At 39.4% G+C, this 72089-nt stretch overlaps 1 protein-coding gene across 1 annotated transcript; it reads left to right on the top strand.

Annotated features, from left to right (window-relative positions):
- The first annotated feature begins 31088 nt into the window (after positions 1–31088).
- LOC145655609 (homeodomain-interacting protein kinase 2-like) lies at positions 31089–55688 on the top strand. The gene is made up of 10 exons (XM_081709102.1): positions 31089–31201; positions 48871–49222; positions 49788–50155; positions 50708–50831; positions 51151–51255; positions 51372–51458; positions 51760–51941; positions 52214–52293; positions 54880–55053; positions 55654–55688. The coding sequence occupies exons 1-10, from the start codon at positions 31089–31091 to the stop codon at positions 55686–55688; spliced, it is 1620 nt and encodes a 539-aa protein (XP_081565228.1).
- The last annotated feature ends 16401 nt before the right edge of the window (positions 55689–72089 follow it).

Raw genomic sequence — 72089 nt, 5'->3', positions numbered from 1 at the left:
CCTACAACGCGCCCATTCATCTCCGTCATGGCCGTGGCGGCCTCCTCCGGCGAGGAGAAACACACGAAGCCGAACCCTTTGGAGCGGCCGCCCTCCATCATCACCTTGGCACTTGTGATGGTCCCGAACGGAGAGAACTCCTTACGTAGACGCGCGTCGTCCAGACCGTCGTCTAGGTTCTTGACGTACAGGTTGTCTCCCTGGTAGCGAGTCATACCGTCCTGCTTCATCTGCTCAAACTTTCGTTTCAGCCCTGTCTGCCTCTCGCCTTTCTTCTGGGCATAACCCACATACACCTTCTTCCCATTCAGCTCCTTCCCATTTATCTCATCCACAGCCCTCTGGGCATCCTCGTGCCTCTCGAAGTTCACAAAGCCAAAGCCCTTGGACTTGCCGCTCTCGTCGGTCATGACGCGAGTGCTCAGCGTTTGGCCAAACTTGCTGAAGATCTCCTTCAGCTTGTCGTCGTCCATGTCCTCTCCAAAGTTCTTGACGTACACATTGGTGAACTTTTTGGCCCTGGCCCCCATCTCAGCCTCTCGCTCCTTGCGAGACTTGAAGTGGCCAATGAACACTTTGCGGTCATTGAGCAACATGCCATTAAGTCTCTCAATTGCTCTCTCCGCAGCCTCACGGGTCTCAAAGTGCACAAAGCCGTAGCCCTTAGAGCCATTCTCGTCACACACCACCTTGATGGAAAGGATGTTCCCAAAGGCAGAGAATGTGTCGTAAAGAGCTTCGCTGTCAATAGACTTGTCAAGGTTCTTGATGAAGATGTTGCCAACTCCACTCTTCCTCAGAGAGGGGTCTCTCTGGGACCACATAATTCGCACAGGTCTGCCTTTGATGATGTTAAAGTTCATAGTGTCCAAAGCACGCTCAGCATCTGCCTGCTGCTGAAAGTTCACGTATGCGTATCCAAGTGAGCGGAGGGTCATCGCGTCCCTGCAAATCCGTACGGAGACTATTGCGCCAGCAGGACTGAATTTCTCGTATAGCATGGCCTCGGTAACGTCTGGATGAAGGTCACCCACGTACAACGAAGTCATCGGCGAACTTGGAGCACTTGGATTCATTTTCGTGAGGATCGTCGGTCAACCTTTCTGGAAATCGTAGTCGAAAGTAGTAAATGAATAAAATAAAATCGTAAATGATTTAACCAAATGATCTAACTGCACGAATTATAAAACAGTTTGAAACAGCAATTCAACAGAGCCAGGCAAGTGTCGACCGACCAAAGCGATCAAAGCAACACTTTAGCTTTAGATTCAAATACATGACAACTTGGTTGTTACGTAAGAGTGCTTTTACGTAAATGTTTATTTTTAAATATTATACAAACGCTATTTATTTATTTATGAATTATTCAATTATTTTAACTTATAACGTTAATAGCGTGAATGAGAGGCTTTAACAACGCCTTATATTTCAAAATATTACCTAGTCACAGCATTTTCCAAAAATCGTCCATATGCTGCTCACACTGAATCATTTACCGCATGGCTCAGAATAAATACTTTTAGTTTGATAAACGCAGCAACATTCATTTTCTTTAGCCTAATGCTCGGCAAAAAACATCGCATTAAAGTTAATTAATGGGATGAAATCAGTTTGCCTTGGAGCAGGCCTATGTTCTTTGAGGTTAAAAATCATCGCCTGGATTGTAAACCTTAGTAGAGTTCCACAACGAGGTGCGATTTGTAAAAGGACGTCTTTTTCTCTCCGAGTTAGAAATCTGGAGAAATAAATATATCAATTGATTTCCGCCCATCGGAGGACCTTTAGAACTTTATTATTTATTCATTATTTATTTCTAACTTCTCACTGTGTCCAACTATATCGGGTGTATAAAACGTATGAACAGACATAAATAACGTGGGGGAAACGGGAATAGGGGAGAGAGGAAAAATAAGACGAACAGAGACGAAACAGACAAACGGGAAATGCAGATAGAGTATTTTAAGTATTTGCCACCTGCACCATTACGGGAATGTGTGTGTGTGTGTGTGTGTGTGTGTGTGTGTGTGTGTGTGTGTGTGTGTGTGTGTGTGTGTGTGTGTGTGTGTGTGTGTTCGTGTGTGACTGCTTATGTGCGTCTGCCTGTGTGTGTGTGTGAGAGAGAGAGAGAGAGGCTATGTGCGAGTGCACTGTATATGTACACGTACTAGATTGGGATATTTATCATTTATGGATTAGCTCTGTAAACTTTTTATCAAAGGAGTCCAGTCTAGGTTATTGGTTCTTATTGATTCATTCTGAGATTTTTTTCCATTGATATGTAGTCTATCAATAGATTTTTCCATTCGGTGACACTAATATCATTTTTTGTTTTCCAATTCATGAGTATGTTTGTATTTGCAATTAATAATGTTATATATATATTATCCTGTTTTTTTTCTATTGTCACATTGGTTGATGACATGTCTCCTAGGAGACATAAAGATGGTGTTGGATGGATAGGGTTATTTAAATCATGGGACATGTGTGTGATTACTTATTGCCAAAATTGCTTGATAGGTGTGCTCTGCCACACGATGTGAATGTAATCGTCAGCTGTCTTTGGAGTAAAGTATGTACAGATTGCTGAGCTTGTGAAACCAATTTTAAACATCCAATGTGTAGTATAATGTAATCTATGTATTATTTTGTACTGAATGCATTGTAGGTTAGTGTTGCTGTCATGTGGTAATTATTATTACACATTTTAATCCAAACTGTGGCGTCGGGAGCTAGTAATAAATCTTCCTCCCATTGTCTCGATGGGAGAGTAATTATGCGATTTGATTTCATTATTAGTTTGTATATCTTATGTGATAGTTTTTTTGTATTAGGAATGTTTATAATACTGATATGGATGCAGGTGAGTTTAATGTCTCTGAACTGATAGTTGCTCTTACCTGCTTTCTATATCTTATGTTTGGGCTACTTGTGGAAGTGACATGAAAGCAGTGTTATGTTTATGTGAGTCTGGAGTTTGATATCTTGTGAAATTTCCACCAGGCTGTTAGTATCATGGCCACCCACAAATTGTTGATCATGAATGTTCTTTAATTGATTTGACTGATAAATGGTAAGTCTGACTTTTAGATCTTTGCATAATGTTTGCTATATGTCTATCCATATTCTGTCTGATATACTAAGTTTTATCCATTTTATACCATATTATAGTTGATTTGCAATAATCAACTACAGTTCTGTAATGTTGTGAGTTTGATTCTATGTGATTTATTTTTCCAGTAGAATCAAGTTATGATGTTGTCCAAAGATTTTAGACAGGTTGGTGGCGCTGGAATAATTGAAAACAAATAATTTCGTTTAGGTAATATTCTCATTTTAATTATTGCAGTTTGTCCAAAGAGCATAAGGGGGAAATTTGTCCATCAATGAAGTTCGTCGCTTATTGTTTTAATAATTGGATGACTATTTATTTTTGAATAACAGACAACTGGGAAGAGAATTTAATACCCAGATATGTAATATGATTGGTATTCAGGGAGATGGGGTTTTTAATTGCATCATAAAGTTATGCTGCTAATATATAGTATAATACACAAATATCCTACTGGAGATACAATTTGACCAGTTATGTGTGATGTTCTGTGATGATCATATAGAACACCACAGACAACTGTTTGGCACATCACTGTTAAACCTCCTGATTGCAACCCGGGGCATCGTGAACTGTACAACATGACCCTCAGACAATGATCTCTGAGTGAAAGCGATAAACATAATCATCTTCATATCATCACTTTCTCTACAAGTTCAGTGGAAGAGATGTCAGTTAAAGGGAGTTTTAATACCCTTTCCATCTTTAAATTTAATAAAAACACAGATGGAAAAATTCCAGAAAGTGAGAGAGAGAAAGGAAACTAGACTTTAAAATAATGCTGCCCTCTTGATTTACAACTGTAGATTATTGAAATTATTACAAATGTCCGATGCCAAAAGGGATTGTGTCAGTGTTTCACTACTCAGTATTGCATTTGGTAGACAGTATAAACAATTAGACTATGGTTAAAAAAATCACAGAAATAAAGCAAACACCAATATAATCTTGAACCACCTAGTCCCAGGAAACATTAGATTACTGGAACAAAATCAGACAACTAGCAGAACAACTTTTTAACCAATGATGCAGATGCACTTTTAGTGGATTTATTTATCTGTATTTCAATCCACTAAAGTTTTTCACTTGATCTAACATTACATTTAAGACCGAAATCCTGTTACGTCTCACAGAAGATTCCACTGATCAAGCTGCTACTTACCCATCCTGGTCCTGGAGTACCTTTGCTCTGTACACTTTAGTGATGTCTTTGCTACCAACAAGCCTATTTTAATCCATCAGATAGTAACCAAACGCTCCTTTGCTGCAGAGCACAGAAATCATTCAAATTTGCAGTCAACAGATACATCTGGGCCAGATTTTGGATCAATGGACTAGGCTGGAACTGCACATATACTGTATATGCAAAATTCAAAATACGGGGAGTGGTTGGTCTCTTTTGCAATCAAATCTGAATACTATGGAATTCGTTTCACATTTGTTTAATTTGACAGATTTTAAATGGATAATGGACATCACTAGACAAAAAGGAATAAACAACTATATGAAAAGGAACAAAACCAAAAACAAAGGAAGACTTTAACACACTTGCCCAAACAAGCACTAAATCTGACAAAAATAGATCAACCAATGACATAGCTGTGAAGGAACATATTAGCCATTGTTTTCTTGTCATCAACAGTAATTTTAACTGATTGTTAACATACTGTTCAAGTCTTCAACTGATTTGCTCCCAACATACGAATGGGTACAAATATGGTTCATTACCCACCTGCACAATTTGCTTCTGACATACTGGGCAGCTACAGGGTTCTTCTCCCATGTGGATTCTGACATACTGGGCAGCTACGGGCTTCTTCAGTTGTGTGGATTGTCTTCTGCTCCTCCATGTGGCCTGTTTCACCAAAGCCCTTCCTGCAGTATTTGCAGCACTATGGGAAGCGGACACCCTTGTGTGTGCGTTTAGGTGCTTCTCAAGAGTCTGGGCACGTTTGAAACACCTGCCCCAAACATCACTGACATTATTTCTTGTAGGTGATTAGCCACGTGTTTCTCTAGTCACAAGTACTTTTTGATTTATTTGTTTTTTTAAATAGGTAATTTTATATATAATGGCAACAAATGACATTTTAAGTTTTATGACAAAACGTGCAAACAAGCTGGCCTGAGAGGTGTGTAGCGGGATATGACTCAGTGCGTCTCTGGTGCTGCTTTTGATGAGTACAGTGTCATGAGTGTGTCTGTCCAGCGGTGCAAAGAGGGGATACAGCAAGGCATGGCATGGTGTTTATTCATTCGTTTGCATAGAAAATGACGCCTTTTCACATTGTGGAAGTACAAATATGGCGGTCTTTTTTGTGCGGCGTAGTAATGACATATGTTGTGGAATTTTGAACAAACAGCAAGTCAGACGTGATTAAGAGAGTAATTTAATAAGAAAAAGAATAAAATAAATGTTTGGCTCTCCTCAGGTAGGGAGCCCCGAGTATACAAAACCGTGGCTAGTTATACTACTCCTGTGCTGTCTTTAACCAATCATCTTTTCTTAAGCAGCTCTTCTTTCCTTTGTTGCTGTGGCTATAAGCCAATCAGCTCTCAGCTTGGTTTTTTCCACAAACCAACCCAAACTGACTCCAAACAGTGTGGGTTGTGTGTCAAGTTGACCTTGATGTTAACAGTTCCTGATACATGTTCAACTTAATCAGCAACAGGCGGATATAAATGTGCAAACGGCATTATTAATTTAAGAACAAAAGGATCAGTGTGATTTTATATGAATCACATAATACATAGTTTCGTATCATTTTCCATCACACGTAAAAACAGAGTCTCACCGTATTGTCGGGCAGGAGGATCTGGACTCATTTATTACTTGATATCTTCCCCCATCTAGCGGTCATTAGAGGTTAGTCTTGAATTGATTTCTGTCGTGCAATATTTTAGATATAAATGTTTACATTTTCTATTACAGAACACGGCAAAGTATAGTCAACCAGTTCTAACCTTTTGAGAAAAACTTTAACTTCAAAGTAGGTGAATCTATTTACTTAGATTGAACCAATCGGATCACAGTTTATTTACATAGCATCAATGCTTTGAGTGCTTTAGATATAAGGACATCATGGCGATCTTTCTGCTCACACCTCAGTCAGTCTATAATTCTGTACTATGTGTTTCTATAGCTTCCAACTTTCACGAGTTTCTTGAATCTGTGGAGAAAAGTGCAGACTCAGGTACTTTCTTATTTGTGAACTTTTATACATTTTATGTAATTTATTTATCATCTATAATGTTTTATTACTTTTCATTTATAGATATAAGGACACAAAAACAGTTCATATACTCAATGAATTGTTACAAGATAATCTTTTCTAGAGAATGTTTACCATTTGTTAAAAGACTGATTTATTTCTAAAAGTTTATGCAGTGTGTTAATTTGTCACATGGAGGCAGAAGGGGTGAATCTGATATACCCCTCTTCCATCATCAACTATTCATGGAGTCCTTCAGTGGAGCTTGTACAACCAAAGAAACGCATACAGCGGTCACCGGCGGTTCTAAGTTACATCTAAAGAGGTCTAGGCCTATACACACTGTTCCACCTGAGGTAATAAAATGTTTTGGGGTAAAGGTATTTTCATGAGGCGATCTGTGATCTAATTATAATAGGCTTTGAAGCTCTCTGCAACAGGTGCAGAGTGGTGCAAGACTGTGTTTGAAAGCATAAAGAGGAATAATGTTTCTGGGGTATCTTAAGGCCTTTGTGGGTCTGTAAGTGCAGAGCAGAGGCTCTGATGCAGGTGGTTTCAAGGCCTCTGTGGAAGTCTACGGCAGATGACTCTGGACTGTTCCCGTGAGAAATAGCTTCCTAAGTATTGGTAAAGATCCCGGCTTTTAAAAGACGTGAAAGCCTCTTCGAGAGTTCTGTGGCTAAGCAAGGTTCATTATCTTACCATAAGAGCAGGGTGATACTGACCTGCAACATCATCTTGCAGGTGTTTGATGGTATGAGTTGAGATTATCTTTGTTAAAAACAAAAACAACAACAACAAAAAAAAAAAACCCAGGAAAATCTTCCAATAGGATATACTGGGGTCAAGCTTCAATTTGTACAATGATAGATCTCAATTTGCATATATTGAATAATGTATGGTTGAACACAGTGGTTGAGATTTCAAACACCAGTATGTAGAGAAGGTGTGGCAATCACATAATCAGTTGTGAAAACTGGATAAAAATGTGTGTTCCTTGTGTGATTATTAGACATATTCTGGACTATGCCTCGTTTGTATGTAACGCTGAGCTCAAAATAAATAATGGACCTACTACTCTCTTCAATTAATTCTGCATCTTTATTTTCTGTTTAAAGAGGACTTAATAAAATTACTGGAATGTGGGCAATATCTAGTAACACAGTGCCGAGTCTGCTAAACGTAGATCCCAGCCTTTTATATGGCCTCTTCCCTTTAATTCTACTGACTATAATTAATGTAAACCTTGTCGATTCTGGTGTTTGCTGTATAGAGGTAGCGAAAACTTTGCTAAAACAATGAAAAATATGCATCCTGTGAAAAGTTTATTGAACAATATAACATTGTTCCTTACCCAGAGCCATAACACGTCATTGATGGAAATCACACTGATGTGAGGGCGGTATGGGCCAACTCAACTGTATTTCCTGATTGTTTTATTCTGCAGGAGGATGTGGTCCAAATATTTAAAAAATCACAGGTTTGTTTAAGAGGACATAGTCGAACAGTTTGGGCTTACTGTTATTTTAATACTAGTGGTAACTATTAGTAAATACAACAATCTGACCATCCTCATACTGCATTGAGGGGTGATGGGGTGATGGTACCAGATGATGTTTAGGTATGTGGTTATGTTAATTTATTTTTGTTCCTTTATATTCACATATTTTGCAAGTGCGTATGTTATTGAGTTTAAAACCATCCATATATTATGCAATTATAGAAAATACAGAAACTGCATGAGACTTCTCTTGACTTGCTAGAAGTTCAGACTGTAGCAAGCTTAGCATTAGTAAATGGAATAGGTGTCATTTTAAGGATTCATTTAAAGTATTCATGAGGTATTTCTCCTAACATCGATGTATCGACAGTACCAATAAAATAAATAGCATAACAAGAATTACAGGTGTATAATAGTGTAATTACCCACAATGGTTGAAGTGTTTGAAAAGAGTTGTATAAAAGAATAGTTGGTTGGTTCGTGGCATAAAGTCATGAAACGGTGAAATGAGGTCATAAAAAGAGTGTTTACAGGGGAAAGTGCTTTAACATTGAATTAGACAAACTAATAACATAAAACAAGGGAGTTTAGAGATTCTGTGTCCTTTCGTAATGATTTGTGCATATGGCAGGCTGCTGCAAAGGATCCTGGGTAAGCTTCAGCAGACCTCAGTGTAAGATATATTAATAATATTAATCATAATAATACTATTCAGAGGTTACTTGACTAGTAATCAGAATGTTGCTAGTTCAAGCCCTACCACTGCCAAGTTACCACTGCTGGGTCCCTGAACAGCAATGAATCCTCAATTGTATTATTAATACAATCCAATACACATGCCTAATGCTCAGCTGTCAACTGCAAAAACTGACATTCTGAGCATTCGAACAGTAAGAGGAACAAAAAGAAAGGAGTCACCGACTGTACACGTGTCAATCATTTAGCCTTTTTACATGTTGTTTTAGTTTACTGTAATCAAGGCCTGAAACTGGAGTCTATGGACCAGGCAAAAATATTTCAATATTTAATGCGTTTTTATTTTTTCAGCCAGCATAAGCGGAAGCTCCAAGTTGTCGATCTCCAGGAGCAAACCCGTCCCTGCAAGGTTGGGGTGCATGTTCTGGATCACGGGAAACAGACCATCGATCACCCAACATCTGCTTCTGCTCCTGCGGAGGTTCCAGATCCAGCACGGAGGCAGTGAGAGGTTCCTGGCCCAGAGATTGGTCTGCAGCGGGCCTGATGGTACTCGGCATGTATTGGAAATGCTGTGGCTGAATGCTGTGCGTAGCCCAGCGGGTGCTGGGGTGGAGCTGTGCCAGTTGCCTGCTCGGGTAGCAGGTAGCCCAGTTCTGAGCCTGTGGAATGGCCATCATGAAGTAGCCGGAGGGCGGGGCGGGCTGGTAGGGGTTGAGCACTGGGTTGCGCACGGCACTCACGCTGGCCATGCGCTGCATGTACTGGTGGGTGAGGTGGGCCTGCCGCTCCTCCTTGCGCTGCGCCAGGGCCACGTACAGCGGCTTGGTGCCTACGATGCACCCGTTCATCTCCTTCATTGCCTCGGTGGCCTCCTCCGGCGAGGAGAAACACACAAAGCCGAACCCTTTGGAGCGGCCGCCCTCCGTCATCACCTTGGCACTCGTGATTGTCCCGAATAGAGAGAACTCTTTACGCAGACGCTCGTCGTCCAGACTGTCGTCTAGGTTTTTAACGTACAGGTTCACTCCCTGGTAGCGAATCGTGCCGTCCTGCTTCATCTGCTCAAACTTGCGTTTGAGCTCTGTCTGCCTCTCGCCTTTCTTCTGGGCACGAGCCACATACAGCTGCTTCCCATTCAACTTCTTCCCGTTCATCTCATCCACAGCCCTTTTGGCATCCTCGTGCCTCTCGAAGCTCACAAAGCCAAAGCCCTTGGACTTGCCGCTCTCGTCTGTCATGACGCGACGGCTCAGCGTTGGGCCGAACTTGCTGAAGATCTCATTTAGCTTGTTGTCGTCCATGTCCTCCCAAGTATGAGATATTATTTCCATCAGGCTCAGGACCATCTCTTTAGGATAAGGTCAAGAGAAATCTCTTGGAATGTGGTGTTAACAGGTTCCAACTGGTGTGGGTGTTTTATATTACTTTGCATATATTGACAAATGTATGGTTTGGATGCAATGGACGTGAAAACAAACGCAAATATGTAAAGGAATGTGGGGTGAATACATAACCACTACTGAAAAATGTATGAAAATGTGGGTTCTCTGATTTTTAGACATTCTCCAGAGGGTGCCTCAATAATGCGTGTTAATGTTAACCTACAATAAAGTACGTGCACAGTTATGCTATTTAACCAATTCTGAAGTCTGCATTTTTATTTAATATTTGAATTGAACTTTAAAACTAGCCGACTGGGCACCTAGGAACCACATACTGTTGCTATGTGCAGAGATGTGGGCTTGCAGCCCATTGTTGGGCAGAGTCCATCGCACTGCTCCAATAGACCTGCTCTGACTGCTACTTTCCCACGTCGGCAGTCGAAGTCGTTTCTGCTTCACAATGCTTTTCACCTGGTTGGCCAGTTTCACCGTCTCAGTAGACAAGCTAAAAGAAACTGTTGGCAGCCTCTCGTTGCTCCTGTAATATGACCGTCGCCAGACCAGAGAGTGGAACTGGATGGCAGTGTGGCACTTGCAGCTGCAGTTTGTTTGCTTCAAGATTTAATACGTGTAAGTGACCTTTGCTTCTCGTCCTGTCTTTACTGGTTTGTTAATAAGGTCATTTGAAATTGTGTTGTACATAAAGGAATATTACAGAATTATTCTCTATTTTAAGCTACACTGTGGGGTTTTGTTTTTTTGATCTTTACATTTATATTAATGCAACCCAATACACTTATCTAATGATCAGGTATGACCTGTAAGAACTGACAATCTGAACATTCAAACTTTAAGAGGAATAAAAACAAAAAAATGATCAGCTGTTCATGTCAAAATCTGTAATATGTAATAGAAATAACTGTAATATGTTCAATATAACTTTAATATGTAACATATAACTGTAAATATGTCAATTGCAAGATGGGACTGTACATTCTGTACATACATATATAAATATCCATATATACATTGTACATATAAACATTATATATATATATATATATATTGTACATGCACTATTAATATATTTTTGTATATATATAGAATATATTTCTCTATGCACCCCTGTTTTTCTTTTTCCTCAGATTGGACAGAGCACTCAACCATTTCACTGTGAGTTATACTGTGTATGACTATGTATGCGACAAATAAACCAAACTTGAAATGATTTTACCTTTTTCTGTCGTTTTCATTTTAAGCTTAGAATAACCAAGGCCTGGACTTTGTAAGGTGGTTTTGAATCCAGGTCAGCTAGGTGAGGACACCAATAGCTTACTGGGTAAGCAGCCACACTCTAACAATGGTGGGCTCGTGTGCAGAACAGTTAGAGCTTGGATCAAGCAAAACAAGAGGAAAAAACGAAACACCTCGGTGAGCGTGGAAAAGGGGAGAACAAAGAACGCCACGGAAAGAAATGGCAACCCCGATGCACTGGGGAAAACTCGAACTAAAAGCTCCCAAACAAAACCAGAAAACGGGGAGAAACTTGAATGGCTAAGGGAAGCCTCAGGAGAGAGACAGACTCGAGAGGGGAAAACTGGAGAAGGGAGGGGACGTGTAAAAACACTGACACCCTCGCAGAACAGAAAAGAGGCATAGCACAAGGGCTCACAGACCTCAATACCCAGAGTTACCGGCTAGGAGCTTGGCTCAAAACTTTATCAAAAACCCAGCACTGAATGATTGGGTCACTGGGCTTATATAAGGTCTAGCCCAGCTGTTGGGTGTTGATCCTGATCAGTGGCGTGGTTGACTCGACGCCTCCCTCTGGTCGAGGGGGCCTCGGCCTGGTGCCAACCCTTACAGGCTTGATGTCTACAGACATGGCAAAAATATTTCAATGTTCAATGCATTTCAGTTTCAATGTTTATTTTTTTCAGTTAAAATGTTAATTTTTTTTACTGCTTATTCTTCCATTAGACAGCCAGAAGCGCAGCACTGGTTAAAGTTTTTGAGCGGCTTCCTGCGCGCACTGGTCCTGGAGCACAGCGACTGCCTCATCCACCTTAGGGTGCAGAGACTCAGGTCATAGAGAACACCACAGACAACTGTGTGGCACATCACTGTTAAACATGCTGATTGCAACCCTGGGCATCATGAACTGTACAATATTAACCTCAGACAACGTTCTCGGAGTGAAATCTATAAACATATTCATCTAACTATCATTACTTTCTCTAACAGCTCATTGGATGAGAGGCCATTAAGTGAAAGGGAGTTTTAATATCCTTTCTATTTTTAAGTTTAAAAAAACACAGACATAAAAATTTCAGAAAGTGAGACAGAGAAAGGAAACCAGACTTTAAAATGGTGCTTCGCTCTTGAGTTACAACAGTAGTGTAACGAGGGGTGGCCCGAGTGCCGCAGGGTGAGGGGCAGGACGCACAGACTCCAACGTCTGGGACGTACATTTATTAACATTTAACACAGAACACTAACGGCACTCACAAGAATCACACGCGATTAATACAAACAAGAAACGGTTAACTGCAAATGCACTGTATATGCAAAATGAAAGATGCAGGGAGTGGTTGGTCTCTTTTTCAATCAAATCTGAACAGAGTGAAATCTTCACATTTGATTAATTTGACAGACTTTAAAGGAATAATAGACAACATATAAAATGGAACAGAACACGATATAAAAAGGAACTAAATGAAAAACAAACGAAAAAATACTTTTTATCACACTTGCCCAGACAAGCACCAAATCAGACCAAAATAGATCAAGCAAAGGCATAACTGGGAAGAAGCATATTAGCCATTTATTACTCTATTGTTAACAACCTAACAACAGTAATCTGATTGTTAACTGATTGTTAACATACTTTTCAAGTCTTTAACCGTTTTGCTCCCAACATCCTATATGAATGGGTACGAATGCGGCTCATTACCCGCCTGCACAAACTGCTTCTGAAATACTGGGCAGCTAAAGGGTTCTTCACCTGTGTGGATTCTCATATGCTGCTTTCTGTGGCCTGTTTCTCCAAAGCCCTTCCTTACAGTACTATGACAAGCAGACACCCCTGTGTGAGGGTTTAGGTGCTCCTCAAGAGCCTGTGCATGTTAGAAACACATGTTGCAAATATCAGTGACGTTATTTCTCATTTTTGTGATTAGCCATGTTTTTCTGTAGCTACAAATACTTTGATTTTGAAAAAAAGTTTTTGGTAATTTAATAAAACAGACATCTTAAGTTTTACGACAAAATGTGCAAATAAGCTGGCCTGAGAGGTGCGTTCGGGAATATGACTCAGTGCGTCTCTGGTGCTGCTTTTGATGAGTGCAGTGTCATGAGAGTGCGGCCATCTAGCAGTACAAAGAGGGGTTACAGCTTCTCCCGGACGTTTCCAATAAATGTCTAGATTTGTGAGTTATAGAAAGACAGCTGGAAGAGAAGTCCTCCCAGCCCAGCACACAGGGCCAAGTGTCAAAGCGCTGGGAGGTGAACTGAACTTTCATCTTAGTCAGGTACTCCTGAACCCTCTTACAGTCATCAGACAGCAGCAGCCACGCATGTTTGGTCATGGGGTCCAATGTGACCTCATCCACAGCACTGCAGATCCAGTTCCACAATGAATTTGGAATGGATTTTGAAGTTCTCCAGGATCGCTGTTTACTGAGGACCCAAAGCTGTGAAACTACATCCTGGTTATGTTTGAGTAGAGACCATGCGATGAAGTCCAGGACAGGCAGCATGGGTTCCAGCTTCTTCTTAAGCTCCAGCTGCCTGAAATTCTGTGCCAACTCTGCCCTCATCATGCCGCACCGCTCTGAGACTGTCTGGAGTTCTTTAGCCCATTCAGTGTTTCTCTGCTTGGTCTCCTTCACTGCCTAGGTCCTCTCTTCACTTCCTCTCTCCTGCTGCCCTTCACGTGGACTGAACAATGTATCAACAGCTTTGAGACGGCTGGCCCACTGAAAAATGTGCTGGCAACAGTGTGGGGGTGTACGGTTCCACCGCAGTCATTACTGCTACTGGATGCAGCTGCAGCGCCCTCGTCAGGCTTACAGACACGCTCCACCTCTTGTTTCCACTGAGCGATAAACTTCACGCACTCCTTGAGACCGTGCAAATTCCTCAGGTCTGGTGCTTGAGGTAATAAAAAGAGAACAGAGGTTTAACATTGAATTAGACATATTAATAACATAATCACAGAATGGTATGTGTCCTTTCAGAATGATTTGTGTACAGGGCAGAGGCCTCTGTAAAGGCCTCTGCAGGCTTCTGCAAAGGATGGTGGATAGGCTCCAGCACACTTACAAGTATGAGATATTATTTCCATCAGGCTCAGGACCATCTCTTTAGGATAAGGTCAAGAGAAATCTCTTGGAATGTGGTGTTAAGAGGTTCCAACTGGTGTGGGTGTTTTATATTACTTTGCATATATTGACAAATGTATGGTTTGGATGCAATGGACGTGAAGACAAACGCAAATATGTAAAGGAATGTGGGGTGAATACATAACCACTACTGAAAAATGTATGAAAATGTGGGTTCTCTGATTTTTAGACATTCTCCAGAGGGTGCCTCAATAATGCGTGTTAATGTTAACCTACAATAAAGTACGTGCACAGTTATGCTATTTAACCAATTCTGAAGTCTGCATTTTTATTTAATATTTGAATTGAACTTTAAAACTAGCCGACTGGGCACCTAGGAACCACATACTGTTGCTATGTGCAGAGATGTGGGCTTGCAGCCCATTGTTGGGCAGAGTCCATCGCACTGCTCCAATAGACCTGCTCTGACTGCTACTTTCCCACGTCGGCAGTCGAAGTCGTTTCTCCTTCACAATGCTTTTCACCTGGTTGGCCAGTTTCACCGTCTCAGTAGACAAGCTAAAAGAAACTGTTGGCAGCCTCTCGTTGCTCCTGTAATATGACCGTCGCCAGACCAGAGAGTGGAACTGGATGGCAGTGTGGCACTTGCAGCTGCAGTTTGTTTGCTTCAAGATTTAATACGTGTAAGTGACCTTTGCTTCTCGTCCTGTCTTTACTGGTTTGTTAATAAGGTCATTTGAAATTGTGTTGTACATAAAGGAATATTACAGAATTATTCTCTATTTTAAGCTACACTGTGGGGTTTTGTTTTTTTGATCTTTACATTTATATTAATGCAACCCAATACACTTATCTAATGATCAGCTATGACCTGTAAGAACTGACAATCTGAACATTCAAACTTTAAGAGGAATAAAAACAAAAAAATGATCAGCTGTTCATGTCAAAATCTGTAATATGTAATAGAAATAACTGTAATATGTTCAATATAACTGTAATATGTTCAATTACCACCATGTAACATATAACTGTAAATATGTCAATTGCAAGATGGGACTGTACATTCTGTACATACATATATAAATATCCATATATACATTGTACATATAAACATAATATATATATATATATATATATATTGTACATGCACTATTAATATATTTTTGTATATATATAGAATATATTTCTCTATGCACCCCTGTTTTTCTTTTTCCTCAGATTGGACAGAGCACTCAACCATTTCACTGTGAGTTATACTGTGTATGACTATGTATGCGACAAATAAACCAAACTTGAAATGATTTTACCTTTTTCTGTCGTTTTCATTTTAAGCTTAGAATAACCAAGGCCTGGACTTTGTAAGGTGGTTTTGAATCCAGGTCAGCTAGGTGAGGACACCAATAGCTTACTGGGTAAGCAGCCACACTCTAACAATGGTGGGCTCGTGTGCAGAACAGTTAGAGCTTGGATCAAGCAAAACAAGAGGAAAAAACGAAACACCTCGGTGAGCGTGGAAAAGGGGAGAACAAAGAACGCCACGGAAAGAAATGGCAACCCCGATGCACTGGGGAAAACTCGAACTAAAAGCTCCCAAACAAAACCAGAAAACGGGGAGAAACTTGAATGGCTAAGGGAAGCCTCAGGAGAGAGACAGACTCGAGAGGGGAAAACTGGAGAAGGGAGGGGACGTGTAAAAACACTGACACCCTCGCAGAACAGAAAAGAGGCATAGCACAAGGGCTCACAGACCTCAATACCCAGAGTTACCGGCTAGGAGCTTGGCTCAAAACTTTATCAAAAACCCAGCACTGAATGATTGGGTCACTGGGCTTATATAAGGTCTAGCCCAGCTGTTGGGTGTTGATCCTGATCAGTGGCGTGGTTGACTCGACGCCTCCCTCTGGTCGAGGGGGCCTCGGCCTGGTGCCAACCCTTACAGGCTTGATGTCTACAGACATGGCAAAAATATTTCAATGTTCAATGCATTTCAGTTTCAATGTTTATTTTTTTCAGTTAAAATGTTAATTTTTTTTACTGCTTATTCTTCCATTAGACAGCCAGAAGCGCAGCACTGGTTAAAGTTTTTGAGCGGCTTCCTGCGCGCACTGGTCCTGGAGCACAGCGACTGCCTCATCCACCTTAGGGTGCAGAGACTCAGGAGACTCCAGCATATGCAGTAGCTCCGAGTTGTCCAGTTCCAGGAACAGACCCGTGATCTTCCCTGCAAGGGTGGGCTGCATGTTCTGGATCAGGGGAAACAGACGCTCACCCAGTATCTGCTTCTGCTCCTGTGGAGGTGCAGCAGCCAGCATGGAGGCACTGAGAGGTTCCTGACCCTGCACATGGACCGCAGCCAGCTGCACGGGCACCTGGAGCTCTGCCCCCAGGTGCTGCTGTGGGTTGAGAAACATAAATGTTTTATAATTGATTTGACTGATAAATGGTAAGTTCGACATTTATATCTAAGGGCTGTGTGCCCAGGTGTTGCTGTGGGCTGTGAACGCCTGAGGTGGTTTTGTACTGTGGTACTGCTCTCACCAGCGACGCCTTGTTGGCAGCTTCCGCGCTGGCCATCCCTGTCCCCGGAGCCTCAGATGCCATGGTCTGATAGGCCATCATGCGTGGGACCTGGCAGGCGGTGGTTGGTCGGATGGCGCTGAAGGCCTGCGGGCAGGATGCGGCTGGACCGATGGCACTCGGCATATCCTGGACTTGCTGTGGGTGGACGCACTGCATGGCCCAGCAAGGGCTGGGGAGGAGTTGTGCCAGCTGGCTGCTTGCGCAGTAGGCAGGCCAGTTCTGAGCTTGTGGAATGGCTTCCATGTTGTAGCCGGAGGGCGGGGCAGGCTGGTAGGGGTTGAGCACGAGGTTGGGCAAGGCACTCACGCTGGCCGTGCGCTTCATGTACTTGTTGGAGAGGTGGGCCTGCCGCTCCTCCTTGCGCTGCGCCAGAGCCACGTACAGCGGCTTGGTGCCTACAACGCGCCCATTCATCTCCGTCATGGCTGTGGCGGCCTCCTCCGGCGAGGAGAAACACACGAAGCCGAACCCTTTGGAGCGGCCGCCCTCCATCATCACCTTGGCACTTGTGATGGTCCCGAACGGAGAGAACTCCTTACGTAGACGCGCGTCGTCCAGACCGTCGTCTAGGTTCTTGACGTACAGGTTGTCTCCCTGGTAGCGAGTCATACCGTCCTGCTTCATCTGCTCAAACTTTCGTTTCAGCCCTGTCTGCCTCTCGCCTTTCTTCTGGGCATAACCCACATACACCTTCTTCCCATTCAGCTCCTTCCCATTTATCTCATCCACAGCCCTCTGGGCATCCTCGTGCCTCTCGAAGTTCACAAAGCCAAAGCCCTTGGACTTGCCGCTCTCGTCGGTCATGACGCGAGTGCTCAGCGTTTGGCCAAACTTGCTGAAGATCTCCTTCAGCTTGTCGTCGTCCATGTCCTCTCCAAAGTTCTTGACGTACACATTGGTGAACTTTTTGGCCCTGGCCCCCATCTCAGCCTCTCGCTCCTTGCGAGACTTGAAGTGGCCAATGAACACTTTGCGGTCATTGAGCAACATGCCATTAAGTCTCTCAATTGCTCTCTCCGCAGCCTCACGGGTCTCAAAGTGCACAAAGCCGTAGCCCTTAGAGCCATTCTCGTCACACACCACCTTGCTGGAAAGGATGTTCCCAAAGGCAGAGAATGTGTCGTAAAGAGCTTCGCTGTCAATAGACTTGTCAAGGTTCTTGATGAAGATGTTGCCAACTCCACTCTTCCTCAGAGAGGGGTCTCTCTGGGACCACATAATTCGCACAGGTCTGCCTTTGATGATGTTAAAGTTCATAGTGTCCAAAGCACGCTCAGCATCTGCCTGCTGCTGAAAGTTCACGTATGCGTATCCAAGTGAGCGGAGGGTCATCGCGTCCCTGCAAATCCGTACGGAGACTATTGCGCCAGCAGGACTGAATTTCTCGTATAGCATGGCCTCGGTAACGTCTGGATGAAGGTCACCCACGTACAACGAAGTCATCGGCGAACTTGGAGCACTTGGATTCATTTTCGTGAGGATCGTCGGTCAACCTTTCTGGAAATCGTAGTCGAAAGTAGTAAATGAATAAAATAAAATCGTAAATGATTTAACCAAATGATCTAACTGCACGAATTATAAAACAGTTTGAAACAGCAATTCAACAGAGCCAGGCAAGTGTCGACCGACCAAAGCGATCAAAGCAACACTTTAGCTTTAGATTCAAATACATGACAACTTGGTTGTTACGTAAGAGTGCTTTTACGTAAATGTTTATTTTTAAATATTATACAAACGCTATTTATTTATTTATGAATTATTCAATTATTTTAACTTATAACGTTAATAGCGTGAATGAGAGGCTTTAACAACGCCTTATATTTCAAAATATTACCTAGTCACAGCATTTTCCAAAAATCGTCCATATGCTGCTCACACTGAATCATTTACCGCATGGCTCAGAATAAATACTTTTAGTTTGATAAACGCAGCAACATTCATTTTCTTTAGCCTAATGCTCGGCAAAAAACATCGCATTAAAGTTAATTAATGGGATGAAATCAGTTTGCCTTGGAGCAGGCCTATGTTCTTTGAGGTTAAAAATCATCGCCTGGATTGTAAACCTTAGTAGAGTTCCACAACGAGGTGCGATTTGTAAAAGGACGTCTTTTTCTCTCCGAGTTAGAAATCTGGAGAAATAAATATATCAATTGATTTCCGCCCATCGGAGGACCTTTAGAACTTTATTATTTATTCATTATTTATTTCTAACTTCTCACTGTGTCCAACTATATCGGGTGTATAAAACGTATGAACAGACATAAATAACGTGGGGGAAACGGGAATAGGGGAGAGAGGAAAAATAAGACGAACAGAGACGAAACAGACAAACGGGAAATGCAGATAGAGTATTTTAAGTATTTGCCACCTGCACCATTACGGGAATGTGTGTGTGTGTGTGTGTGTGTGTGTGTGTGTGTGTGTGTGTGTGTGTGTGTGTGTGTGTGTGTTCGTGTGTGACTGCTTATGTGCGTCTGCCTGTGTGTGTGTGTGAGAGAGAGAGAGAGAGGCTATGTGCGAGTGCACTGTATATGTACACGTACTAGATTGGGATATTTATCATTTATGGATTAGCTCTGTAAACTTTTTATCAAAGGAGTCCAGTCTAGGTTATTGGTTCTTATTGATTCATTCTGAGATTTTTTTCCATTGATATGTAGTCTATCAATAGATTTTTCCATTCGGTGACACTAATATCATTTTTTGTTTTCCAATTCATGAGTATGTTTGTATTTGCAATTAATAATGTTATATATATATTATCCTGTTTTTTTTCTATTGTCACATTGGTTGATGACATGTCTCCTAGGAGACATAAAGATGGTGTTGGATGGATAGGGTTATTTAAATCATGGGACATGTGTGTGATTACTTATTGCCAAAATTGCTTGATAGGTGTGCTCTGCCACACGATGTGAATGTAATCGTCAGCTGTCTTTGGAGTAAAGTATGTACAGATTGCTGAGCTTGTGAAACCAATTTTAAACATCCAATGTGTAGTATAATGTAATCTATGTATTATTTTGTACTGAATGCATTGTAGGTTAGTGTTGCTGTCATGTGGTAATTATTATTACACATTTTAATCCAAACTGTGGCGTCGGGAGCTAGTAATAAATCTTCCTCCCATTGTCTCGATGGGAGAGTAATTATGCGATTTGATTTCATTATTAGTTTGTATATCTTATGTGATAGTTTTTTTGTATTAGGAATGTTTATAATACTGATATGGATGCAGGTGAGTTTAATGTCTCTGAACTGATAGTTGCTCTTACCTGCTTTCTATATCTTATGTTTGGGCTACTTGTGGAAGTGACATGAAAGCAGTGTTATGTTTATGTGAGTCTGGAGTTTGATATCTTGTGAAATTTCCACCAGGCTGTTAGTATCATGGCCACCCACAAATTGTTGATCATGAATGTTCTTTAATTGATTTGACTGATAAATGGTAAGTCTGACTTTTAGATCTTTGCATAATGTTTGCTATATGTCTATCCATATTCTGTCTGATATACTAAGTTTTATCCATTTTATACCATATTATAGTTGATTTGCAATAATCAACTACAGTTCTGTAATGTTGTGAGTTTGATTCTATGTGATTTATTTTTCCAGTAGAATCAAGTTATGATGTTGTCCAAAGATTTTAGACAGGTTGGTGGCGCTGGAATAATTGAAAACAAATAATTTCGTTTAGGTAATATTCTCATTTTAATTATTGCAGTTTGTCCAAAGAGCATAAGGGGGAAATTTGTCCATCAATGAAGTTCGTCGCTTATTGTTTTAATAATTGGATGACTATTTATTTTTGAATAACAGACAACTGGGAAGAGAATTTAATACCCAGATATGTAATATGATTGGTATTCAGGGAGATGGGGTTTTTAATTGCATCATAAAGTTATGCTGCTAATATATAGTATAATACACAAATATCCTACTGGAGATACAATTTGACCAGTTATGTGTGATGTTCTGTGATGATCATATAGAACACCACAGACAACTGTTTGGCACATCACTGTTAAACCTCCTGATTGCAACCCGGGGCATCGTGAACTGTACAACATGACCCTCAGACAATGATCTCTGAGTGAAAGCGATAAACATAATCATCTTCATATCATCACTTTCTCTACAAGTTCAGTGGAAGAGATGTCAGTTAAAGGGAGTTTTAATACCCTTTCCATCTTTAAATTTAATAAAAACACAGATGGAAAAATTCCAGAAAGTGAGAGAGAGAAAGGAAACTAGACTTTAAAATAATGCTGCCCTCTTGATTTACAACTGTAGATTATTGAAATTATTACAAATGTCCGATGCCAAAAGGGATTGTGTCAGTGTTTCACTACTCAGTATTGCATTTGGTAGACAGTATAAACAATTAGACTATGGTTAAAAAAATCACAGAAATAAAGCAAACACCAATATAATCTTGAACCACCTAGTCCCAGGAAACATTAGATTACTGGAACAAAATCAGACAACTAGCAGAACAACTTTTTAACCAATGATGCAGATGCACTTTTAGTGGATTTATTTATCTGTATTTCAATCCACTAAAGTTTTTCACTTGATCTAACATTACATTTAAGACCGAAATCCTGTTACGTCTCACAGAAGATTCCACTGATCAAGCTGCTACTTACCCATCCTGGTCCTGGAGTACCTTTGCTCTGTACACTTTAGTGATGTCTTTGCTACCAACAAGCCTATTTTAATCCATCAGATAGTAACCAAACGCTCCTTTGCTGCAGAGCACAGAAATCATTCAAATTTGCAGTCAACAGATACATCTGGGCCAGATTTTGGATCAGTGGACTAGGCTGGAACTGCACATATACTGTATATGCAAAATTCAAAATACGGGGAGTGGTTGGTCTCTTTTGCAATCAAATCTGAATACTATGGAATTCGTTTCACATTTGTTTAATTTGACAGATTTTAAATGGATAATGGACATCACTAGACAAAAAGGAATAAACAACTATATGAAAAGGAACAAAACCAAAAACAAAGGAAGACTTTAACACACTTGCCCAAACAAGCACTAAATCTGACAAAAATAGATCAACCAATGACATAGCTGTGAAGGAACATATTAGCCATTGTTTTCTTGTCATCAACAGTAATTTTAACTGATTGTTAACATACTGTTCAAGTCTTCAACTGATTTGCTCCCAACATACGAATGGGTACAAATATGGTTCATTACCCACCTGCACAATTTGCTTCTGACATACTGGGCAGCTACAGGGTTCTTCTCCCATGTGGATTCTGACATACTGGGCAGCTACGGGCTTCTTCAGTTGTGTGGATTGTCTTCTGCTCCTCCATGTGGCCTGTTTCACCAAAGCCCTTCCTGCAGTATTTGCAGCACTATGGGAAGCGGACACCCTTGTGTGTGCGTTTAGGTGCTTCTCAAGAGTCTGGGCACGTTTGAAACACCTGCCCCAAACATCACTGACATTATTTCTTGTAGGTGATTAGCCACGTGTTTCTCTAGTCACAAGTACTTTTTGATTTATTTGTTTTTTTAAATAGGTAATTTTATATATAATGGCAACAAATGACATTTTAAGTTTTATGACAAAACGTGCAAACAAGCTGGCCTGAGAGGTGTGTAGCGGGATATGACTCAGTGCGTCTCTGGTGCTGCTTTTGATGAGTACAGTGTCATGAGTGTGTCTGTCCAGCGGTGCAAAGAGGGGATACAGCAAGGCATGGCATGGTGTTTATTCATTCGTTTGCATAGAAAATGACGCCTTTTCACATTGTGGAAGTACAAATATGGCGGTCTTTTTTGTGCGGCGTAGTAATGACATATGTTGTGGAATTTTGAACAAACAGCAAGTCAGACGTGATTAAGAGAGTAATTTAATAAGAAAAAGAATAAAATAAATGTTTGGCTCTCCTCAGGTAGGGAGCCCCGAGTATACAAAACCGTGGCTAGTTATACTACTCCTGTGCTGTCTTTAACCAATCATCTTTTCTTAAGCAGCTCTTCTTTCCTTTGTTGCTGTGGCTATAAGCCAATCAGCTCTCAGCTTGGTTTTTTCCACAAACCAACCCAAACTGACTCCAAACAGTGTGGGTTGTGTGTCAAGTTGACCTTGATGTTAACAGTTCCTGATACATGTTCAACTTAATCAGCAACAGGCGGATATAAATGTGCAAACGGCATTATTAATTTAAGAACAAAAGGATCAGTGTGATTTTATATGAATCACATAATACATAGTTTCGTATCATTTTCCATCACACGTAAAAACAGAGTCTCACCGTATTGTCGGGCAGGAGGATCTGGACTCATTTATTACTTGATATCTTCCCCCATCTAGCGGTCATTAGAGGTTAGTCTTGAATTGATTTCTGTCGTGCAATATTTTAGATATAAATGTTTACATTTTCTATTACAGAACACGGCAAAGTATAGTCAACCAGTTCTAACCTTTTGAGAAAAACTTTAACTTCAAAGTAGGTGAATCTATTTACTTAGATTGAACCAATCGGATCACAGTTTATTTACATAGCATCAATGCTTTGAGTGCTTTAGATATAAGGACATCATGGCGATCTTTCTGCTCACACCTCAGTCAGTCTATAATTCTGTACTATGTGTTTCTATAGCTTCCAACTTTCACGAGTTTCTTGAATCTGTGGAGAAAAGTGCAGACTCAGGTACTTTCTTATTTGTGAACTTTTATACATTTTATGTAATTTATTTATCTATCCTCTATAATGTTTTATTACTTTTCATTTATAGATGTAAGGACACAAAAACAGTTTATATACTCAATGAATTGTTACAAGATAATCTTTTCTAGAGTATGTTTACCATTTGTTAAAAGACTGATTTATTTCTAAAAGTTTATGCACTGTGTTAATTTGTCACATGGAGGCAGAAGGGGTGAATCTGATATACTCCTCTTCCATCATCAACTATTCATCGAGTCCTCCAGTGGAGCTTGTACAACCAAAGAAACGCATACAGAGGTCACCGTCGGTTCTAAGTTACATCTAAAGAGGTCTAGGCCTATACACACTGTTCCACCTGAGGTAATAAAATGTTTTGGGGTAAAGGTATTTTCATGAGGCGATCTGTGACCTAATTATAATAGGCTTTGAAGCTCTCTGCAACAGGTGCAGAGTGGTGCAAGACTGTGTTTGAAAGCATAAAGAGGAATAATGTTTCTGGGGTATCTTAAGGCCTTTTTGGGTCTGTAAGTGCAGAGCAGAGGCTCTGATGCAGGTGGTTTCAAGGCCTCTGTGGAATTCTACGGCAGATGACTCTGGACTGTTCCCGTGAGAAATAGCTTCCTAAGAAAGATCCCTGCTTTTAAAAGACGTGAAAGCCTCTTCAAGAGTTCTGTGGATAAGCAAGGTTCATTATCTTACCATAAGAGCAGGGTGATACTGACCTGCAACATCATCTTGCAGGTGTTTGATGGTATGAGTTGAGATCATCTTTGTTAAAAAAAAAAACAAAAAAAAAAAAAGAGGAAAATCTTCCAATAGGATATAATGGGATCAAGCTTCAATTTGTACAATGATAGATCTCAATTTGCATATATTGAATAATGTATGGTTGAACACAGTGGTGGAGATTTCAAATACCAGTATGTAGAGAAGGTGTGGCAATCACATAATCAGTTCTGAAAACTGGATAAAAATGTGTGTTCCTTGTGTGATTAATAGACATATTCCGGACTATGCCTCTTTTGTATGTAATGCTGAGCTCAAAATAAATAATGGACCTACTACTCTCTTCAATTAATTCTTGAGTCTGCATCTTTATTTTCTGTTTAAAGAGGACTTAATAAAATTACTGGAACGTGGGGAATATCTAGTAACACAGTGCCGAGTCCGCTAAACGTAGATCCCAGCCTTTTATATGGCCTCTTCCCTTTAATTCTACTGAATATAATGAATGTAAACCTTGTCGGTTCTGGTGTTTGCTGTATAGAGGTAGCAAAAACTTTGCTAAAACAATGAAAAATATGCATCCTGTGAAAAGTTTATTGAACAATATAACATTGTTCCTTACCCAGAGCCATAACACATCATTGATGGAAATCACACTGATGTGAGGGCGGTATGGGCCAACTCAACTGTATTTCCTGGTTGTTTTATTCTGCAGGAGGATGTGGTCCAAATATGAAAAAAATCACAGGTTTGTTTAAGAGGACATAGTCGAACGGTTTGGGCTTACTGTTATTTTAATACTAGTGGTAACTATTAGTAAATACAACAATCTGACCATCCTCATTCTTGCATTGAGGGGTGATGGGGTGATGGTACCAGATGATGTTTAGGTATGTGGTTATGTTCATTCATTTTTGTTCCTTTATATTCACGTATTTTGCAAGTGCGTATGTTATTGAGTTTAAAACCATCCATATATTATGCAATTATAGAAAATACAGAAACTGCATGAGACTTCTCTTGACTTGCTAGAAGTTCAGACTGTAGCAAGCTTAGCATTAGTAAATGGAATAGGTGTCATTTTAAGGATTCATTTAAAGTATTCATGAGGTATTTCTCCTAACATCGATGTATCGACAGTACCAATAAAAGAAATAGCATAACAAGAATTATAGGTGTATAATAGTGTAGTTACCCACAATGGTTAAAGTGTTTGAAAAGAGTTGTATAAAAGAATAGTTGGTTGGTTCGTGGCATAAAGTCATGAAACGGTGAAATGAGGTCATAAAAAGAGTGTTTACAGGGGAAAGTGCTTTAACATTGAATTAGACAAACTAATAACATAAAACATAAGGGAGTTTAGAGATTCTGTGTCCTTTCATAATGATTTGTGCATATGGCAGGCTGCTGCAAAGGATCCTGGGTAGGCTTCAGCAGACCTCAGTGTAAAATATATTAATAATATTAATCATAATAATACTAGTCAGAGGTTACTTGACTAGTAATCAGAATGTTGCTAGTTCAAGCCCTACCACTGCCAAGTTACCACTGCTGGGTCCCTGAACAGCAATGAATCCTCAATTGTATTATTAATACAATCCAATACACATGCCTAATGCTCAGCTGTCAACTGCAAAAACTGACATTTTGAGCATTCGAACAGTAAGAGGAACAAAAAGAAAGGAGTGACCGACTGTACACGCCTCAATCATTTAGCCTTTTTACATGCTGTTTTAGTTTAATGTAATCAAGGCCTGAAACTGGAGTCTATGGACCAGGCAAAAATATTTCAATATTTAATGCCTTTTTATTTTTTCAGTTTCAATGTTTCAATGAGACTGAGGAGACTCCAGCATATGCAGAAGCTCTGAGTTTTCGATCTCCAGGAGCAAACCCATCCCTGCAAGGTTGGGGTGCATGTTCTGGATGACGGGAAACAGACCATCGATCACCCAACATCTGCTTCTGCTCCTGCGGAGGTTCCAGATCCAGCACGGAGGCAGTGAGAGGTTCCTGGCCCAGAGATTGGTCTGCAGCGGGCCTGATGGTACTCAGCATTTATTGGAAATGCTGTGGCTGTATGCTGTGCGTAGCCCAGGGTGTGCTGGGGTGGAGCTGTCCCAGTTGCCTGCTCGGATAGCAGGCAGCCCAGGTCTGAGCCTGTGGAATGGCCACCATGAAGTAGCCGGAGGGCGGGGCGGGCTGGTAGGGGATGAGCACTGGTTTGGGCACGGCACTCACGCTGGCCATGCGCTGCTTTTACTGGTGGGTGAGTTGGGCCTGCCGCTCCTACTTGCGCTGCGCCAGGGCCACGTACAGCGGCTTGGTGCCTACGATGCACCCGTTCATCTCCTTCATTGCCTCGGTGGCCTCCTCCGGCGAGGAGAAACACACAAAGCCGAACCCTTTGGAGTGGCCGCCCTCCGTCATCACCTTGGCACTCGTGATTGTCCCGAATAGAGAGAACTCTTTACGCAGACGCTCGTCGTCCAGACTGTCGCCTAGGTTTTTAATGTACAGGTTCACTCCCTGGTAGCAAGTCGTGCCGTCCTGCTTCATCTGCTCAAACTTGCGTTTGAGCTCTGTGTGCCTCTTGCTTTTCTTCTGGGCACGAGCCACATACAGCTGCTTCCCATTCAACTCCTTCCCGTTCATCTCATCCACAGCCCTTTTGGCATCCTCGTGCCTCTCGAAGCTCACAAAGCCAAAACCCTTGGACTTGCCGCTCTCGTCTGTCATGACGCGACGGCTCAGCGTTGGGCCGAACTTGCTGAAGATCTCATTTAGCTTGTTGTCGTCCATGTCCTCTCCAATGTTCTTAATGTACACATTGATGAATTCCTTGGCCTTGGCCCCCATCTCAGCCTCACGCTCCTTGCGAGACTTGAAGTGGCCAATGAACACTTTGCGGTCATTGAGCAACATGCCATTAAGTTTCTCAATGGCTCTCTCCGCAGCCTCGCCGGTCTCAAAGTGCACAAAGCCGTAGCCCTTAGAGCCATTCTCATCACACGCCACCTTGCAGGCAAGGATGTTTCCAAAGTTGGAGAATGTGTCGTAAAGGGCTCCGCAGTCAATAGACTTGTCCAGGTTCTTGATGAAGATGTTGCCAACTGCGCTCTTCCTCTTCCATCCACCGGCTGCTGAAAGTTCACATACGCATATTCGAGTGAGCGACTGGTCATCATGTCCCTGCAAACTCAAATGGAGACAATTGTGCCAGCAGGGCTCAATTTCTCGAATAGCATGGCCTCGGTAACGTCTGGATGAAGGTCACCCACGTGCAACAAAGTCATCGGCGAACTTGGAGCACTTGGATTCATTTTCGTGAGTATCGTCGGTCAACCTTTCTGGAAATCGTAGTCGAAAGTAGTAAATGAACAAAATAAAATCGTAAATGATTTAACCAAATTATCTAACTACCCGAATTATAAAACAGTTTGAAACAGCAATTCAACAGAGCCAGGCAAGTGTCGACCGACCAAAGCGATCAAAGCAACACTTTAGCTTTTGAATAAAAATACATGACAACTTGGTTGTTACGTAAGAGTTATTTTACGTAAATGTTTATTTTTAAATATTATCCAAACGCTATTTATTTATTTATGAATTATTCAATTATTTTAACTTATAACGTTAATAGCGTGAATGAGAGGCTTTAACAACACCTTATATTTCAAAATATTACCTAGTCAAAGCATTTTCCAAAAATTGTCCATATGCTGCTCACACTGGATCACTTACCGCATGGCTCAGAATAAATATTGTAGGGTATTGTTTATGAGGTTTAACAAACTCTAGGACTTATTGTTTATAGCACTTTTCATTGTTTAAGATAGACTTTATGTATTTTGTACTTCCAGGTATCAGCATTCATCCCTGTATTCTACAGTATTCTAGTTCATTGGTATGTTTGATTCTAACCTACTGTACTAGGATATATTTTATGAGTAAATGACAAAGCAGTTTTGTAAGTCGCTCTGGATAAGAGCATCTGCTAAGTGCCATAAATGTAAATGTAATAATACTTTATTAGTCACTTAATAATTAATTAAATAATTAAATAATTTCGTCTCATGAGCTAGTGAAGTCCTGCCCCCTGGGGAGATTTGCTCGCCCAATGTTCAGTTCATGGCTACAGCCTTGACGTAACCTACATCACATGAGGTTATTTTAAAAGCTACAAGTGTGTAAACTAACAAACCCTCTCATAAGCAAAGTAAATAAAAAAAAGGAAGATTTTCTCCACCTGAAATACTATTGTAATGTTCTGAGCACATACAAAGGCGGAGTCGCTCGCAGTAAGACGAATGCAACTTTATTAGAGAACACGCTTAGCCCAAAAACAGAAGCCAAAAACAGCAGACCGGGCGTTATCCAAAACACAGACGCTCCAAAACGGAACCCGAGCCAACGGGACTTACCTACCGAGAGCGCTTATATACAGAAAGACTAACGAGGACTAACGCGCTGCAGGTGATTACAGTAACAGGAGGCGGTACTAAGCAGGGGGCGGAGCCGACAGGGACCAAAACAAGGAAGTAAACAAACATGGTGGCGTCGCGGTGAGAACCGCGAGGCCAACTACGTCAGAAGCACCATGTCATAGAACACTGATAGCGTCTAAATTCTAAAGTCATTTCCAAACATTCATTCGGAACACAGTCACAGCAAGGTGAACGTAGCGACAGTGTTACTAGTTTATGTTTTCAAACAAAACCACGAAACAATTCTGGACTTTAAAAAATGTTCCCGGTCATTAAGCTGCATCGGGTCGACTGCAAAGGTATGTACATACAAAATATTTTACTTTACTGTAGTTTTAGAACAAAACCCCAAGTTGGAAGAAAACATTTAACATGAAGGAAGCATGTTTGTGCTTGTGCCACATTTGCCAGATTTGCCAAAATGACACATGCCGCTTGCAAAAAACAGACCCACATGACCCATTTCATTGCAAAAGCTGGCAACAGTGGAGACCTGATGATTTTTTTTCTTTCCCCAGTGTGCGGATCCAATCTGCATGATTGTGTTCAGTGTGGTGTCCCTCTGACCCTTACTGAGAAAGCACCAAGTGAAACCACTGGGCCTCAGCCCCCTGTCAACAGTGAGGTAGAGGATGCAGGTCAGGTACCTCTCCCACCTCTCCCAGAAAGCCCCCAGCATCAGGGTGAACAGGCTGAAGAGTCAGAGGATGAAAGCAATTATGATGATGATGAAGCTGATAATGATGATGACTGGCTGGATTCTTCAGCAGCAGAGCAATTTCCCATTTCAGCTTCCAGCAGCTTCCACTGAGGGGAACACACAGTTTGTCAGATATCCGGCTCTGGACGGCGTGAGCAAAATCATAGACGATGTCCACGAATATCTACGAAACAGAATTCCAAGAGAGTCCTTTGGCTACATGGCCTCAGGATATGGCAGGGACCACCCTCTGCTGGGCAGGAATGCTTGGAAGGCTGATGCATGGGGTGCCAGCTTTGGGGCGGCAGGGAATAGTTCCACACTTGGATGGTATCCGCTTTACAATACGCTGCAGCAGGGTGTATTGTACAATACACCAACTACTTATGCCTCCAGTGCACCTAAAGCTGATTTCTTGGTGATGGCACAGAATTACCAACCTCAGTACAGCTCCTGGCCTGGAAACACTGTCAGATTTCCTGGTGAGGTCAGAGCTCACAGTTCCAATGCTGCTCCTGCCGTGGGCCAGAGCTGCAGGAGCCAGACGGAGCAAAGGAGCTCCAGGAAGAGGAGGAGAGAGACAAACTCCCCGAGCTCCTCTCACTGCTCCGAGACAGAGAGCGTCCCCAGGAAGATGATAAGATGAGAGCATGAACCAGAATGAAAAGTCACGGCGATCAAGCAATAATAATAAAAACTTATGCTTGAAGTTTTGTAGAAGTAATAAAAGATAAAATAAAATGCAATTATCTCATGTTTAACATAGCCTGTGTTTCATTGTTTTTTTGAGGGTCCAGCTCATATTTTATGATACAAATATAACATCTTTAAGAAATTTCTGTAATCACATACAATACAGTCCAAAGTCTTAGATGATTACCAAGAACTTCAAGTTTATTCCATGATTTATGCAAAGCTAATATAAATTCAAATTCAAAATTCAAATTCAAAATGTATTTATTCAGTGCCTTTTACAACAGATGTTGTGAAAAAGCAGCTTTACAAATGTCCAAGCCAAGAGCGACAGTGGCAAGGCAAAGCTCCCTAGAGCATGAGGAAGAAACCTTGAGAAGAACCAAGACTCAAGGCGGGGGGAAGGGGGGGGCATCCTCCTCTGGCTGACAACGGTCACCACAATGATAACAGTTTAAAGAGAAAAATAAATTAAAAATGAAATAAGCAAATGTACAAGTTTACTTAGCTGATACGTACTATTCTGGAAAATATTATTTAATTCATTTTTGATTTTCTTGAGAATTCTTTATAATATACTTCAATATATCTGAATATCTTGAATACATAATATTTTTTCAATTTTTAAAACTGTTGATACAGCACATATTTAATTCTAACTATAGTCTATGTAGACTTCCAACACACACTGTCAGCTGTTAGCATCTCTTAGAGAATAATACTTGATATTGACTCAGTGTGGTAATAATTCTGCTGAGAAGTTGCAACAATGTCATAGGAGCTCAGTGCAGCAGTATGAGGTCACTCTGTTTCACTGGCAAACTACAGCAGCACAAAATCCCTTCAGTTCTTCAGAGCACCCATCAGACGTTTTTGGACCTGACTGAGCATAGGATGCAGAATATAATGTCATTCAGATAAAGAGGGCCTATGAAACGTCCTAGTGCCTACCAACGGATGGCTATGATGTACCGTGACAACCTGCGCACCGTTGGCTACGTCTACGTCCCACTGACTTTGCTGGTGGAATGCCAGGAATTGGACATGGAAGGCATCTCTGAGTGGCTAAAGTAGGCCAAGCCATGCATCTGGTGGAAAGCCATCAGATACTACTATGTGCAGGTTACAAGTGACATGCTAGGGTTGAGGTTGGGGTTGAGGTCGGGGTTAGAGAACTCCTGCCTGACTCAGCACACCTGCGGGTGTCGGCGACTACATGGAATCCCAGGAGAGGATGCACCTAAAGAATGTAGACTTCAGACAGTACACGACTGCCTGTGTGGTGTCTTCTAGAGAAAAGGCAACTTCTCAACATGTACTGTCACTCAGGAATTTTGTGTTCTTGGCCCAGTACCTGCAGGCCAAACCCTGCTATGGGAAAGACGCTTCGTTATAAGACACACGGGTTTAAACTGAACGGAGAATGCCCTCAGCCCTGTATTGATTCAAGCAGAATATTTTTTTCCTCATTGACATTGACATCCCATTCACTTTAACAGCAATAATCAAAACATAGCTTTGTGTTCTGAACCTTGTTAGAAGTAATAATCTTTTTGTTATGTGGTCCCAATTACAGCTGTAAACTCGCCATGTTAACACCCCATACAAAGAAGCTGTGATTAAAAAGTATTAACCAAAAGCGACGTTTAATTTTATCCAGTGCTTTTTCAAGATGTGGATGATAGGACGTACTGCATTGTGAACATAAGCTGTATATATACAGTCTATAGTTATGCACATGCTGCCACCATGTGGTGGTTCTTTAAAATATTAATAAAATTTAAGTAATTATGCATGATTCATGGGACACATTTTACGTAAGAAAATATATGAACAAAAAAACCCATCAAGCATATTTTGAAAAGTGAAATTTCAAGGGTCCTCTATATTTTAGTCAGGCACCAAAAGTCAGTGCTTATTGAAAGACCAAAATCATAGAGAAATGTATCATTCTACTGCATTCAAAACCGGCAGGGTGGTACCAATCCTGAAGAAGGCCACACTTGACAGCTCCAGCGTTACCAACTACAGACCGGTATCACTTCTCTCTTTCCTCTCAAGAGCCCTTGAACGAGCAGTTTAAAATCAATTGTCTCTTTTTCTCACACAGAACCAGCTGCATGATCCCAGTCAGTCTGGCTACAAACCGGCACATTCTATAGAAATGGCCCTCATAGCAGTGACTGAGAAACTTCATGCTGCTAAAGCTGTCAAACTGTCATCTGTTTTGATTCTTCTAGACCTTTCAGCAGCCTTTGACACAGTGAACCACAACATTCTTCTCTCTGTTCTCTCCAGGCTTGGTGTGACTGGCTCTGCTTGGAGATGGTTTCAGTCCTACCTGGAGGGATGGTCCTATCAGGTGACATGGAAAGGATCCACATCCAAACCGTGTAGACTCTCCACTGGTGTTCCACAAGGCTAAGTATCAGGCCCCCTTCTCTTCTCTTTGTATACTCGTTCTCTTGGTGATGTAATATCTTCTCATAGTTTGTCCTACCACTGCTATGCTGAGGACATTCGATTATTGCTTTCTTTTCCACTCTCTGACATGCAGGTCTCCAGACGTATCTCAGCATGCTTGACTGACATCGCATCATGGATGACAGTCCAACCCTTGAAGCTCAACCCCAGTAAAACCGAGCTTCTGTTCATCTCAGGTAATCCCAACCCTTACCATGACCTCACAGTTTCCTTCGAGAACTCCCTGGTATCACCATCTGAAGCTGCCCGTAGCCTGGGCGTAACTTTGGACAATAGGTTGTCGTTCTCAACTCATGTTTCTAATCTAACACGGTCTTGCAGATTCCTCCTTTGTAGCATACAGAGGATTCGACCCTTTCTCTCACAGGAAGCTACCCAGGTGCTTGTGCAGTCTCTTGTGATCTCAAAGCTATACTACTGCAACTCGCTACTTGCTGGTCTTCCTCTAAGAGCCATCAAACCTCTACAACTTGTCCAGAATGCAGCAACCCGACTGGTCTTCAATCTTCCGAAGTTCACACGTTACTCCACAGCTGCGCTCCCTGTAGCTGCATGCATCAGATTTATCATTGTTTTTTTGAGGGTCCAGCTCATATTTTATGATACAAATATAACATCTTTAAGAAATTTCTGTAATCACATACAATACAGTCCAAAGTCTTAGATGATTACCAAGAACTTCATGTTTATTCCATGATTTATGCAAAGCTAATATAAATTCAAATTCAAAATTCAAATTCAAAATGTATTTATTCAGTGCTTTTTACAACAGATGTTGTCAAAAAGCAGCTTTACAAATGTCCAAGCCAAGAGCGACAGTGGCAAGGAAAGCTCCCTAGAGCATGAGGAAGAAACCTTGAGAAGAACCAAGACTCAAGGCGGGGGGGGAGGTGGGAGGCATCCTCCTCTGGCTGACAACGGTCACCACAATGATAACAGTTTAAAGAGAAAAATAAATTAAAAATGAAATAAGCAAATGTACAAGTTTACTTAGCTGATACGTACTATTCTGGAAAATATTATTTAATTCATTTTTGATTTTCTTGAGAATTCTTTACAATATACTGCAATATATCTGAATATCTTGAATACATAATATTTTTTCAATTTTTAAAACTGTTGATACAACACATATTTAATTCAAACTATAGTCTATGTAGAGTTCCAACACACACTGTCACCTGTTAGCATCTCTTAAAGAATAATACTTGATATTACCTCAGTGTGGTAATAATTCATTGGCTCCCTCTAGTTGCACGCATCAGATTTAAAACCTTGATGTTTGCCTACAAAGCCAAAAATGAACCATCCCCTTCATACATTAGGTCAATGGTCAAACCCCGATCCGTACCTGCAGTACTTCGAACCTCAAGTCTGGCTCGGCTTGAAATACCTTGCTTCAGATCTCATGGACGACAAGCATCGAGACTATTTTCTGTCCTGGCTCCAAGATGGTGGAATGAACTCCCACTTAAAGACATTGAAACAGCGTTTCCAAGCATTGTATTAGCCCTAAACACTGTTTCAGGGCAAGAGATTGTGTTTTAGACTAAAATGTAATGCATTATAAATGGTATCTTTACATCGCTACTCTGTTCTTTACCTTTTAAACACATTGAAACAGCATTGTAATCGCCCTAAACACTGTTTCAGGGCAAGAGATTGTGTTTTAGACTAAAATGTAATGCATTATAAATGGTATCTTTACATTGCTACTCTGTTCTTTACCTTTTAAACATATTGAAACAGCATTGTAATCGCCCTAAACACTGTTTCAGGGCAAGAGATTGTGTTTTAGACTAAAATGTAATGCATTATAATTGGAATCTTTACATTGCTACTCTGTTCTTTACCTTTTAAACACATTGAAACAGCATTGTAATCGCCCTAAACACTGTTTCAGGGCAAGAGATTGTGTTTTAGACTAAAATGTAATGCATTATAATTGGAATCTTTACATTGCTACTCTGTTCTTTACCTTTTAAACACATTGAAACAGCATTGTAATCACCCCAAACACTGTTTCAGGGCAAGAGATTGTGTTTTAGACTAAAATGTAATGCATTCTAAATGGTATCTTTACATTGCTAGTCTGTTCTTTACCTTTTAAACATATTGAAACAGCATTGTAATCGCCGTAAACACTGTTTCAGGGCAAGAGATTGTGTTTTAGACTAAAATGTAATACATTATAATTGGAATCTTTATATTGCAACTCTGTTCTTTGACTTTTAAACACATTGAAACAGCATTGTAATCACCCTAAACACTGTTTCAGGGCAAGAGATTGTGTTTTAGACTAAAATGTAATGCATTATAAATGGAATCTTTACATTGCTACTCTGTTCTTTACCTTTTAAAGACATTGAAACAGCGTTTCCAAGCATTGTATTCGCCCTAAACACTGTTTCAGGGCAAGAGATTGTGTTTTAGACTAAAATGTAATGCATTTTAAATGGTATCTTTACATCGCTACTCTGTTCTTTACCTTTTAAACACATTGAAACAGCATTCTAATCGCCCTAAGCACTGTTTCAGGGAAAGAGATTGTGTTTTAGACTAAAATGTAATGCATTATAAATGGTATCTTTACATTGCTACTCTGTTCTTTACCTTTTAAACATATTGAAACAGCATTGTAATCGCCCTAAACACTGTTTCAGGGCAAGAGATTGTGTTTTAGACTAAAATGTAATGCATTATAAATGGTATCTTTACATTGCTACTCTGTTCTTTACCTTTTAAACATATTGAAACAGCATTGTAATCACCGTAAACACTGTTTCAGGGCAAGAGATTGTGTTTTAGACTAAAATGTAATGCATTATAATTGGAATCTTTATATTGCGACTCTGTTCTTTGACTTTTAAACACATTGAAACAGCATTGTAATCGCCCTAAACACTGTTTCAGGGCAAGAGATTGTGTTTTAGACTAAAATGTAATGCATTATAATTGGAATCTTTACATTGCTACTCTGTTCTTTACCTTTTAAACAAATTGAAACAGCATTGTAATCGCCCTAAACACTGTTTCAGGGCAAGAGATTGTGTTTTAGACTAAAATGTAATGCATTATAAATTGTATGTTCACATTGCTACTCTGTTCTTTACCTTTTAAACACATTGAAACAGCATTGTAATCATCCCAAACACTGTTTCAGGGCAAGAGATTGTGTTTTAGACTAAAACGTAATGCATTCTAAATAGTATCTTTACATTGCAACTCTTTTCTTTGACTTTTAAACACATTGAAACAGCGTTTCAAAGCATTGTATTCGCCCTAAACATTGTTTCAGGGCAAGAGATTGTGTTTTAGACTAAAATGTAATGCATTATAAATGGAATCTTTACATTGCTACTCTGTTCTTTACCTTTTAAACATATTGAAACAGCATTGTATTCGCCCTAAACACTGTTTCATGGCAAGAGATTGTGTTTTAGACTAAAATGTAATGCATTATAAATGGAATCTTTACATTGCTACTCTGTTCTTTACCTTTTAAAGATAATGAAACAGCGTTGTAATCACCCTAAACACTGTTTCAGGGCAAGAGATTGTGTTTTAGACTAAAATGTAATGCATTATAAATGGTATCTTTACATTGCTACTCTGTTCTTTACCTTTTAAACATATTGAAACAGCATTGTAATCGCCCTAAACACTGTTGCAGGGCAAGAGATTGTGTTTTAGACTAAAATGTAATGCATTATAAATGGTATCTTTACATTGCTACTCTGTTCTTTACCTTTTAAACATATTGAAACAGCATTGTAATCGCCCTAAACACTGTTTCAGGGCAAGAGATTGTGTTTTAGACTAAAATGTAATGCATTATAAATGGTATCTTTACATTGCTACTCTGTTCTTTACCTTTTAAACATATTGAAACAGCATTGTAATCACCGTAAACACTGTTTCAGGGCAAGAGATTGTGTTTTAGACTAAAATGTAATGCATTATAATTGGAATCTTTATATTGCGACTCTGTTCTTTGACTTTTAAACACATTGAAACAGCATTGTAATCGCCCTAAACACTGTTTCAGGGCAAGAGATTGTGTTTTAGACTAAAATGTAATGCATTATAATTGGAATCTTTACATTGCTACTCTGTTCTTTACCTTTTAAACAAATTGAAACAGCATTGTAATCGCCCTAAACACTGTTTCAGGGCAAGAGATTGTGTTTTAGACTAAAATGTAATGCATTATAATTGGAATCTTTACATTGCTACTCTGTTCTTTACCTTTTAAACAAATTGAAACAGCATTGTAATCGCCCTAAACACTGTTTCAGGGCAAGAGATTGTGTTTTAGACTAAAATGTAATGCATTATAATTGGAATCTTTACATTGCTACTCTGTTCTTTACCTTTTAAACACATTGAAACAGCATTGTTATCGCCCTAAACACTGTTTCAGGGCAAGAGATTGTGTTTTAGACTAAAATGTAATGCATTATAAATGGAATCTTTACATTGCTACTCTGTTCTTTACCTTTTAAAGACATTGAAACAGCGTTTCCAAGCATTGTATTCGCCCTAAACACTGTTTCAGGGCAAGAGATTATGTTTTAGACTAAAATGTAATGCATTTTAAATGGTATCTTTACATCGCTACTCTGTTCTTTACCTTTTAAACACATTGAAACAGCATTGTAATTGCCCTAAACACTGTTTCAGGGCAAGAGATTGTGTTTTAGACTAAAATGTAATGCATTATAATTGGAATCTTTACATTGCAGCTCTGTTCTTTGACTTTTAAACACATTAAAACAGCATTGTAATCGCCCTACACACTGTTTCATGGCAAGAGATTGTGTTTTAGACTAAAATGTAATGCATTATAAATTGTATCTTCACATTGCTACTCTGTTCTTTACCTTTTAAACACATTGAAACAGCATTGTAATCACCCCAAACACTGTTTCAGGGCAAGAGATTGTGTTTTAGACTAAAACGTAATGCATTCTAAATGGTATCTTTACATTGCAACTCTTTTCTTTGACTTTTAAACACATTGAAACAGCGTTTCAAAGCATTGTATTCGCCCTAAACATTGTTTCAGGGCAAGAGATTGTGTTTTAGACTAAAATGTAATGCATTATAAATGGAATCTTTACATTGCTTCTCTGTTCTTTACCTTTTAAACATATTGAAACAGCATTGTAATCGCCCTAAACACTGTTTCAGGGCAAGAGATTGTGTTTTAGACTAAAATGTAATGCATTATAAATGGTATCTTTACATTGCTACTCTGTTCTTTACCTTTTAAACATATTGAAACAGCATTGTAATCACCGTAAACACTGTTTCAGGGCAAGAGATTGTGTTTTAGACTAAAATGTAATGCATTATAATTGGAATCTTTATATTGCGACTCTGTTCTTTGACTTTTAAACACATTGAAACAGCATTGTAATCGCCCTAAACACTGTTTCAGGGCAAGAGATTGTGTTTTAGACTAAAATGTAATGCATTATAATTGGAATCTTTACATTGCTACTCTGTTCTTTACCTTTTAAACAAATTGAAACAGCATTGTAATCGCCCTAAACACTGTTTCAGGGCAAGAGATTGTGTTTTAGACTAAAATGTAATGCATTATAATTGGAATCTTTACATTGCTACTCTGTTCTTTACCTTTTAAACAAATTGAAACAGCATTGTAATCGCCCTAAACACTGTTTCAGGGCAAGAGATTGTGTTTTAGACTAAAATGTAATGCATTATAATTGGAATCTTTACATTGCTACTCTGTTCTTTACCTTTTAAACACATTGAAACAGCATTGTAATCGCCCTAAACACTGTTTCAGGGCAAGAGATTGTGTTTTAGACTAAAATGTAATGCATTATAAATGGAATCTTTACATTGCTACTCTGTTCTTTACCTTTTAAAGACATTGAAACAGCGTTTCCAAGCATTGTATTCGCCCTAAACACTGTTTCAGGGCAAGAGATTATGTTTTAGACTAAAATGTAATGCATTTTAAATGGTATCTTTACATCGCTACTCTGTTCTTTACCTTTTAAACACATTGAAACAGCATTGTAATCACCCCAAACACTGTTTCAGGGCAAGAGATTGTGTTTTAGACTAAAATGTAATGCATTCTAAATGGTATCTTTACATTGCAACTCTTTTCTTTGACTTTTAAACACATTGAAACAGCGTTTCAAAGCATTGTATTCGCCCTAAACATTGTTTCAGGGCAAGAGATTGTGTTTTAGACTAAAATGTAATGCATTATAAATGGAATCTTTACATTGCTACTCTGTTCTTTACCTTTTAAACATATTGAAACAGCATTGTATTCGCCCTAAACACTGTTTCAGGGCAAGGGATTGTGTTTTAGACTAAAATGTAATGCATTATAAATGGTATCTTCACATTGCTACTCTGTTCTTTACCTTTTAAACACATTGAAACAGCATTGTAATCATCCCAAACACTGTTTCAGGGCAAGAGATTGTGTTTTAGACTAAAACGTAATGCATTCTAAATAGTATCTTTACATTGCAACTCTTTTCTTTGACTTTTAAACACATTGAAACAGCGTTTCAAAGCATTGTATTCGCCCTAAACATTGTTTCAGGGCAAGAGATTGTGTTTTAGACTAAAATGTAATGCATTATAAATGGAATCTTTACATTGCTACTCTGTTCTTTACCTTTTAAACATATTGAAACAGCATTGTATTCACCCTAAACACTGTTTCATGGCAAGAGATTGTGTTTTAGACTAAAATGTAATGCATTATAAATGGAATCTTTACATTGCTACTCTGTTCTTTACCTTTTAAAGATAATGAAACAGCGTTGTAATCACCCTAAACACTGTTTCAGGGCAAGAGATTGTGTTTTAGACTAAAATGTAATGCATTATAAATGGTATCTTTACATTGCTACTCTGTTCTTTACATTTTAAACATATTGAAACAGCATTGTAATCGCCGTAAACATTGTTTCAGGGCAAGAGATTGTGTTTTAGACTAAAATGTAATGCATTATAATTGGAATCTTTACATTGCAACTCTGTTCTTTGACTTTTAAACACATTGAAACAGCATTGTAATCGCCCTAAACACTGTTTCAGGGCAAGAGATTGTGTTTTAGACTAAAATGTAATGCATTATAATTGGAATCTTTACATTGCTACTCTGTTCTTTACCTTTTAAACACATTGAAACAGCATTGTATTCGCCCTAAACACTGTTTCAGGGCAAGAGATTGTGTTTTAGACTAAAATGTAATGCATTTTAAATGGTATCTTTACATCGCTACTCTGTTCTTTACCTTTTAAACACATTGAAACAGCATTGTAATCGCCCTAAACACTGTTTCAGGGCAAGAGATTGTGTTTTAGACTAAAATGTAATGCATTATAAATGGTATCTTTACATTGCTACTATGTTCTTTACCTTTTAAACATATTGAAACAGCATTGTAATCGCCCTAAACACTGTTTCAGGGCAAGAGATTGTGTTTTAGACTAAAATGTAATGCATTATAAATGGTATCTTTACATTGCTACTCTGTTCTTTACCTTTTAAACATATTGAAACAGCATTGTAATCACCGTAAACACTGTTTCAGGGCAAGAGATTGTGTTTTAGACTAAAATGTAATGCATTATAATTGGAATCTTTATATTGCGACTCTGTTCTTTGACTTTTAAACACATTGAAACAGCATTGTAATCGCCCTAAACACTGTTTCAGGGCAAGAGATTGTGTTTTAGACTAAAATGTAATGCATTATAATTGGAATCTTTACATTGCTACTCTGTTCTTTACCTTTTAAACAAATTGAAAAAGCATTGTAATCGCCCTAAACACTGTTTCAGGGCAAGAGATTGTGTTTTAGACTAAAATGTAATGCATTATAATTGGAATCTTTACATTGCTACTCTGTTCTTTACCTTTTAAACAAATTGAAACAGCATTGTAATCGCCCTAAACACTGTTTCAGGGCAAGAGATTGTGTTTTAGACTAAAATGTAATGCATTATAATTGGAATCTTTACATTGCTACTCTGTTCTTTACCTTTTAAACACATTGAAACAGCATTGTTATCGCCCTAAACACTGTTTCAGGGCAAGAGATTGTGTTTTAGACTAAAATGTAATGCATTATAAATGGAATCTTTACATTGCTACTCTGTTCTTTACCTTTTAAAGACATTGAAACAGCGTTTCCAAGCATTGTATTCGCCCTAAACACTGTTTCAGGGCAGGAGATTATGTTTTAGACTAAAATGTAATGCATTTTAAATGGTACCTTTACATCGCTACTCTGTTCTTTACCTTTTAAACACATTGAAACAGCATTGTAATCGCCCTAAACACTGTTTCAGGGCAAGAGATTGTGTTTTAGACTAAAATGTAATGCATTATAATTGGAATCTTTACATTGCAACTCTGTTCTTTGACTTTTAAACACATTAAAACAGCATTGTAATCGCCCTACACACTGTTTCATGGCAAGAGATTGTGTTTTAGACTAAAATGTAATGCATTATAAATTGTATCTTCACATTGCTACTCTGTTCTTTACCTTTTAAACACATTGAAACAGCATTGTAATCACCCCAAACACTGTTTCAGGGCAAGAGATTGTGTTTTAGACTAAAACGTAATGCATTCTAAATGGTATCTTTACATTGCAACTCTTTTCTTTGACTTTTAAACACATTGAAACAGCGTTTCAAAGCATTGTATTCGCCCTAAACATTGTTTCAGGGCAAGAGATTGTGTTTTAGACTAAAATGTAATGCATTATAAATGGAATCTTTACATTGCTTCTCTGTTCTTTACCTTTTAAACATATTGAAACAGCATTGTAATCGCCCTAAACACTGTTTCAGGGCAAGAGATTGTGTTTTAGACTAAAATGTAATGCATTATAAATGGTATCTTTACATTGCTACTCTGTTCTTTACCTTTTAAACATATTGAAACAGCATTGTAATCACCGTAAACACTGTTTCAGGGCAAGAGATTGTGTTTTAGACTAAAATGTAATGCATTATAATTGGAATCTTTATATTGCGACTCTGTTCTTTGACTTTTAAACACATTGAAACAGCATTGTAATCGCCCTAAACACTGTTTCAGGGCAAGAGATTGTGTTTTAGACTAAAATGTAATGCATTATAATTGGAATCTTTACATTGTTACTCTGTTCTTTACCTTTTAAACAAATTGAAACAGCATTGTAATCGCCCTAAACACTGTTTCAGGGCAAGAGATTGTGTTTTAGACTAAAATGTAATGCATTATAATTGGAATCTTTACATTGCTACTCTGTTCTTTACCTTTTAAACAAATTGAAACAGCATTGTAATCGCCCTAAACACTGTTTCAGGGCAAGAGATTGTGTTTTAGACTAAAATGTAATGCATTATAATTGGAATCTTTACATTGCTACTCTGTTCTTTACCTTTTAAACACATTGAAACAGCATTGTAATCGCCCTAAACACTGTTTCAGGGCAAGAGATTGTGTTTTAGACTAAAATGTAATGCATTATAAATGGAATCTTTACATTGCTACTCTGTTCTTTACCTTTTAAAGACATTGAAACAGCGTTTCCAAGCATTGTATTCGCCCTAAACACTGTTTCAGGGCAAGAGATTGTGTTTTAGACTAAAATGTAATGCATTATAATTGGAATCTTTACATTGCTACTCTGTTCTTTACCTTTTAAACAAATTGAAACAGCATTGTAATCGCCCTAAACACTGTTTCAGGGCAAGAGATTGTGTTTTAGACTAAAATGTAATGCATTATAATTGGAATCTTTACATTGCTACTCTGTTCTTTACCTTTTAAACACATTGAAACAGCATTGTAATCGCCCCAAACACTGTTTCAGGGCAAGAGATTGTGTTTTAGACTAAAATGTAATGCATTCTAAATGGTATCTTTACATTGCAACTCTTTTCTTTGACTTTTAAACACATTGAAGCAGCGTTTCAAAGCATTGTATTCGCCCTAAACATTGTTTCAGGGCAAGAGATTGTGTTTTAGACTAAAATGTAATGCATTATAAATGGAATCTTTACATTGCTACTCTGTTCTTTACCTTTTAAACATATTGAAACAGCATTGTATTCGCCCTAAACACTGTTTCAGGGCAAGGGATTGTGTTTTAGACTAAAATGTAATGCATTATAAATGGTATCTTCACATTGCTACTCTGTTCTTTACCTTTTAAACACATTGAAACAGCATTGTAATCATCCCAAACACTGTTTCAGGGCAAGAGATTGTGTTTTAGACTAAAACGTAATGCATTCTAAATAGTATCTTTACATTGCAACTCTTTTCTTTGACTTTTAAACACATTGAAACAGCGTTTCAAAGCATTGTATTCGCCCTAAACATTGTTTCAGGGCAAGAGATTGTGTTTTAGACTAAAATGTAATGCATTATAAATGGAATCTTTACATTGCTACTCTGTTCTTTACCTTTTAAACATATTGAAACAGCATTGTATTCACCCTAAACACTGTTTCATGGCAAGAGATTGTGTTTTAGACTAAAATGTAATGCATTATAAATGGAATCTTTACATTGCTACTCTGTTCTTTACCTTTTAAAGATAATGAAACAGCGTTGTAATCACCCTAAACACTGTTTCAGGGCAAGAGATTGTGTTTTAGACTAAAATGTAATGCATTATAAATGGTATCTTTACATTGCTACTCTGTTCTTTACATTTTAAACATATTGAAACAGCATTGTAATCGCCGTAAACATTGTTTCAGGGCAAGAGATTGTGTTTTAGACTAAAATGTAATGCATTATAATTGGAATCTTTACATTGCAACTCTGTTCTTTGACTTTTAAACACATTGAAACAGCATTGTAATCGCCCTAAACACTGTTTCAGGGCAAGAGATTGTGTTTTAGACTAAAATGTAATGCATTATAATTGGAATCTTTACATTGCTACTCTGTTCTTTACCTTTTAAACACATTGAAACAGCATTGTATTCGCCCTAAACACTGTTTCAGGGCAAGAGATTGTGTTTTAGACTAAAATGTAATGCATTTTAAATAGTATCTTTACATCGCTACTCTGTTCTTTACCTTTTAAACACATTGAAACAGCATTGTAATCGCCCTAAACACTGTTTCAGGGCAAGAGATTGTGTTTTAGACTAAAATGTAATGCATTATAAATGGTATCTTTACATTGCTACTATGTTCTTTACCTTTTAAACATATTGAAACAGCATTGTAATCGCCCTAAACACTGTTTCAGGGCAAGAGATTGTGTTTTAGACTAAAATGTAATGCATTATAAATGGTATCTTTACATTGCTACTCTGTTCTTTACCTTTTAAACATATTGAAACAGCATTGTAATCACCGTAAACACTGTTTCAGGGCAAGAGATTGTGTTTTAGACTAAAATGTAATGCATTATAATTGGAATCTTTATATTGCGACTCTGTTCTTTGACTTTTAAACACATTGAAACAGCATTGTAATCGCCCTAAACACTGTTTCAGGGCAAGAGATTGTGTTTTAGACTAAAATGTAATGCATTATAATTGGAATCTTTACATTGCTACTCTGTTCTTTACCTTTTAAACAAATTGAAACAGCATTGTAATCGCCCTAAACACTGTTTCAGGGCAAGAGATTGTGTTTTAGACTAAAATGTAATGCATTATAATTGGAATCTTTACATTGCTACTCTGTTCTTTACCTTTTAAACACATTGAAACAGCATTGTTATCGCCCTAAACACTGTTTCAGGGCAAGAGATTGTGTTTTAGACTAAAATGTAATGCATTATAAATGGAATCTTTACATTGCTACTCTGTTCTTTACCTTTTAAAGACATTGAAACAGCGTTTCCAAGCATTGTATTCGCCCTAAACACTGTTTCAGGGCAGGAGATTATGTTTTAGACTAAAATGTAATGCATTTTAAATGGTACCTTTACATCGCTACTCTGTTCTTTACCTTTTAAACACATTGAAACAGCATTGTAATCGCCCTAAACACTGTTTCAGGGCAAGAGATTGTGTTTTAGACTAAAATGTAATGCATTATAATTGGAATCTTTACATTGCAACTCTGTTCTTTGACTTTTAAACACATTAAAACAGCATTGTAATCGCCCTACACACTGTTTCATGGCAAGAGATTGTGTTTTAGACTAAAATGTAATGCATTATAAATTGTATCTTCACATTGCTACTCTGTTCTTTACCTTTTAAACACATTGAAACAGCATTGTAATCACCCCAAACACTGTTTCAGGGCAAGAGATTGTGTTTTAGACTAAAACGTAATGCATTCTAAATGGTATCTTTACATTGCAACTCTTTTCTTTGACTTTTAAACACATTGAAACAGCGTTTCAAAGCATTGTATTCGCCCTAAACATTGTTTCAGGGCAAGAGATTGTGTTTTAGACTAAAATGTAATGCATTATAAATGGAATCTTTACATTGCTTCTCTGTTCTTTACCTTTTAAACATATTGAAACAGCATTGTAATCGCCCTAAACACTGTTTCAGGGCAAGAGATTGTGTTTTAGACTAAAATGTAATGCATTATAAATGGTATCTTTACATTGCTACTCTGTTCTTTACCTTTTAAACATATTGAAACAGCATTGTAATCACCGTAAACACTGTTTCAGGGCAAGAGATTGTGTTTTAGACTAAAATGTAATGCATTATAATTGGAATCTTTATATTGCGACTCTGTTCTTTGACTTTTAAACACATTGAAACAGCATTGTAATCGCCCTAAACACTGTTTCAGGGCAAGAGATTGTGTTTTAGACTAAAATGTAATGCATTATAATTGGAATCTTTACATTGTTACTCTGTTCTTTACCTTTTAAACAAATTGAAACAGCATTGTAATCGCCCTAAACACTGTTTCAGGGCAAGAGATTGTGTTTTAGACTAAAATGTAATGCATTATAATTGGAATCTTTACATTGCTACTCTGTTCTTTACCTTTTAAACAAATTGAAACAGCATTGTAATCGCCCTAAACACTGTTTCAGGGCAAGAGATTGTGTTTTAGACTAAAATGTAATGCATTATAATTGGAATCTTTACATTGCTACTCTGTTCTTTACCTTTTAAACACATTGAAACAGCATTGTAATCGCCCTAAACACTGTTTCAGGGCAAGAGATTGTGTTTTAGACTAAAATGTAATGCATTATAAATGGAATCTTTACATTGCTACTCTGTTCTTTACCTTTTAAAGACATTGAAACAGCGTTTCCAAGCATTGTATTCGCCCTAAACACTGTTTCAGGGCAAGAGATTATGTTTTAGACTAAAATGTAATGCATTTTAAATGGTATCTTTACATCGCTACTCTGTTCTTTACCTTTTAAACACATTGAAACAGCATTGTAATCACCCCAAACACTGTTTCAGGGCAAGAGATTGTGTTTTAGACTAAAATGTAATGCATTCTAAATGGTATCTTTACATTGCAACTCTTTTCTTTGACTTTTAAACACATTGAAACAGCGTTTCAAAGCATTGTATTCGCCCTAAACATTGTTTCAGGGCAAGAGATTGTGTTTTAGACTAAAATGTAATGCATTATAAATGGAATCTTTACATTGCTACTCTGTTCTTTACCTTTTAAACATATTGAAACAGCATTGTATTCGCCCTAAACACTGTTTCAGGGCAAGGGATTGTGTTTTAGACTAAAATGTAATGCATTATAAATGGTATCTTCACATTGCTACTCTGTTCTTTACCTTTTAAACACATTGCAACAGCATTGTATTCGCCCTAAACACTGTTTCATGGCAAGAGATTGTGTTTCAGACTAAAATGTAATGCATTATAAATGGAATCTTTACATTGCTACTCTGTTCTTTACCTTTTAAAGATAATGAAACAGCGTTGTAATCACCCTAAACACTGTTTCAGGGCAAGAGATTGTGTTTTAGACTAAAATGTAATGCATTATAAATGGTATCTTTACATTGCTACTCTGTTCTTTACCTTTTAAACATATTGAAACAGCATTGTAATCGCCCTAAACACTGTTGCAGGGCAAGAGATTGTGTTTTAGACTAAAATGTAATGCATTATAAATGGTATCTTTACATTGCTACTCTGTTCTTTACCTTTTAAACATATTGAAACAGCATTGTAATCGCCGTAAACACTGTTTCAGGGCAAGAGATTGTGTTTTAGACTAAAATGTAATGCATTATAATTGGAATCTTTATATTGCTACTCTGTTCTTTGACTTTTAAACACATTGAAAAAGCATTGTAATCGCCCTAAACACTGTTTCAGGGCAAGAGATTGTGTTTTAGACTAAAATGTAATGCATTCTAAATGGTATCTTTACATTGCTACTCTGTTCTTTACCTTTTAAACATATTGAAACAGCATTGTAATCGCCGTAAACACTGTTTCAGGGCAAGAGATTGTGTTTTAGACTAAAATGTAATGCATTTTAAATGGTATCTTTACATTGCTACTCTGTTCTTTACCTTTTAAAGACATTGAAACAGCGTTTCCAAGCATTGTATTCGCCCTAAACACTGTTGCAGGGCAAGAGATTGTGTTTTAGACTAAAATGTAATGCATTATAAATGGTATCTTTACATTGCTACTCTGTTCTTTACCTTTTAAACATATTGAAACAGCATTGTAATCGCCGTAAACACTGTTTCAGGGCAAGAGATTGTGTTTTAGACTAAAATGTAATGCATTATAATTGGTATCTTTACATTGCTACTCTGTTCTTTACCTTTTAAACATATTGAAACAGCATTGTAATCGCCGTAAACACTGTTTCAGGGCAAGAGATTGTGTTTTAGACTAAAATGTAATGCATTATAATTGGAATCTTTATATTGCAACTCTGTTCTTTGACTTTTAAACACATTGAAAAAGCATTGTAATCGCCCTAAACACTGTTTCAGGGCAAGAGATTGTGTTTTAGACTAAAATGTAATGCATTCTAAATGGTATCTTTACATTGCTACTCTGTTCTTTACCTTTTAAACATACTGAAACAGCATTGTAATCGCCGTAAACACTGTTTCAGGGCAAGAGATTGTGTTTTAGACTAAAATGTAATGCATTCTAAATGGTATCTTTACATTGCTACTCTGTTCTTTACCTTTTAAAGACATTGAAACAGCGTTTCCAAGCATTGTATTCGCCCTAAACACTGTTTCAGGGCAAGAGATTGTGTTTTAGACTAAAATATAATGCATTATAAATGGAATCTTTACATTGCTACTCTGTTCTATACCTTTTAAATATATTGAAACAGCATTGTAATCGCCCAACAACACTGTTTCAGGGTAAGAGATTTTGTTTTAGACTAAAATGTAATGCATTATAAATGGTATCTTTACATTGCTACTCTGTTCTTTACCTTTTAAATACATTGAAACATTTTTCATCAGCTTACACTAATGGTCTTTGTAATGATGAGCATTAATGTTTAGAGGGGGTATCTCCCTCAATTATAGAGTGGATGAACTCTTGTTATGCAATTGATTAATTGACAGAGGTGCTGCAAGTTCAGGAGCCTCTCAGTTGGAAAGGTGTAGGAAATACTGCAGTCAGCAAGGTTTCAGCAAGCACTTAGAGTGCCAGAGAGTCTAAGAATCGAAGCTGTTTTTTTCTTGGCCTTCTGTTTTTCAGTGTGGCAGCATCGCTGAAAGGTCAAGATGTTGTTTTAGCACACAGAACCACCTTTGAGTAACACAAGACAAAGAACTTGTCTTTTCTGAGAAGCGTGTAAAGAGAAAGCAATCACTTGCTAAAGCCTGCCCAAAAAACAATGGCATCGATCAGGGCTCTGCTCTGCTTCAGACAGAAATATTCAAAATTAAAACTAAAACAGCAGTAGATGTTTTAAAAAAAATCAAAGCTCTGTGATTTAGCTAATTTAGCTAATTGATGGTTATTATGGCACATCACATTCAGCCTCAAAGAACAAACAATCTCTCTCGTTCATTTGGTTAGTAGTCCTGTTTTCATCTTTCCATAATGGTATATTCTCTTGCCCTTCAGATTCCTTCAGTGGGATCTCCCACTCCAAGAAGGTTAAATTTGAGAATCCTGCGCGGGGCGGGAGCCCTGGCCCTCGGATTCGGGCGGGGACACCCTGGCCCTCGGATCCGGGGTTCACTTCAATCGATGGCTTACCTGCCATGGTCTTTTCCCCCTCTGGAGCCTCGGACGAGGCTTCGTCGTCGTCTTCCTCCTCTTCCAGCTGGCAGGGCGGAGACGAGGCATTGACCTCGCGGCGTGCTGACGGCTATCAGAAGCGGGGCAGCCTCAAGAGGAAGAGAGAGGAGGCACACAGCAGCAACAGTGTACAGATCCTGGAGGAGCTCTCCTCCCCTGGGTTGTCCAAGCGTGTGGCCAGGGGCAGCGATTGCGAGTACCAACTGGTGCAGAACGAGATCCTCCGCTCCGTCTCCAACAGCTACGAGGTTTTGGAGTCCCTGGGCCATGGAACCTTTGGCCAGGTCGCCAAGTGCTGGAAGCGGGGCACCAGTGAAGTAGTCGCAATCAAGATCCTGAAAAGTCATCCGTCCTATGCTCGACAGGGCCAGAACGAGGTGGGAAAGTTGTGCCTGCTTTAAATGAGCTATTGATATGGCCTAGAATCAGCTGTAGCCCTGATTCTGTTATTGTTTGTTTCAGTTTTACAACATATGTTCTGTTGGTGTCAGATGTGCTAACGCACACCGTGGAATTTGTATACAGCCAGGGTAGCACAGAAATACTTGTTTGGCACACTAGTTCTAATTTTCACTAGTTCAGTAGGAACTAGTTCGGATAACACACGGACAGCTTGAAGCTTACTCTAAAAAGAAGATTTAGCTTCAGTTGTGTAAGCCATGCCTGTTTGGATGTGCATTAAAAATGTTATTGTTATGAAAGAGCATTAATCTGCATTGTTTGAGTACCAAAAGCAAGTTCATGGGTTCATTTCCAAGGGACCACTTCCATAATTGCATCTCCCAAATCCTGTAGAAGTAAATGGTTGAAGGGAAGTACACAAAGTGCTTGATGCTATTGAAAATAAGTAGGCTATTTGTCAGCAGTATCAAACTTTGAAGCTGTGACCACGTAGCTTCGGCTTAACGCGTATTCCGTCTTCCCTCCTTTGCTCCTCCTCAGGTGAGCATCCTGAGCCGGCTGAGCAGGGAGAACGCCGACGAGTTCAACTTCGTGCGCGCGTACGAGTGCTTCCAGCACAAGAAGCACATATGCCTGGTGTTCGAGATGCTGGGGCAGAGCCTCTACGACTTCCTCAAGCGCAGCAAGTTCAGCCCACTGCTGCTGAAATGCATCCGGCCCGTGCTGCAGCAGGTCGCCAAAGCGCTCATGAAACTGAAGAGCCTGGGCTTGATCCACACCGACCTCAAGCCCGACAACATCATGCTGGTGGACCCCGTCAGGCAGCCGTACCGCGTCAAGGTCATCGACTTCGGCTCAGCTAGCCACTTCTCCAAGGCCCCCAGCTACCTGCAGTCCAGATACTACCGGTGAGGGACACGTGCTGAGGCGTGTTAGAAATAAGTATGCACTCGTTGCACTCTAGTGTGCTTGAGAGTAGAGCTGCATGTTGTGGACAGTTGTAATAACCCTGCTACACATTAAAAGCCTATGATGAGCATTACAGTTAACTGGAGCACGATTGATTTATAAGTGGTTTATTTTTATTGGGTCATGTGAGTGCTGTTATTTAGCAAAACACCTAATGAACCGTCTTCGGTGTCTGAGATTAGTTAGGATGCGCTGAACTGCAGGCTTTGGTAATATCAGTATTTAGCAAGTCTGTACAAAACCGCTATTACATTGTAGCTACACTGTTAATTAACAGTGTAATATACTGAGTAACGGGTGTTTAACTGCATTGGTACTCTGTATTTACTTAATGCAAAACAGAACATTATTGTAGTGTTGGTGCATTGTAGTGTTGGTTCCATGTTACACTAGAATAGTGGGTGTGTAATGTCTAGGAACACAAACACCCCCCCACGGAATTATCAGCCGAGGCTGATTTCATGATGGCGATCTCTGTGTTTTTGGTCCAGATCGCCTGAGATCATCCTGGGTCTCCCATTCTGTGAGGCCATCGATATGTGGTCCCTGGGCTGTGTCATTGCTGAGCTGTTCCTGGGCTGGCCCCTGTATCCCGGAGCCTCCGAATATGATCAGGTAAGCACATGGTCCTTTGAGCTGTGCCTTAACGCCCGTACAGCATCAGTGGTGCAGACCTGTAGTGGTTTTGTGGCTGTAGTGATATGTGTGTGTGTGTGTGTGTGTGTGTGTGTGTGTGTGTGTGTGTGTGTGTGTGTGTGTGTGTGTGTGTTTGTGTGTGTGTAGTTTGACCTTTTAGCTGCTTTGTCGGCCCGCTCATTTTTAGGATTAATATAAATGAGTTTCTATGGCCTGTTTTTTTAGACATGCACTTTGAAAATGAAAGGATTAACTCAAAATAAAGTCATAATCCTTTTGCCGTATGGTGTCTCTGCAGATCCGTTACATCTCCGAGACGCAGGGCCTACCAGCAGAGTGCATGTTGAGCGCAGCGACCAAGACGCACTACTATTTCTACTGCTACCCCCTGTGGAGACTCAAGGTTTGCCTGTCTTCAAATGCCAAATGCCATGTGTTTTTTATAAGGGACGTAACTTAATGACTTCATGTAACTTAATGGTGGAGCTGAATGGTTTGTTTTTTCTTTCCTTTCTCCAGACACCTTCGGAGCATGAGGCGGAGCGTGGCATCAAGTCCAAAGAGACTCGGAAGTACATTTTAAACTGCCTTGACGACATGATGCAGGTTATTTGGGCTTTTGTGCGCGTAACTATACGCATTTCTTTTAGTGTTGCGATGTGAAATTGAAGAACGTGACAAAGGGCTCCCGCAGCTCACATTATAGAGCAGGTAGAACAAGGTGCCAGCTGAAAGGTCGAGCGTTTCTGCTGTCATAATGAGTAGCGCATGTAAGTCGCTCTGGAGAACGGCATCTGCGAAGGGCAGAGCAGTGCGTAGAAATTTGCTGCAGAACTTCGTTCGTATTGGGTGCATTGCCGCCCTCTGCTGGTGAATAATATGACTCACCCATGGGTCTCTCTCGCAGGTCAATATGACCAGTCTGAAAGGCACCGACGTCTTGGCGGAGAAGGCCGACCGGCGGGAGTTCATCGACCTACTAAAGAAGATGCTCACGCTAGACGCTCACAAAAGGATCACGCCAGTGAAGACCCTGAACCACCCGTTTCTGACCATGACCCACCTCCTCCACTTCCCTCAGAGTGCACAGTGAGTTGCTCCAGGCCTTCCAATCTACATGTCAGTGTTTCAAAAACATTTTAAGGAACACCGTGTTAATTTAGAAATCCAAATAGCATCAGAGTTTCTCTGCTAGTACTGTAACCCCCCCCCCCCACCTGTGTGTGTGTGTGTGTGTGTGTGTGTGTGTGTGTGTGTGTGTGTGTGTGTGTGTGTGTGTTTGTGTGTGTGTTTGTGTGTGTGTTTGTGTGTGTGTGTGTGTGTGTGTGTGTGTGTGTGTGTGTGTGTCTCTCTCGCTGCAGTGTGAAATCTTGCTTGCAGAACATGGAGATCTGCAAGCGGCAGTGCACAGGCTTCGACAGCAGCAAGACCCTGTTTGATGGTAAATCTGATGCCCACTTTGGTGCTTCTTTTAAATGTTACATTAGGGTTGGCTTTTTGTTTGTTTGTTATTCTTCAAGTAGATTTAAAACATCACCAAACTGGCCTCCGATTCCACCTATAAAAGAAGACAAAAATGGTTTCAAATGCAAGTGTTCTACCAAATCATGTTACTGCTCAAATGTGATCCACAAATGGTGAATCAGGTTGTTGCCTAGTATTCGAGTAGCCGATAAAGAGGCCCCTCTACCGTAGTTCAAAACGAAATTCCGTTGAATCCAAACTTCATTGTGTAATTGTTGATAATTGTAGCTGAGGTTTTTGTGTCTCTCATTCTATAAGACCAACACTATGCTTTCTTCTATGGTTCTTGTATGTGTATTTGTGGAAAATTCAATTCTACTTGTATTTTTGCAGTACACAGTACTTAAGCAGACCGAGAACTCTTCTTGGTTTTTCAAGGGTTGCGACTTGTGCAATATTCAGCACATTTAAATAAATGTTTCTTTCTTTTCCTAGACGTTTTCCAAACACTTGATTCTTTATGACATTATGAAAATTTCTTTCTTTCCTCGAGTACAAACTCGAGTCCATCATTCATTGGCTGATATGTTACTATCATACATGTATACATGCAGACTCAAGCAAGGAGTTTGTAATGGTGGTACAACTGTGTTCAGGTCATTTGATACTTTTTATTGATAAAGATGTTCTTTTCCAGACCCAGTAGGGTTTTGTTGTTTGTTTATTTTTTTTTTTTGTACCTCTATGAACATTATTGAATAATATTCCTTATAAGGGAATCTCTAATTAATAGAATCATGTGTTTACATTTGGAATAAATTACATTCTGATAATACCCTAGCACCTGAGTCATACACGTTTTCTTTAATGAAAGGGGTTCAAACCTCTCCTGTACACCAAAGCATCCCAAGCCAAGTCTTGGAGGATTTGTCTGTCAGTCATTAAAATATCAGTTCACAGAAAGATGGATGAAACATGTTTTACTTTGATGAACTTTTTACCTTGGAGTACTTTGTTTGGTGTGAGAAGCTGTAAATGTGTCCAGTCCTTAAAGCATTATTCTGATTTTTCTTGTCCCCTCCATCATTTTCATGCTCTCCTTGTAAGGGCTGTGAAGATGCTCAGCAGAAAATGAGCTGCTCAGCTGCAGAAGAGCACTTCAGCCTACATTTCAAGCCAATTCAAATTTGAACTCCTACACTGTCTTCTCACGTCCATTTCTTTTTGAATGTCAGTTAGGACATCAAGATGAATTAAGCACACTAAGCCCAATACTAAGAGACTGGTAGAGTGGATGAGCCACAGAGCAGGACACAGCACTATTTTTGCTTCAGCCAGTGCTAACTTGATGCAGTCTTGCTGCTTGGGGATTTTGCAGGCTTTGACTTCTTGGGTGTGTGATGAGGATTTTGCTTAAATTAAACCCCTCATAAACACGTATGACCAACCTGTGCCTATGCTCTACCAGGACCTCATCGCGTACTTCTCTTTCAGTAACTCGGAGCCTGTGTTTTTTTGTTTTGCTATTTCTGACATGATTGGGCAACATTTTCCTTTTAATGTATATGTGGAATCCACAAAAATTATACGCACTTAAGCGTGCTTCAGCATAAACAAGCAGACACTGCAGTTTGGATTATTTCTAGGGAAACAGGAAAATATAGTATCTTTAATTCGCTGCATAACAGTTTACATTAATTATTAATCATTCGTATGTGTTGACAGTTGCAATAAACAGATTAAGAAAACATGCCGTGAAAATGCTGCCGTGTCCGTATTATAACAGAAATAATGCAGCTTCACTGTGCAGATCATCCATAAAAGTTGCTCTATATGGATTTTATGAATAGTATGCGAATTTTGTTTAAAAAGACGATGAGGCCTAACGGGAAAGGCTAAAGTGTCAAGTCGGACTTGAATTCAACGACTCAGGTAACATTGGGCTCTCTAGCTAGGTTAGCTAACAGACAAGCTGTCTATTTGAGATGGTTAACTTAGCTAGTTCACACATTACTTATGCACATCTCTTGCGGCAACAGATTCTAATTTTCATGGCGATGGAGCACGTTAGTTAACTTGCAGATTAACTGCCAACTATTTACTGTAGCTGCGATTAACGTTATTATCTAGCATTGGCTCGCTAACCGTCGGATTGCTCTAAAAGAGCTGTGACAGCTGCATGTCAGTCCTCGGTCGCTGAACTGTCTTCATGTCTAAGCACGGATACCTGTCGATAATGGGATCATTTGGGGGAGAATGAAGTGTGAACTAGCTAGGATAATTAGCTACTATGGCTAGGTACCTGTCCGCCAACGATGTGGCAAATTTAAAATACTGCAGTTCTTTCGTATAAAGGGAAGCTTAAAATTGTGTGACATGTGACCTTTTATCTTGGCTGCTGGCTAGCTATTGTAATTAAGTTGAATTTCAGCTTGGACACCTTTATAGTAATTGATGGTTATTATGACACATCATATTCAGCCTTAAAGAACAATCTCTCTCATTCGTTTGGTTAGTGGTCAGTTTTCATCTTTCGCTAAAGTTATATTCTCTTCCCCTTCAGTTTCTTCCAGTGGGATCTCCCTCTCCAAGAAGGTCAAATTTGAGAATCCCGCGTCTGGCGGGAGCCCTGGCCCTCGGGTTCGGGCGGGGTCGCCCTGGCCCTCGGATTCAGGGTTCAACTTGTTCTATGGTTCACCTGGCCTGGTCTTTTCCACCTCTGTAGGCTGTGACTTGGGTAATATTCAACACATTTTTAAAAATGTTTGACAGTTGCAATCAACAGATTAAGAACACATTTTGCAGGTTAATTACTATAGTGGTTGTGTTTTTTAAAATCTACTTCTATTTTAGCTTTAATTTTGAATAAAGCCCATAACTAGATCTGCATGGCTTGCGGCTATTGTAATCAAGCTGAAATTGAGCAGAGCTAAATTATTTAAATAAAGCGCTTTCAGGGTGATGTGGAGGCAAAACAACATGGAAGATTGTGATTTACATCCGCTTGATTTTCTTGAGCCTTCTTTCTGCAAGATTAAGGGTGGGAAAATCAACAGAGAGTAAGTGATGAATTTAACTAGCTGGCATTAGATAAATCACAGAATTGTGGCTGTGTTTTTTAAAATCTACTTCTGTTTTAGTTTTAATTTTGAATAAAGCCCATAACTAGATCTGCATGGCTTGGGGCTGTTGTAATCAAGTTGAATTTCAGCTTGGACACCAGTATAGTAATTGAAGGTTATTATGGCACATCCCATTCAGCCTCGAAAAACAAACAGTCTCATTTATTTGATTCGTGTTCGTTTTTTCATCTTTCCCGAAAGGTATGGCATCGCAGCTCCAGGCATCCTCTTCCGCTTCAGTTACCTCTAGTGGGCTCGTCTGCTTCAAGAGGGTCAAATTCTAGCGTCATGCGTCTGGCGGGAGCCCTGGCCCTCGGGTTCGGGCGGGGTCGCCCTGGCCCTCGGATTCAGGGTTCAACTTGTTCTATGGTTCACCTGGCCTGGTCTTTTCCACCTCTGTAGGCTGTGAGTGGGTAATATTCAACACATTTTTAAAAAATGTTTGACAGTTGCAATCAACAGATTAAGAACACATTTTGCAGGTTAATTACTATAGCTAGCTACCTATCCACTAACGATGTGGCAAATATAAAATATTGCAGATTTTCCATATAAAGGGCAGGTTAAAATTTGTGACCTTGTATTTGATCTTGTCTACTGGCTAGCTAATAACACGTGCACTTGGACTTTCCACTTTTAGATGCTACACCTGCCTGTTATTATTACCTTACTGCCAAGTCATGAAGAATCCATAGAGTAGTAAATTGATATTCTGTGGGAATCTTCTCATACCTGTCGATACAGCACAGCTAGATTATTTAAATAAAGCGCTTTCAGGGTGATGTGGAGGCAAAACAACATGGATGATTGTGATTTACATCCGCTTGATTTTCTTGAGCCTTCTTTCTGCAAGATTAAGGGTGGGAAAATCAAGAGAGTAAGTTATGAAGTTAACTAGCTGGCATTAGATAAATCACAGAATTGTGGTTGTGTTTTTTAAAATCTACTTCTGTTTTAGTTTTAATTTTGAATAAAGCCCATAACTAGATCTGCATGGCTTGCGGCTGTTGTAATCAAGTTGAATTTCAGCTTGGACACCAATATAGTAATTGAAGGTTATTATGGCACATCCCATTCAGCCTCGAAGAACAAACAGTCTCATTTATTTCATTCGTGTTCCTTTTTTCATCTTTCCCTAAAGGTATGGCATCGCAGCTCCAGGCATCCTCTTCCGCTTTCAATTAACTCTAGTTAATTGCTTCAAGAAGATCAAATTCGAGCGTCATGCGTCTGGCGGGAGCCCTGGCCCTCGGATTCGGGTGGGGACACCCTGGCCCTCGGATTCGGGGTCCAATTCAACCTATGGCTCACCTGGCCTGGTCTTTTCCACCTCTGGAGGCTCTGAGATGTGCAATATTCAATACATTTAAATAAATGTTTCATTCACATTATGGAAATTTCTTATTTCCTGTAGTATCTTCAACGGTTCGGTTTTGCCAGCATGCTCTATGTACCTCTTTGAACATAATTGAATAATATGCCTTGCAAGGGACTATTTTAATTAAAAGAATTAAGATAATCATGTGTCATACACGTTTTCTTTAATAAACGGTTGGTGGTGCTGTGCCAGTTTCACTAATTACTTAAATCACTCAGGCAAGGTTGAAGCTGCTGTAAATGATTTTGAAGTTATCAACTTCTGCTGTACCACTGAAGGAGTCCACCCCCTCCCTTTAGAGCATCTGTTTTTTTAATGGATATAAATCTGGAAAATTACAGACTTGACAGATTAAAAAGCTAACAACAAAAAAAATAATCAGAGACGACTTTTATAAGCCGTCACCTTAAAAAGGCACATTTAAAGAGTGGATCCAGTGCTCCAGCTTGCATGGAGTAGGCTGGAACATGTTCCTAATTAGGAACCACAACATGGCTGCTCAGGAAATCTGAATGCCAGACAGACAAAAACAAGGGCTTCAAACCTTTCCTGTAACACCAAAGCAACGCAAGCCAAGTCTTAGAGGATTTGTCTGTCAGTCATCAGCTATGGCTGTGTCACCTGACTGAGAAACACCTGGGTTACCTCTGACCCATGGGGTGGTAAATGGTCTACCAAAAACGACCTCAAATAGTGACAATTTGGTGGTGGCACTGGGCATCATTCTGATCTCACACAACACTGCTGGCAGTAGATTGAGGTAATAAAAGCAGTATGGGCATCCGGTGATATGGAAGAGGATCGCCTTTTAAATAAAATGCAAGTAGCTCAGGTTGAACATAATGGTACCAAGAACCGGTTGGTGTAAGTATTGAATATTAATATGCATACATTGAATAATGTATGGTTTGGAGAACAATAGTGGAACCTGAACAAGTATTATTAAAAATTTAAATTGTGTATTGAGTGTTTTAAAGTGTGTATTGAGTTAACAGTCTTGAACTTAGGAAGACCTAGGAAGGACAAGATCTATCCATTTCTTTCCTGTTTTCCATCATGGCCTTTGTTTCAATGTATAATTCATTTTGTCAACAATGCCAGATGACTGAGGATGGTAAGGGATGTGAAACTTCCAGTCAATAGTTAGGTAGGTGCATAGTTTCTGAGTTACCATAGAAATGAAACAGGGTCCCTGATCTGAATCTATTACCCGAGGCGCACCGTACCTCGGTATTATCTCCTTGGCTAGGATTTTAACCACAGCGCGGGCATCTTCCTTAGAACAAGGAAACGCCTCAGTCCACTTGGAAAACCTGTCTAGAATCACTAGCAAATACTTCAACTGACCACAAGGTGGCAGGTGCGTTTTGTCTAGCTGTAGATACTGAGAGGGATCTGCTCTAGTAGAAAGTGCCATTATTGTTGGTGATTTCAATATTCACTTTGATAGTGCCCAACACCCTCTGAACTTGGCCTTTAGTTCTATATTAGAATCAATTGGTTTCAATGTACAAAGAGAACCCACACACTCTGGTGGACATACTTACCCTGCTCTCATATTGACTGACTAAATTAGTACTTATTGTAGGGTATTGTTTATTACAATGATGTTGATTAACAAACTCTATCACTTATTGTTTATTGCACTTATCATTGTTTAAGATAGACCTTATGTGTTTTGTACTTCTAGGTATCAGCATTGATCCCAGTATTCTACAGTATTCTAGTTCACTGGTATGTTGGACTCTAACCTACTGTACTGTACTAGGATATATTCTATGAGTAAATGACAAAGCACTTTTGTAAGTCGCTATGGATAACAGCGTACTGCTAAATGCTGTAAATGTAAATGTAAACATACGCTTGACTTAGTACTGCCATACGGTGTAGACATGGAGAAGGTAGTTATACTACCCCAGTCAGGTGCCATCGCAGGCCATTCCCTAATTTCATTTAAACTATGCATGAGCCACACTATCGTAACCTCGCCTCGCTATCATACCAGACACACGATCACATCGTCCACTGCACCTGGATTTATTGGGAATCTCCCAGACTAAAAATTTGCGCCTAGGATTCCCTCAAACCCAAAGGAACTTGATCAAATTACTGAATGCTTAGAATCAGTATTCTGCTGTGCACCTAATGATGTTGCTCCATTTAAGAATAAAAAAATTAGCTACAAAAATGTAGTACCTTGGTATAATGATCTCATTCGCAATTTAAAACAAAACACTCAAAGAATAGAACATAAATGGCACCGCACTAAGCTCGTAGTCTTCCAGCTTGCATGGAAGGAGAGCCTACTCACCTATAGAAAAACACTTATTACTGCTCGAACAGCTTATCTCTTGGGCCCAATAGAAAATAACAAAAATAATCCTAGATTTCTTTTTAGTATCTGTACAGTCAGGTATTTTATTAACTACTTCCCATCTTGGGGGTCCATGGGTTTTGAGAGTTATGATAAACTGGGATGTTATGATTCTGTCACTTCACCTCTCTTCTGTCACTCGAGTGTGTTGACTGAGAGCGGCGGAGTGCTGATGTTCCAGGGTGCCCTCGTGCCTGTGTTTCCTTCTGGCTCTTTCCTTTTAGCTGTGCTGCCATAGCTAGATCTGCCGGAGCCCATCTTTGCACATTATAGTTCCCTAATTTACACACCCTTGTACCTGGACATGCCTAATAATCTAGTCTCTCTTTCTGCCGAGGTACACCTACTCCTGATGTCATGATGTTACTGAGCCTCAACCCGTCTCAGCTGCCATGGCTCTTCCCACCACCCCCTGATGTGCCCTGCTGTAGGCCACCACAGCTCCACCCTAGCCAACTGCTTCTCCCTTGCCCTTAATGGATGCTCTCTTGTGGGATGGGCTTTGGACACATGCACACCATCGCGTCAAGACTAGGGCCTCTAGCAAATTGGACTGGACATTAACTGCTTATTTTTTCATTTTTTATTTATTTCTCTCTTAAAATTGATATTATTGTGGTGAGCGTTGCCAGGCAAAGGAGGATGGGCTTCCCCTTTGGGTCTTGGTTGCTCTCAAGGTTTCTTCCTCATGCTCTAGGGAGTTCTTCCTCGCCACTGTCGCCCTTGACTTGCTCACTGGGGGCTTGGACGTGGACATTTGTAAAACTGCTTTGTGACAACATCTGCAGTAAAAAGCGATATATAAATACATAAGGATAGTGATATTAAATGCAACCGCAGAAAAATGAACCAATAACATCATTCTTGCACAAAGAATTGTCCATCCCACTACCAATGTTACAATGTATTCACCAAATCTACTTTTACATATTGTTATTTGCATTCGGCACTATTATATACAAACCATACATTAATCAATATGTTCCAACACATTCCAAGAGAAGGCTTCTCTTGACCTTATCCTAAAGAAGATTGTTTCTCTATATGGTCTTGAGCCTGGTGGAGAGGTCATATATCTTACGCTGAGGTCCACCAAAGCCTACCTAGGATCCTTTGCTTAAGCCTGCAGATGCCTCTGCCCTGTACGCAAATCAATCTGAAAGGACACAGAATCTTTATACTCCCTTATGTTTTATGTTATTAATATGTCTAATGCATTGTTCGGTCTCTTTTGCCTGTAAACACTCCTTATTACCTCAAGGGCATGCCACTGTGTGAGTCCTCAGCCCGCCCGAACCAACACCACTGCTACGACCACCTCCGTCGTCGGGCCACGGCCGTCGATCTTCTTTTCTGATTCATCAAGAAGTCTTTTGTAGGGCTGAAAGAAGATCGATATGTATTACATGTTTTAAAATTCAAATTCTTATATGTTGTGTCTTGTTTTGTACATTGTTGTATGTCAGTAGATAATGTTGTTTTTAGTTTATAGATTTGTAAAAAAATAAAAATAAAAATCTCAATACTATCTTAATAGGTTTCCAACAGTCCCATGGTAGGCAGTAGTTCACCTGGGTGCTGGGAATATTGACATGCCTATCGATATCTTGTTGCCATTTTTTTTTTGCCTTGGCTCCTGCCACAGTTCCAGCAGTCTGTGATGTCATCCTACGATAGGTCAGGAAGCGGCTCCGTTCTTCACCACCGGCCTGCAGCCTACTCGCTCGGCCGGAGGAAAGTCAACTGGTACCCTTAACTGTGAGAGGAAGAGGAACAGGGACAGACAGGAGGGATTCCTGCATTGAACATCAGATGGATTATTGAAGTTGATTATTGTAGTTTCTGCGCAGAGAAACTCTATTAAATGTATCTGAAATACAATGTGTGAGTGTTGGGTTTAACAAGATGGCTGTCGTATTTTGAATTCAATGGGAGGTGTAACTGTATTTAAAAATGGTTCTTTGGCACTTACTGGCAGTATGTGTTCAGAACACATCTCACATCCAACATCAAGCTCTTATTTAACTCCTATAGGATTTTAACTTCTGACTTTGAATCTTTGTTTCATTTAAAGGGATACTGTGGGCTAAATGGAGCTAAATCTACAACTACAGTAGTGAACTGTATTACTACAGAGAAATTGTTTTGGGATTCTGTGTGTTTAAAATAGGAAAAAAAATATCTGAAACTTTAAAAGGGCTGGCAATTAATATGATTCATGTTTCAACAGAAATATAAAACACATTTTAGGACTTGCAGATGCTTTATTTTCGTTAAAACTATTTGTAGATTATGTTGTGAACTATGCCCTAATTTGTTGTTTGTTGTTTGGGACCAGTCTGTGATGATCTGTAACCAACACAGCAGCATAACCAAATTTGAACTTCTGCTGTATTGCAAAACAATATCAAATGTAAAAATATGATAATTATGGCCACATTACATCTCTATCACTTATTGTTTATTGCACTTATCATTGTTTAAGATAGACCTTATGTGTTTTGTACTTCTAGGTATCAGCATTGATCCCTGTATTCTACAGTATTCTAGTTCACTGGTATGTTGGACTCTAACCTACTGTACTGTACTAGGATATATTCTATGAGTAAAGGACAAAGCACTTTTGTAAGACGCTCTGGATAAGAGCATCTGCTAAATGCTGTAAATGTAAATGTAAATGTAATCAAAAACCAGCCATTTTTGCACATTTTCAGCAAATTGACGTTTCAGGCTTTATTGATGATTTGAGCGTTGCCTTGTAAAGAACGATAACATCCTCGTGAAACGTGACGAGATGGGGGAAACATCTTCACTACCTATCATAAGACAAAAAAGTTATTGATTTTTAAAAAATGGATATAACTGTGATATTCTGTCTAACAACTAAATTGTCATATGTGTTTCTAGCAATATGCTCTTACCTGTAGTTGCAGCAGCAGCCACAGTGTTAGGGTGCTCCTTGCTTTTCTTTTTGAGTTTCTAACAAAAACAAAACAATGATTTAGTAGAAAAATATCAGAGCATAAGTAAATTTATAACTAAAAGTACAGATACAAACCAGTAATAATGCAACAGAATATAATTTAGAACAAATTGTCATTTATGCAAAGTGATATATACACATTCAGTGTGAAATGAAATTCAAATATGCACTACTTTAAAAATTAATAATGTAACAAAATCTAAATAAGAAATAAGTCAAATGTTTTACCTTTAAGTCCTTTGAGACCTTACTGAAGGGGAATAGGAAATGCAATCTCCCCTTCTGGGCTTTCATGGTTTTGCTCTGATTGTCCAGAGCAGGCTCAGTACATGGTGACCTAGCAGACATCTCAGACTGTAGTGATGGAGAGCTATGTATATCGATGCTGAACAGGGAAGACCAGTCATTGTGTACACTGGGGGACTCTTGAGCCTTCTTCACAGAGGGTGGGACAACCAACTCCATAACTTGGCTTGCCATGACGTCGGAGGAGGTGTTCATACTATCTGTGCATAGCTCTGATGATGCCTGTGATGATTTCAAGTCATCCTGCTCTAGGTAGATTGGCATGACCATACCACAGAGCTCACAAGATGAGACCCCTTCAAGGTCAGGATTTATTAAATGACGGGAGAAAAAATGTGTCCTTCCTTTTATGTGGGGATTGATGTCTTGCGACAGTTCAGCAAATTCCTCCATCTCATCATCAAAGCGCTGAAGCATATCCGAAACCGGAGAGCCAGCTATAGGAATGGTACTTATAGGTCTAGATGTACCATCGTCATGGACATCTGAGGATAACGATGTCAAACTCTCAGTATCTCCTATCAGAAGCTCACTCATTGCTTCTGAATTTGTATCTTCCATGGTCGAGTGGAATTTCATCACAATTTGGTCTCTCTCATGGTCATCCAGGCAACTGCGATGCGTATCAATAACTGCAGTCCTAACATCTCTGCTTAGAGAGTCTATATGAGCTGTCCCCTCCTTCACGTGGACTGAAGCTGAATGATTTATCTCACAAGATCTGGTACGGAAAGCATTCAGCAAATCTGCAGTTTCCTTCTTGGAATTTGAAAGCAACACTGATCTTAGATCAACATCTAACATTTCTTCCAGAGATGAAAGAAGACCCATCACAGTTACTTCACTGACAATGTCGGCAATGAATGAACCCATATGAGAGATCATGACCTTTGTCTCCTGTGAAAGAAAGGAGAGATAACATAGAAAGGCGAACATTGAAAATTGCTCCAAAATGGTTTTGGTTGTTTGGTTTAGAATTAATATGAATCCCATTTAAAATATGTTGATGTGTAAGCAATGTAGTATGACTTACTGGACTAGGGATTGCTTTCCGGATAGATGTCCACTGCCTAAAAGAATGTGAATAAAAGCATTCTTTAGAACTATAATTAATATTTATTCTAAAAATCTCATACATTCAAAAGTATACCAAAAATAAAAATTATAAATTGAAAAAGCAGAAGAAGAAAAAGAAGAAGAAGAAGAAGAAGAAGAAGAAGAAGAAGAAGAAGAAGAAGAAGAAGAAGAAGAAGAAGAAGAAAAGGTTTAAAAATGGCATACTCATGAGTCAGATCCATCACAAAATGGGTCAAGATTGGTGCAATATCCAGCTTCTCCAAGTCTGGGATGATTTTTTTGGCTCTATCAAGGAGCATTTTGCTGTCATTCCTCACAGGTTTATTCTCGTCTTGTCTTGTGCTTTTTGACTTGCTCTTGTTTTGAGAACCATAGAAGAGGTTGAATAAAAAGAAATTAAATATCAGGATAACATAACAACTGTGCTGACATCTCACTTATTAGCAACAATTCGATTTTCTGATGAATAACAAATTTGGCCATTTTAAACTCACCTTTTTAAATACTGAAGAAGCCCGTGCCACTTTTGGAGGTGAAGGAATTTTACTATGGAAACAACAAAAATATATAAGGAAATGTTGTTCGTTTGTCATTCTTCAAACATCAACAGCCTGAACTAAAATCCATGATCAAATTATTTTGAGAGAGCTTGTGTCTAAGTTTATAGATTGTTATTCTTATTCTCTATTTAATGGATGAATCACTCATAGAGCTCAGGTCCATGTTGTATTTTGTTAATTGCACAATACAATCAAAATTATTTTATTCTACTTTAGCACATTATAAGGAAAATAAGACTAATTCCTTTAACATTACTTCCTAATCTTTTAAAATAACAAGGCTGATGAAACATGTTTCATCTGTTTCATGTTTCATCTGTTTCATGTTTCATGTTTCATCGTTCCGATAATTTGGAATAGTCCAGAAAGTATTTAGAGTGCAAGCTCTATTGGTGTTTAATACAGATTTAAGAGTGGCTTGTTTAGCTTGATCTAATTGTTCAGCTTGTTTAGCCGGTTTAATTTAAATTCTGTTTCAATTAATTTCATTTTCTACATTTATATTTTGTGACTTTTAACTGTTTTATTTGATCAATGTTTTATTACTGAATACTGTTCGTTCATTGCAGTGTAAAGCACCTTGAGATTTTGGGTTCTATAAGGAATATGCTATATAAATAAGAATCATTTTAAATTAATATTGTTATTCTAAGATTTTTTAACATTGTAGTGCAAAGGCCTTACATCTTCCTGCCAAAAAGACGCTTCTGTTTCTCCATTTGTCCTGGTCCAAGTTTTCTTAGGACTCTCCTGGAATACTTTGTTCTGAAAAGGCGATATGAAGTCAAAAGCATAAATCATTTTTACAGTTTGGTGGACTGACAGCAATCTAACATGTAAGCAGGCAGGCTTGAGGATCAGAAGGCAGACAGTTATACATGTGAATGGCAGTCAGTTCAGAAAGACTGTCAGTATGCAGACCAACACTCATGGAGGACAGAAAACAGGCAAGAAAGCAATCAGAATGGCAGCATACCTTTACAGGCAAATTTCAACAGGCAAGCAGCTGGGTATGCATATCCCTAAACCATTAGTTCCAAAGGCTAAATCTTACTGCATTGAATACAAAAAGTTTATGAATGGTTTAAACTGATTTTATTAGTGGTTAATAATTAGGTCACAAACAACTTAAACATCATTAAGTAAACAGTCATGACACATACACAAAAGGGGCAGCAGGAATGTGTTGACCTGTAGAATGTGTTGGTGGGTATATGGAAGTAACTTATTAGCTAACAAATATCTGACCCCACGTAATGGTGACTGTTGGAGAAGGCAAACTAAGATAAGTAACCAGTCAGGTTAGCGGTACATATGAAGGTGAGCTAACTAGCCCATATGGCAAGCAACAGGTCAGCTGCTCTTTTTACGCATTTAAACTGTTCATTTATAGCCATTAACAAGGTACTTTTAAACTCTAGACTTTGGAACTCTCAAATGGAACTCTCTTTTGAGTTAAGGGCCAAAAAATTTGCTCATAACATAAAACCCGTTTTCGCTTCACTGCTTCAAGTAATAAGTCCTTTTTTTTTTTGATAATTCTATTACATATATTTTTTTCCGTTTCAGACAACGGGACGAGTATGACAGCGACTGAAACGCACCCATTAACACTAGCTTACGTGTTAACCAACAGTCACTTCCAAATATTCAACCTGTGGCTCGGCACCGCTAAAATGATTTTATAACCGTGAGGGCATCTGACAGAATCAACACATAACCGACAACTGCTGTGAAAGTTAGAAAGCACAGAATACATACATTGTTTTTGCTCACACAGCGCACAAAGTGTTAATGGTCAAAATTATCAAATTAAATTGTTTATATTAAGCAGATTCTCTCTAGTGAGTGAACAGAGGTAGACGCAGAGAGAGGGGCGCTACTGTGGACCGACTCTTCTCTGCTAAGTAGAGCTGTTCGTCTCAAACTGCCCGCACTTAGGAACGTTATACGCACCTGCAGCGTGGACGTACCACATCGAAATACGTCACCAATTGTGGGCAGACGAGAAAGGGCGGGTATGGTGATGAAATTTGGTTTAATCACTTATATTACTTGTCTTGTACCTTTAAAACAGCAAAATCTAAATAGCATAAAAAGCAGTCGCTTATGCTTGACATAAAGCCTTGTGTGAGAAAACAGGTGGAACGTCAATGCATTCCATAACTATATAAAACTACAGCAGACAGACCGTTCATCATAAAATTAGAAAAGCTCTAGCTATAGTAGCTAAGCGGACATTTAGACAGACAGACAGATACATACACATACAATTAGATGGAAAATAGCCTTCTGTAATTACAAAATTGACTTATTCAACCGTACCTTGTTCTGGAAAGTTGACCTACGATTAGGTTTAATTCACTCTATTGTCTTCCAACTTTATAACTGCTGAAATCTGTCAAGTGAAATGACATATAAATGCTTGCGCTCACCTTTATATACTTGTAGTGACGTCAAAGCTGTTGTGATGTCATATGCATTGTGACATTTCTAGAATGCTGCACTGACATTTTGGTTATTGGGAAAATAAGTCAATAGTTCAAAAAATATTTGAAATCCCTATTTTTAGCAGCAGCCGAGTAAGTAGCTGATAGATGGGTACTGGTAGATGGGTACATCTTTCTTCAAAAGAACCCTTATATGACTTTCAACTTTTTTTTCGTATAGAGACCCTTTTGTGTGTAACAAAAAATAATGTGATTTGTCAAACATCCAGTTTCAAACAATATTTGCCCCAAAAAAGGCCAAACCAAAGACATAAAGAATAATCATTGTGACATTGTGACAATTGTGACATTTCTAGAATGCTGCACTGACATTTTGGTTATTGGGAAAATAAGTCAATAGTTCAAAAAATATTTGAAATCCCTATTTTTAGCAGCAGCCGAGTAAGTAGCTGATAGATGGGTACTGGTAGATGGGTACATCTTTCTTCAAAAGAAGCCTTATATGACTTTCAACTTTTTTTTCGTATAGAGACCCTTTTGTGTGTAACAAAAAATAATGTGATTTGTCAAACATCCAGTTTCGAACAATATTTGCCCCCAAAAAGTCCAAACCAAAGACATAAAGAATAATCATAATAAATTAATTCTCTGCAAAGTTTACAAAGATTTGTACTGCAAAGAATGACATTTACTTTTTGTGAACAAGTCAGTAACAATATTATCCAGTAAAGTGGTGGTATATTTCAGAGAAAAGTTACATATTAAACTTATTTTCCTCAAAATCTTCATTTTGATTAACATTTGAGGTATGAAACCTAATATTTAAGCAGTTCCTGAAACATTGGTTGTACATGCACTTGCATAAAGTGATCAATCGGTCTGGCTACAAACCGGCACATTCTACAGAAACGGCCCTCATAGCATGTGACGGAAAAACTTGCTGCTAAAGCTGCCAAACTGTCATGTGTTTTGATTCTTCTAGTCCTTTCAGCAGCCTTTGACATTCTTCTCTAATCTAACACGGTCTTGCAGATTTCTCCTTTGTAACATACGAAGGATTCGGCCCGTTCTCTCACAGGAAGCTACCCAGGTGCTTGTGCAGTCTCTTGTAATCTCAAGGCTAGACTAATGCAACTCGCTACTTGCTGGTCTTCCTCCGAGACATCAGACCTCTACAATTTGTCCAAAACACATCAGCAAGACTGGTCTCGACTGGTCTCCCTTTATTGGCTTCCAATAGCTGCACACATCAGATTAAAACCTGAATGTTTGCCTACAAAGCCAAAAATGTCCCTCAATATTTGATGTCAATGGTAAAAGCCCGATCTGTACCTTGAGTACGTCGAACCTCAAGTATGGCTTGGCTTGAAACACCATGCTTCAAGTCTCATGGAAGACAAGTATCGAGAGTATTCTCTATCTTGGATCCTAGATGGTGGAACAAATGTCTGCTTACTGTCTGGACAGCAGAGTCCCTTATGGTCTTCAAACGCAGACTGAAGACCCATCTATTTGTGGAATATTTAAATGAGCACTGATCCTACACCTATGTTGAGTAACTGAACCTTTGGTACTTATTCTAGAGTATTGTTTTCCGAACTTATCGATATCTGTTATAGAGTATTTTGCACTTCTAGGCATCAGCACTGATCCCTGTATTTCAACAGTATTCTAGTTCAATGGTATCTTGGACTCTAACTTACTGCACTGGCTAGGATGTATTCATTCCTTGAGTAAATGATAAAGCACTTTTGTAAGTCACTCTGGATAAAAACATCTGCTAAATATCGTGAATGGAAATGTAAATAAGCCTAGAAAAGAATGGAATTAATAACAACATCACATACAGAAAAATAAACTTGGTAAAAAAAAAAGCAAGAAAACAGACAAAATCTTTCATAGGTACTGAAAACAAAAAGAAATTTTACACATCAATATGAAATTAACAATAAGTCTCTAACATAAGTTACTTATACTGAAACTTGCTGATGTGGTTGGAAATATTTCCAAGAGGAACCTGTGGATACCCAATGTCCTCCTCATGATACATACCATAATTGAAGCATTCCGAGGGATTCGCCTTTGGAATCAGACTCTGTTTGGACTGCTGACACCTCTAAACCGATCACACAAGTTAAAGACGGGATGCAAGGCTTTTGGGAAGCTGGACATCAACTTTTTCTCACAATTTTTCTTCATCTGAAGTTGAACTGAGTGAATTGAGTGAAGTAACCTCATGTACCACAGAAACTATTCAGCCTCCTCTCAACGGCTGCCAACGCTTTTCTCATCTTCATAGTTTCTACATCCTCCAGAGCATCTTTGAAATGGAATTTCATTGATCCTGCAAACCTGGTGTACATGTAAATGGAGTACTGTATCTGCTTTTACCTCCTGTAATTATACTGTTTATAAACAGAGAAAGAAATTATGCTCATGAAAGAGAAAATGTAGACGTATGGCTTGATCCTCATGGCTGGTGGATTGTTTCTATGGTACCAGCACGGCAACCAGCACTCCAACCAGGACAGCAACAACAACGGCAACCAGCACGGCAACAGGAATGGCAACCAGCACATCGACCAGCACAGCAACCAGCACAGCAACAAGAACAGCAAGAAGAATAGCAACCAGCATGGCAACCAGCACGGCAACCAGGACAGCAACAAGAACATTAGCATTATATGACTAATAGAATATCCTAAATTTCAGCAAAAGCTCAGTAAATATGTTTTGCTGAAAAACCCAATTAAAACTCAAAGGTTAATGCAGAAATGATTATATAATTTGGGAGCACTGGACTTACTGTGTGAAAGGAGGGACTTGCTCCCAAAGTCCTAAAGAGGAACATTGCTGGGATCATGCAGGCAGTCTGTGCTTTCGCAAGGCAATCAGCATGTGGAGTCTCGTGTTTTCTGCTGAGGTTAGATGTGATGTGAGCTGCTCCTTGAGCACTGATCCACACTGCAGACGTCATGGACAAATACAGAGCGCTCTGGACGGGCCTGCTAAAGCTATGTGCACCATCGTCACTAGAGTGCACTTTACACACTTTCATCATTGCTAGAGTGAGCCTTACACACTTTCATTGCCGCAAGAGTGCGCTTTACTCACACACTTTCAGACTCTTATATGGATTTGGTCCAACCACATTCTTCCCTCCGGTTGGATTTCTGTGCCATATATTTGAACATCCTGCTCTTCCAGGCATGTCTACACACACCAGCAGACATGTCCGTTCAGAACCAGAGGCTTCACATGGGTCTAAATGAACAGTTTAATCATGAGTGCTTAAGGAGGTGCTGTGAAGCTCAGAGATATAAACCACTTGGTCTCCCTGTTGCTGGCTGTAGATGTTTTGCAGATCTGCAGCAGGCCCGCCTCACCAGTCGGAGCACAAAGCAGAAGGTTCAGCTCCTGGGAGCCCTGCTTGAGTGTGTTTCAGCCCGCTGCCCTGCATTTGAAGAAGACTATGATCAGGTCCAGTTAAACGGCCCCCTCAGCCATTCAGAACACCTCAGAACCCCACGCAGTACCCTGCAGGAACTGAGCACAGGCACCTTTGTTTTTTCACTGCTGTTGAAGTCCAGGAGCAACGCCCCCTCTGATGTTCTCCTGTGCTGTCCTCCAAAGGATGCCCATGAGTTCCTGAGTTACTGCAGCTGAAAGAGGAGGAAGAGAGGCTTGGGGCCTCTTTCTTCTCTAACATCTGCCCTGTGGAAAACTTTTGAGTTTCATATCAAGTCTGTGCTCATATGCACCAGGTAATTATGTATCACTGTTCCATATCTAATTTGTGTTAATGAACTGGTCTTAACCAGTCTTAACGTGTTTGTTTAAAGTTTACATTTTCTCACCGAGAGCAGGCGCTTTCTCCGGACATCTGTTTAAAGTGTTCATGAAAGTTTCATAACATACATAACTTAAATGTGAACATTTAAAATGCTCACCAGTTCAGCTTCTATTCATCACATAACTTTCAAATCCCAGAGTGTGTGAGTTTGGGAAAACATAACTGACATGGACTGAGCATTCTATGTGCTCTGCTGGCTTTGCATTAGTGTACATGTTTACTGTTTTGATGCTCCACATTAGATAAGCTGTTATCTACTAGTAAAACATACACAAGCATATTAGCATGTGATAACTCACACACTGTATAAGGGATGCAGCAAGTTATTTCTGTGCAAATGTTTTAATATTTCTGTTCTCCATTTTGTGAAAGCTGTGGACAGCAGAGCTGCAGAGTGGATGTCTACAACTACCTCTCTGTTAATCTGAGCCCTACTATGACCGACAGTCTACACACTTACTTTAAGGTCTGTCACGTCACACACCCTCTTTGGATAACGCTTCATTACTGTGTTGTAAAGGAGAGAATACAGTTATGACATGCTGCCATTTTGATTTTATCACTCTCAATGAAAGGGTCTCTTTCTTTTTTCAGCCAACACTACTGGAGCGTTTTTGTGAGTGTGAAGTAGGCTGCAAGGCAACTGAAGAGGTGAAGTTTTTCACACTGCCACGGTGAGTCTCGTCTGACGTAGATGACCTTAAAGAATGAGTTTTAAACCAGTCCAACACACACACCCTCCTCCACTCACACACAATTCCAGTCCTTAAGTCACTTTTCCTCTTGGAACAGTATTCACATCCTCCACATTAAGCGGTTTGACATGCTGGGCCAAAAGCTCTCAGACGTGATGGACGTCCCGTCCGAGCTGGATCTCTCTGCCCTTCCTGGGGTGGCTTCTCTCAGGCAGCAGTCGAGGTGAGCTCGTACCATCAACCCGTGCCCACATACTTCTCTGTCCACCCATTCCCATTTAGCTACAAAATGCTGACTGAATGAAAAGAAAAGCAAAACGATAAACTGGGGGAAAACTCCAGTCCCCAGCCAGGTAGAGTTGTGACATTTTCTTTCAGTGGAGTGATAATACAGCTGTGTATAAGTATCTGCCATAATGACTAAGTTCTTTTAACCCATCAGTAGTAAATGAGAGAGGAGAAGGACAGGGAGCTAGAGGACAGCACGTAAGCCCACCGGTGAGGAGAGAGAGAGACCAAAAAGAAGAGAGATACAGGCTGAGAGAGACACAGAGACAGAATGAGAGACAATGAAAGAGGCCTGTTAATACAGAGATGGGGTTTCAACGATCCATGATGCATTTTCAGTTAATCGTATGAAAAAAACAGATGTAGTTGTTGGTTGCAGGAATGTGCACCCACCGGCACCCACAGACTCCTGGCTGTGGTTTCTCATTTAGGTGACAGCTTTGACCATGGAGAGTAATCTGATATTATTCATACATGTGCAGTAGAAACCATTAAGTGACTAAGGAAAACCAGAAAGCTGGTTATGATTTTCGAGTCCTTTGAAATTATTTTTACTAGCATAATGTAGTCCACCCAGCCTCTTCCACTAATTGCCAATCTACAGGCAACGAGGACACTACTCAGTACAATTACGACTGTGAACTAAAGTAGTGAAGTACCGTAAAACACGGCTTTAAGGAAGAAGTG

This window comes from Electrophorus electricus, unplaced genomic scaffold (genome assembly GCF_041902795.1).
Source record: "Electrophorus electricus isolate QZ-2024a unplaced genomic scaffold, ASM4190279v1 Scaffold29, whole genome shotgun sequence".
NCBI classification, from domain to species: Eukaryota; Metazoa; Chordata; class Actinopteri; order Gymnotiformes; family Gymnotidae; genus Electrophorus; species Electrophorus electricus.
Note: the sequence above shows the minus strand (reverse complement) of the source record. Positions and strands in the feature narration are given on the sequence as shown.

Bases quoted from the DNA above. Each gene is read 5' to 3' on its own strand.
- LOC145655609 (XM_081709102.1), top strand. From the start codon at position 31,089: ATGGCTATGATGTACCGTGACAACCTGCGCACCGTTGGCTACGTCTAC. The intron at 49,223-49,787 runs GTGGGAAAGTTG...GCTCCTCCTCAG, and splicing joins CTCGACAGGGCCAGAACGAG to GTGAGCATCCTGAGCCGGCT. The intron at 51,942-52,213 runs GTGAGTTGCTCC...CTCTCGCTGCAG, and splicing joins CACTTCCCTCAGAGTGCACA to TGTGAAATCTTGCTTGCAGA.